Source organism: Homo sapiens, chromosome 1 (genome assembly GCF_000001405.40).
Source record: "Homo sapiens chromosome 1, GRCh38.p14 Primary Assembly".
Taxonomy (NCBI): domain Eukaryota; kingdom Metazoa; phylum Chordata; class Mammalia; order Primates; family Hominidae; genus Homo; species Homo sapiens.
The window spans coordinates 87,590,565-87,662,653 of NC_000001.11; the positions used below are offsets into that span (position 1 = coordinate 87,590,565).

General features: G+C 39.8%; 1 long non-coding RNA gene across 2 annotated transcripts, besides 3 other annotated features; it reads right to left on the reverse strand.

The window, feature by feature from the left end:
- Positions 8,794-10,283: an enhancer, noted in NCBI's record as "VISTA enhancer hs1217". NCBI's record gives its function as "enhancer in: neural tube[5/8]" and the evidence as "EXISTENCE:transgenic organism evidence [ECO:0001131][PMID:17130149]".
- Positions 23,239-24,438: an enhancer, noted in NCBI's record as "CDK7 strongly-dependent group 2 enhancer chr1:88079486-88080685 (GRCh37/hg19 assembly coordinates)". NCBI's record gives its function as "activates an origin of replication core promoter dependent on BRD2, BRD4, P300/CBP, MED14 and CDK7 cofactors, with strong dependence on CDK7, by STARR-seq in HCT116 cells {active_cell/tissue: HCT116}" and the evidence as "EXISTENCE:reporter gene assay evidence [ECO:0000049][PMID:35650434]".
- Positions 30,239-39,885, reverse strand: LOC107985518 (uncharacterized). Of its 2 annotated transcripts, none has more exons than XR_001737675.3 (3): positions 36,900-37,111; positions 34,149-34,230; positions 30,239-31,643 (listed from the first exon to the last, which is right to left on the reverse strand). It is a non-coding gene; the product is annotated as an uncharacterized LOC107985518 (long non-coding RNA). The 2 variants fall into 2 exon arrangements; XR_001737676.1 differs by lacking the exon at positions 36,900-37,111 and adding an exon at positions 39,851-39,885 and having other exon boundaries at positions 31,509-31,643.
- Positions 51,837-53,149: an enhancer, noted in NCBI's record as "VISTA enhancer hs1002". NCBI's record gives its function as "enhancer in: heart[3/5]" and the evidence as "EXISTENCE:transgenic organism evidence [ECO:0001131][PMID:17130149]".

The following is a 72,089-nucleotide window of genomic DNA, read 5'->3' on the forward strand; positions in this document are numbered from 1 at the left end:
ATGTTTGGGGTGTCAGGACACTTCAGAAAGGAGTGGGGTTGAGTTGAAACAGACTTGTGGGAGGTAGCAGAGTGGTAGGCAGAAAAAAAATATCCATGCCTCTTTTTTGCTTAGGTGCCTTGTAGAGTTCACAAGAAAGCTGGGTTTGAGTAGGGAATAGTGTAGTGGAGTCACAAAGAAGCTTGAGGAAAGACATGTTTGGGCCAGGGACAAGCTAGACTCATGGGGGACAGTCACAAATAATTTAGAACATAGTGTCTTTAAAAATAACACTCAATTGAAGATAGAAAGAGTCTGTTTGTGCACTAGACACCTGTTAGTCATTTATCTATATAACACTGGTTCTCTTAGAAATCATCCTGTTTGTAATATACTTTGTTATATTATAAACAACTGACCTAATAGAGAAGTATTCATCAACTTTGAGTAGGAGTGACTTGAATATCATAGTCAATTATTGAATGTTTGTTGAAAGAATATATGAATCATGGCAAAGATTGTATGTGTCTACTAAGACGAGCCCAATAATCTCAGGGTGGTAGTGGGTTTTATCACCTATCAGTCAGGGGCCCTAAATGCCCCAGGTGACTAAGTCAGAGAAAACAAAACAGTAAAGCAGGAAACTTTTGACTAGTACCAGGAAGCACTCTTTGCCATGAGTCTGATAAAACATAGCAATTGGCTACCGAGAGAGCTGCTGCTCACTGTCTACAAATATATCGAAGAGGATAAAAGACTTCATTGATTCTGAAGAGTTTGTTGTGTTTTCAGCCTGGAGGCAGGACTCTGGTGCACTCCATCTGGAATTGAGACATTTTTCCAGACCTCTGGGATCACTCTCATTCATCGTATGGTTTCTTGTCCCTTGCCTCCTTCCTCTCAGCCTCACCTTTATTTCCTGCTCTTTCTCCTCCTTTCCTTCTCAATAATAGCTGTGTCTCTGACCTTCTGCTTCTTTCTCACTACGACCCTTAAGTGTTCCCAGACTTCTTTCTCTATGGTAGCTGTTTTGGGGAATGTGGCAACTGGTCTAGCTATGCCCCGACAGCAGCCGCTGGTGATGGAGCTTGTGAAATACGCTTCAAAGAGCCTGCTCACCCTGGGGCTGGAGAACAACACTAGGTTGGGCTTTGGCAGGTGCAGCCCAGAGGGGGCTGGCAAAGCAGAAGGCAGCCTACGCCAACCAGTAGGGAGTGGCTCTGGGTCACTTCCCAGAAAGGGACTTCTACCAACTCAGACAATCGAGTCAATGGGTCCACCCACCAGAGGCAAAATAGATTGCTTCCATTGTTTGCAAGCAGAGTTGAGCAATGGGAATGGAGGGAGCACCTGGGCAACAGGAGATGCTGGTTTTCAGTGTTTGTTCATTCTTCCATTAGTGCCCCTGGGTCCTTCTGCTGTCACTCTACTCACAAGAATCCAGTGCCTTCCTGCTTCCTTGGGCGCATCAGGCCCACTTCCCTCCCCATCACTTTGGCTTTTCCTCTTGGGACAGTACCTCATGCCTTGAATGCATTCATCATCACCTCTCCCCTTCCCTCTGTCATTCAAACTCATCAGTCTGTGTCCTCTTTCCATAGTGCCTGCTCTTTCAGGTGAATTACTGTGAGGATTGGGCTCTGAATCTTTGTCTTTGTGTTCCCTACACTACCCAGTACCAGGAAAACTGAAGGTACTCAATACATGTGTTTGTTAATTTCAAGGTTACTGAAATTGCATTGCTGTTATCATCTCACTTCTTCTTTCTGATAGATACTAGAAAGAGAACTGGCCACAGAATTAGAATACTGCAGCTGCAGTGGTCCTGGTTCCATCTTTACTACCTGTGAGTCCTTGGGCAAGTTGCTTAACCTTTCTGAATTCAGTTTCTGACTGCAACGCAAGAATTAAAGCAGTTTTCTGTTTTACGTCTCATAATATTGTTAAGATTAAATGGCAGCATATGGGCAAAAGAGCTTTATGATAGCAAGAGATATACATTTAGATTACTTCTTATGGTATAACCAGTTTGAGTTAATGACTGACAATAGCTTAAAATATTCGTCTTCTCAGATAACTTGCATGCTTGTATTATGAGGACATCATTTTAAAAATCTAATTCTATTCAGTGAGAAATTATTAAATGTCTATTATGTGTCTTGCAATTTTATATACATTGTGGAGGTTTTGAGACAGGTAGAAGAAATGGTTGCTTTCTAAGAAATTGTGACATAATTAGAAGGGGCTATACCAGACTATAGTGAGCTGCCCACGTGGGATTTAATACATGTTTCCAAGACTTTGGAACTAGTTTTCTTAGGCCAGTAAAATTAAAAAAGAAAAAAAAATGGGAGACCAACATTGACTTGCCAAGTTTTAACTTTTCTCATCTATTCAACAGTTTGAAACTTATATTTGGAATTTGTATATAACAGCATAGAGAACTATAACACCAATAGAAATCTATAAAAACTTAAAACTTGACTCATGGGAACTTTACGAAAAATATAAGCTACCGCCCTCATCTCTCTCACTTTACTTTGAGCCACTCTGCAAGTTTGTGGACCAGGAGGTGGGTACTACTACGTGAGCACACAGAACACCTGACTGGGAGTTGGCTCCCTCGCTCTGATACTATTTGGTTTTCTTTTTTTTTTTTTTTTGAGACAGAGTCTTTCTTGCTCTGTTGCCCAGCCTGTTGCCCAGGCTCACTGCAAGCTTCGCCTCCCAGGTTCACGCCATTCTCCTGCCTCAGCCTCCCGAGTAGCTGGGACTACAGGTGCCCATTACCACGCCTGGCTAATTTTTTTGTATTTTTAGTAGAGACGGGGTTTCACCGTGTTAGCCAGGATGGTCTCGATCTCCTGACCTCATGATCCACCCACCTCGGCCTCCCAAAGTGCTAGGATTACAGGCGTTAGCCACTGCACCCGGCCTACTATTTGGTTTTCACAAAGTCGGTGTGAGACACTGTGCAAGGCCCTGAAACACTGTAGGCTCTATTTCCTCTTTTGCAAAATAGGGATTGGACTAGAACCTGTGCAGCCTAACACCATGGGCTCTAGCCACATGCAGTCACTGAAATTTAAATGAATTCAATTAAATAAAATATAAAATTTAATATCTTAGTTACACTTGCCACATTTCAAATGCCTAATAGCCACATATGACTAATGATAATCATACTGGACCACACATATTTAGACCATATCCAGCACTGCAGAAAGTTCTGTTACATAATGCTGGACTAGATGATTTCTAAAGTTTTTTTAAATTTTAAAATTCTAGGAGGTTTTGGTTACATACAGTCCTGCTTAGCGTCTGAGTCATGGGGTGGCTTCAAAATAGTGAGGTTATAAAACAGTCCCTCAACTGTCTGTTAAATCTATATGGTGATGATAATCGTTTAACTCCAATGGATGGCATGGATACCAATTGTTGCCTAAGAAGTGTTGATTTTATTGTAAATGTTAAGCAGTTTGGTTAAACCAAAGTCTCACATTCAACCTTCTGTATCTATCTCAAAGGTTGTCCTCCATTTGAATACCCATTTTTCCAATCCCTACCAGGTATTTCTTTCTTTCTTTTTTTTTTATCTGAGATTAATCTCCCATAACATTTTCACAATCTTATGGGAAAAACTAATCTAAATGATAAGTAGTTTCTTTTTTCTTCTTCAATCTACCATAAAATTGCCAATGTGTTTTTAAAACCACTATTTTTATAGAACTTGTGTAAACACTGTTTTGGACTCCATCTGTTGAATCGGTCCCAGCCGCTAACAAGTATTGTTTGTGAGATGTGCCATCATTGGTGATGTGGAGGGGGTACAAACTGAGATGGCTTGGCAACATGCAGCACCACATAAATTAAGCCATTGTCATTGCTGTTAAGGAAAAGCACCAATGCCATTTAAGCTCTGCACAACTGAAGATGGAAGGAAAGTACCCAGCACTTGCTTTCTGAATCTTAAAGAACAAAATCATGAAAAAATACTAAAGTAGTTCCAAATTTCCAAGATATTTTTAAAAAGTAAGAAATCTGTAAGAGAGAGAAAGAGACCTCAACAGTTTCTAAAATTAACTCAACAAACGCTATCACCATGATAATGACAATTTCTGAAGATCAGAGCCTATCCAGTCAGCATCCTTTTTGAAACTTTTTCTCTGAGCAAGCAGAAGTTACAGAGCCCAACACCATTGTCTTTTCCACGTTGAAGCAACTATAATAAGACAAGTAAAATCTGAAGATACCTGGTTATTATAAATATGAGGCAATACCGGCCAACAGAATTGACGAGAATATTCAGTGAGATCCAGTGACTAATCCACCCAGCTTTATAAACTGACAAACTCTGACCTTCTTGCCTGCTCAGAGACTCTGCTTCTTGTCAGTTACGTGGTGTTGCCCTTATTACCATATTGCCCGTGTACTACGCTTAGAGCAGAGAAACTCTGGCCCTGGAGTGGGCTTGTGTCAACATTTTTATTGCAAATTCCCATTTTCTGGTCATTAAAAAGCTTTCGGCACAGAAGTAACTTTGCAAGAGTTCAAACTTTGAAAGAACTCATTTAATGGCTTAAAAATAACACTTGGGCCACACCCATAATTTAAAATGTTCTAGCTGGCTTTGTGGCCTGGGCTTTTTCAAAATGTGTAAACTGAAAATACGAAGGGACTTAGGACTTGGAGCAGTTCCAAAGATTGGTTTTTAGTGTTTGTTGAACTGGAATGAAGTTCCTTAATGGTAAGCTTTTCTTGCAGAAATGAAATTGTAGGATCAAATTAGTCAGAATGCTGTCTAGCTTCCACTGCAAAGGGGTCCCTCAATAACTTCCTCACAGGGTTATGAGGGAAGAATGGCTGGGCCTAGGCCAGGCTACATAATCTGGGGTCCCCAGTGCAAAGTTAAAATGTGGGACTCCTTGTTAAAAAAAAAAATTCAAGACAGTGACAGCAGAGAATTAAATTGAGTGCAAGGCCTAAGTGTGGGGCCCCAAGAGACTGCAGGGGTTGCATGCCCATGAAGCTGGCCCTAACGGGGCCTTTCCCCCACCTCCCTCCCTCTCTCCCTTCCTCTTTTTTCCTCTCCCCTCTTCCCTCCCTTCCCTCCTCTTTCTCTTTCTTTTTCTTCCCCTCCTATTTCCCTCCCCTCCTCTCCCTTCCCCTTCCTCTCCTCCTCCCTCCCGGTCTCCCCCTTCTTTCCCCTCCCTCCCTCCCTCCGTCCCTGCCTGCCTGCCTTCCTTCCTTCCTTCCTTCCTTCTTTCCTTCCTTCCTCCCTCCCTCCCTTTCTTCTTTCTTTCTTTCTTTCTCTTTCTAGTATTCTCAAGGTATGATAAGAATGTTTGTTGCTGTTTATAAAGCATTGTTATTAAGCATTATTGATTTAAAAATACTGTTTAATAACAACAAATGAAACACTTAAGAGATGATTTTCGGCTGGGCGCGGTGGCTCACGCCTGTAATCCCAGCACTTTGGGAGGCCGAGGCGGGCGGATCACGAGGTCAGGAGATCGAGATCATCCTGGCTAACACAGTGAAACCCCGTCTCTACTAAAAATACAAAAAAATTAGCTGGGCGTGGTGGCAGGCACCTGTAGTCCCAGCTACTTGGGAGGTTGAGGCAGGAGAATGGCGTGAAACCGGGAGACGGAGCTTGCAGTGAGCCAAGATCGCGCCACTGCACTCCAGCCTGGGCGACAGAGAGAGACTCCATCTCAATAATAATAATAATAATAATAATAATAATAATAATAATTTGATGGGGTTGTTAGGCTAAAATAAGCCCATTTTTCAGATTAAGGAATTACGTTAAGGCTCCACTGAATGGTTAACTGATTTTCATAAAGCTTTATAGGTCTTCACTGGTAGAGCTAGGATCACAATTTCATTCTCTTGATACTTAATCCTGTTTTGAGTAAAAGGATGTCACATATCACAAAGTTTAATTAGGAAAAGGGAGGAAACCTTGGACCAAGAAATAAAGGAACTATAATGAAATGAGGCTTTTTTTTTTCCTTTTTTCATAATTCTAGGATTGGGCCAAACTAACAGTCTCTGCAAAAACTTTAAAAGATCATTTTTATAAAACTCGTTTTGCTTCAGAAGACCACTCCTATAGTCTGGCTGAATCTGTGTGATATGAGATTGTGCTATAATTGGGCTTGTTTACAACTTGATAGACCAAAGAAGTGGAAAGGGCTAGCCATGGACTGCTATTCAGTACAAAGCAAAACTTCAGGAAAGACTAGATAATAGACTTGAGGTTTGAGGCTCATATTTGCTCACTGAAATAATACTATGGGTCCTGCATTTCTCAGTGCATTCCAAGGGTTGTTAATAATGTGTTACTTTAAAAAAGAAGCAACAGCTCTTTTTGGTCAATTAAGTTTGGGGAAACAATGACTTTGATAAAGTTAAACAACTTTGGGACATCTCAAACCTTTAATCAGCTCTGTGATTTGTGATTCCCCAAAGGGGTGTATAGCTTTCTAAACTTACTTGACCACAGAACCATCTAACCTTTTTTTTTCCTCTGAAGAATCTCAAGGGGCTAGTGCTCCACGGAACATGCTTTGAAAAATGATGCCTTGGATTGAAGAACCAACATCATTGATTACAGTCCTGTAGTGAGTTGAATTGTGACCCTCAAAAGATATGTCTTCAGAACCTCAGAACGTGATTGTATTTGGAATAAGGATCCAAATGTAGATGTCATTTATGTAAGGAGCTCAAGACGAGACTATCCTGGATTTAAAAACTTTAGAGTGAGCCTTAAATTCATTGGCCAATGCCCTTATAAGAGAAAGGAGGGAGAGATTTGAGACACAGAGACACATAGATAAGAAGGCCATGTAATGATAGAAGCAGAGATTGGAGACATGTTGCCACAAGCCAAGGAAGGCCAGGAGCCAACAGAAGCTGGGAGAGGCAAGAAAACATCCGCCACTAGCACCTCTGGACTTCGGCCCCCAGAAGTGGTTCTTTAATCTGAGGCATCTTTTTGGACTTCTAGGTTCCAGAGGCGTGAGAATAAATTTTTGTTCTTTGAAGGCAGCAAGGTTGTGGTAACTTGTTACCACAGTCCTAGGAAACGAATGCAAGTCCAATCAGTAAACCAGAACCAAGACTCCAAGAACCAAGTGCCTCCATCTGGGGCCCATGGAAATGTGGCCATCCTTGTTGGGACTGCTCTTGGGAAATGGGAGGTGGTTCACAAGAGGTTTAAGGCCTAGATAAACTACAGTGAATGAACCCCATAGAAAGGGCCAGGACCATCAGCAGTACAAAGGCTATATAAAGGGAAAAGACATGATGGGGCAGAGATATTGGCGGGGCCCCTCTCAATGCTACTCCTGTCCTGTGGGGATTCTCCCATGGGTCGCCAAGTGGCCTGTGGGCGATAACCCTGAATGTTCTTGATTGTCTCACCCCTGCTGCCTGGCTCTCAAATAAGACTGAGAACATTTCCATGCTTGTTTTGTATTCTGGCCCCTCTAAGCATGTTCATGATTTGTCCTCTTTGCTCTTAGTTCAAGAGGGCATTTCCTTTGTTTGTTTCTCCATAGCCTTTCCCCTATATTGTTGCCTTAGTCTTTTATTTCCGACCTATTGGGCAGCATCATAAGGGCTTTCTTTGGCTCAGAGCAAGGAGAAGTTGTGTTGACTAAAGTAAACTAGTTCTCTAATTACTTGCATGCTTACTGTGTATTAGCAGAAGTGGCTACAATTTCAAAAATGCTTTCCCTCCATGGCTTTCACTTTGGGGGTTAGAGGTATGGCAGCCTGGGAGGGCACTTGAGTTAGACTGGATTTTGTAACTGCTTTTAGCACAATATCATGTGAGCGGAAGGCTACAGCTTATGCACTCATCACCCTCCCCTTCTGGAGACTCAAAACTAGTGGATTCAACTGGTCCTACCCTTCTCAGAAGGTGATTAGAAGCTATGCCAGGAAACCATAGCTCAGAAACCCACTCATTCAATTGCTTTTAGCAGTTGCTGAACACTTGCCTCGTAAGAGCCTAGAGGCCCCTTCCTTCTCTCACACCAGTAGGAGGCGTCCTGGTGGGAACAAAAGTGGTGAAGGAAGCAGCGTTGAGGATCAGTGCTGGACTCCTGCTTGTCTGGTCTGTCCTCTGCCCCTACTGACAAGAAAGAAAATGGAAAGGAAGGCTGGTGCCAAAACAACTTCTTGGTGCCACTGCAAAGAGCAGTCTGACTGGTAGTGGGGAAGTGATTAAGAGGTGGTGAAAGGGGGACTAGTAGAAATTTTCCTCCTGTGACTGACCCATAAATTTTGGAAACACTGGTGATCACCCCTATTAAAAAGGCAAAAATATGGGCCACAGAGAGGTTATTCCAAGTTCATTCTGAGACACCAGGGCAGTGCTGGAAAATAAACTTCTGACTCCTGATTCCTGCTTGACGATACCACTCTGGGAGAACCACGTTACCCCTTGCCTGTCATTCCATTCATAAATATAAGCAGAAAAATCCACCTCCAGGACTCCTTTGCCTGCTCCTCCCCCTTTAATGAAACCGTCCATCCCAAACTAGACAGCAGGAGCAAATATGTTACACAGTGAGAGCTTTCAGAGACTCTGTGCAAGAAGGCAAAGAAGACAAAACGTAATAGGTAGAAAAAAAACAGAGAAACATCTGGAAAAAAAATACCAGAGCGCATTATTATGATAACAGCTCCCAGAAAGTTCCCAGTTTAAGATTTCTAGGGATTCTCTTTTCCTTATCTATTGTGCACATGCCCTCAAAAGCAAAGCAGACCTCCTTGCCCTGGCACCTCCCCACAACCATGCATCACTCCCAGCTGCTTTATAATCTTCCTAAAACTACCTTTCTATTTTTAATACTTATTTACCTCTAAAATGCAGACATCCTAGACTGTCTTCTAATGATTTAAGATTGAATAATTAGGTAATACACATATCTGAAAACAGATAAGATGCAGTTTCTTTCTTTGAGGAAATGGTCAGGGGAAACTGCTCTGGGCTGTTTTTAAACGAGACAACCCCTCTCTAGGGGGTTTTAAACACATCCTTTGCCCTCTTCAGCCAGTGCTTGTTAACATCCTGCAGCATTGAAACTGCCCATATTTAGATCAAACATCCAAGTAAAAATTTGAAGGAATGGAGGCTAATTCAAGAATGTAAGATCCATTAAACTATGCAAGTATGCATGAACTGGAAAAAGTGGATCCCATACATAGTGCTATAGCCCTTAGCTGTTAGCAGGTGTGAGTCAGTCAGTTGTACAATTCATTTGTCTACCTAATTGCACTGAAGATAGGCTTTTACTTTGCCTATAACATCTCTAATGAGTAGGTTTTCAGTTCGATCTAACTAATTAATTCTTGTTAACTTCCTTTGCATTGCTGTTCTTTTAATTTAACCAGAGACGGCCCAGAGTTGCTACTAGTGTTTAGTCTCAACTAGATTACCCCAATTCATTAAGGGCTGTAATTGTTGGTCATACCCTTCCAAGCGGTCATTACAACCTCTGGCTTGCATATTGAATAACAGCAATTTCCTGACTCCAACAGACTCTATGTGAGGAAGGAAAAAATGCTAATAAAGAAAGAATAAATGATTCTCGACTCCATTCAGGGCTGTGTAGATTTCTTTTGCAGCAGAAATTGTACCGAGGTGGCAAAACGGGCTTCTTGCAGGCCCCCTACCTCCACCCTGAGCGAAAACAATAAGAACCAAGTGAAGCATTCCCTGCTACTGTGATTACAGCATCCGTAAAAGTGATTATATGGCTGCTGTAATCAACTTCAATGAAAGCTGCCTGTTAGAGCTTCAATAATTACTCATTTCTGTTAACAGCTTGCTTTCATTTAGCACTTTGAGGCCAAGGGGAAAAAAACAACAAAAAAAACTTGGGGCATTTTAATAAAGGATCCCACTCACATGGTATTTTTTGGGGGTAAACCCTTGTGTGTGGGCAAAAAAAAAAAAAAAATGCACATGTAAGTTTTTTGTCCCCTTCTCAATAGCAGGGCCCCTTTCATTTTAAGCTTAGATTCTATTTAACCAGCAAAAGCACAAGTTCATACAGGGTTCAATCATGTGCTGAATGTTTACTGAAGGAGGCACAATAGTTTAAATAAAGTGGTGGTTTTAAATATTTTACCCATTTCTTTAAACAAATTGCCAATCCTTAAAGTCTGTGCTGAACACATTTCAAAAGCAAAATACCACAAAGATCTTTCAATAAAACCCCTGCATGGAGTGTTTCGTTTGCTCTCCTACACTTTCCCCTTCCCTCTTGCTTTGGATGCATTTGATTATTTATTTTTTTAAGAGAGGGCAAGTTTGGGAGAATAAAATTTGTTTTAAGTCCTTAAAATATTTGCTCTAAATGGCTTCTTTGGAGGAGATGAAGCAAAATAAGAGATTATCATAAGCCCAGCAACATCAGTCATTCAGGTAGTCAAGTTTTGGGGGCTCTGAGCAAAGTGTGATTAGGTAGGTAGAGAAATGGTTAAGACCCACTAGAACATGAGTCATACATGACTCACCACTCTCACTTTCAGCATTTCTGAGACACAAACAAGATGCATAAACATAATATTAAACAAACAACGGTAGAGACCTTGTTTTCATCAAAGACAGACAGCAAGACTACTAATGTACAAAAATTCTTTGAGCTCAGTTACCATCCAATAAACCTAATCTCCCTTCCTTCTTCCCAAAACCAACACCCCAGAAAGAAAATACCAAAAATCGTACAAGAAAGTTGGATCCTATTATATTTCCTTGCCTTCAAAGTTCAGATAAGTTGGAAAATCTTCAAAATTTGCTTGCAGTTTCATACTAAATCAAAACTTTTTTTTTCTCCACAACACATAACATTCAAAACATATCAAATTTAAATTCTGGTGCCTTTAAAGTTTGCTTAGAGAAAATGAAAATACTACATGTTATTGTGTTTTATTTTTCTCAAATGGCTAAATGATTAGTGAGAAAAGTCCACTAACACTTTGAACACTGTGACATGAAAATACAGTTATGTGTTGCAGAATGAGGTTTTGGCCAACAACAGAGCATATTTATGATGGTGGTCTCATAAAGTTATAATATTGTATTTTTATTATACTTTTTCTCTGTTTAGATACATAAATACTTACCATTGTGTTACTATAACAATATACATACCCATGCGTTACCATTGTGTGCCTACTATATTCAGCACAGTAACATACTGTACAGGTTTGTAAGCTAGGAACAATAGGATAAACATAGGCTAGGTCTGTACTAGGCTATACCATCTAGGTTTGTGTAAGTACATTCTATGATGTTTGAACAATGACAGAATCATCTAAGGATGAATTTCTCAGAATCTATCACCATCTTTAAAAGACGCATGGCTGTATAATTAAACTTCCTTAATAAAATAAATGTGTTTTATTAATAGTAATAATACTATCAATTTTGATTTTACTTAACATTTTCTTTAAAGGGTCAAATTTCACCTGTATTAAAATTTCACTGCATTGTGATATACAGCACATAGCAAGAGGATAGCTTGTCTAGGAAATAAACATTCCTCAGTAGTACGTATCCATATCTGATACATGAAAAAGATTCCATATTTCTGGGATTTACTGATTTAATAGAGCAAGGAAACATGTTTTCATTAATTTTCCTCCATAGTTGTTCTACTGGGACATTTGAAATGGGTTTTCATCTAAACTGTGTCTTTCTGAATGGCACACCTCCCTTTATTTTCACATTGCACCCACTTCTGGTTTTGATTCAGGGTGTAGTGTCCTCCATAGGACCAGGTATCATTATCAGTGCTCATGGTTCTGTTGCTGTTGCCCTCCTCACTGATGTCTGGCTATACGTAGATGCTAGGGATGGGATGAGGTGGTAACTGTGAACAAGCTGGGGCCTGGCACCCAGGGTGAGGGGAGTGGAGTAGCCAGAGAGATTTTTTTCCCATTGGTAGTTTAAGGAAATTGTTTCAATAGGACTCTTGGGTCTCTGCCATTAGAAAGGATATGAGACTCCAAACCCAAGTTTGTCATGCTAATCCTTTCTTTATTTCCTTCCATATTGCCAGCCCATGATTGTCTCATTCTAATTTGGATGGTTCTATTGCAGTAGATATTTTTCTATTCATCTATGAAAAGAAAAAGACAAAGCTACATATTTGGGATTCAAATCAAAATGGGACAGTCCTTTTTCAGATACTTAAAATTTTTGAGAAACAAGAATCTAACTAGTATTACTAGAGCTTTATGACTATTTTTATTTGCACTTATCTATGTAAAGTTACAATTTAAACATAAAGAACTTAGATTTTTGATTAGCCCCTCTGTAAAATGTACAACATGTGAAATATAAGATAATTGGCCAGGTGCGGTGGCTCACGCCTGTAATCCCAGCACTTTGGGAGGCCAAGGTGGGTGGATCACGAGGTCAGGAGTTCGAGACCAACCTGGCCAACATGGTGTGGAACCCCGTCTCTACTAAAAATACAAAAATTAGCCGAGCATGGTGGCACGCGCCTATAATCCCAGCTACTCTGGAGGCTAAGGCAGGAGAATTGCTTGAACCCAGGAGGCAGAGGTTGCAGTGAGCCAAGATCGCGCCACTGCACTCCAGCCTGGGTGACAGAGCAAGACTCTGTCTCAAAAAAAAAAAAAAGAAAAGAAAAGAAATATACGATATCAGGGTCATTGAGGAAGATTTGAGTGGTTTTATCTTCTCTAGCTTTCCATTTAAAACAGCAAGTTTCCACTGAAAAATTGCAAGGGTTGCCACTAGGTTTCTACCTTGGAGGTTAAGGTTAGCATGTTGTATTCTGCAGATTTTTATATTCTCTGAGTGAGAGAAAAAAAGATGAGCCCTTGAAGCCAAAAGTAAGCAGAGATTTGCCAGAGTGGTTCTTCCACTAAGATTTTTATACCATGGGTTGGATCCTGTGGTTTCTAGTTTGTTTCTCCTGGTTTCTAAACTCCAGTGCCTCTGGCCTCCTTTATTTAAGTGAAATAGTACCACTCAGGTATGTATAATAAATGACCAACATTGATGAGATTCAGGTCTTTTAAGCCAAGGTATCAAAGAAGACAAGTAAATTGGTAATGTTCTGACATTTTTATTCTTAAGACATGAAGATTGGCTTTAAACCTTTTAGCAGGAAGAAATGATTAAGAAAGACAGGCTCTGCAGGTACTAAGAGAAAGTGGTATATTAGTGCTGTAGCTTCTGGCTACCTTATCAAATTACAGCATTAGATAAGCTTCTGCCTCCCAGTTGCCCACTCCCCCACATTACCAGGATTCCACAGTTGTTGGAAGCCAGGAGTGGGGAAGAAACTCTTCAAAGATTTCAAGAGGGAATCTATTCACGATTAGTCATTTTATTTGCAAACTGAAGGCACCAGAGTAAATAGCATAATCCTTGCTTAGAGGTAAAATAATATCTTTTTGATATCTCTCTGATCCTTATTACTGCCTTGAGAATTGGTGACTTACAGATGCTCCCAGTTTGGAGCTCCTATCGCAGTGCTTTGTGCTTCTAAAATGCTTCTGATAAATATTTGCTGCATTTGGGTACAATATGGTGTCTTGAATATGTATACATTGTGGAATGGCTAAATCGAGCTAATCAACATATCCATTACCTCACATACTTACCATTTTGTGTGCGTATGTGGTGAGAACACTTAAAATCTACTCTCTTAGCAATGTTCAACTATACAATACAGTGTTATTAACTAGAGTCACCTTCTTGTACAACAGATCCCTTAAACTGATTTTTCCTGTCTTACAGAAACTTTGTATCCTCTGACGAGTATCTCTCTAATCTGCTCCACCCCTTCCTGCCCCACCACCACTACTCATCTGGTAACCACCCTTCTACTCTCTGCTTCTATGAATTCACCTTTAGATTCCACATACAAGTGAGATCATGTGATATTTGTCTTTTTGTGCCTAGCTTATTTCACTTAATGTAACGTCCTCCACATGCATCTATGTTGTCACAAATGACAGGGTTTCTTTCCTTTTTTAAGGCTGAAGAGTATTCCACTGTGTATATTTACCACATTTTCTTTATCTTTTCATCCATTGATTTTGTAGCTAGGCTATTGTGAATAACGCTTCAATGAACATGGGAGTGCAGATTATCTCTCCAACATACTGATTTTATTTCCTTTTTGTATAGATCCAGTAAGTGGGATTGCTGGATTGTATGGTAGTTCTATTTTTAAAAATGTTTTAAATTGTAAATTGGCAATTTAAAATTGTGTATATTTATGGTGTACAAAGTGATGTTATGTTTTATTAATGCAATGTGGAATAATTAAATCAAGCTGGTTAACGTATCCATCATCTCAAATAATTAACTTTTTTTAGTGAGAACATTTGAAATTACTCTTAACAATTTTGAAATGTACAATACTCTATTATTAACTATATTCATCATGCTGTGCAATAGATCTCAAAAAATTCCTTTTAATTTTTTGAGAAACCTCCATACTGTTTTTCATAATGGCTATACTAATTTACATTCCCACCAACAGCATGCAAGGGTTCTCTTTTCTCCACATCCTTGCCAACACTTATCATTTGTCTTTTTATTAATAGCCATTCTAACAGGTGTGAGGTAATATCTCATTGTAGTTTTAATTTGCATTACCCTAATGATTTCAGTATAGCATTTAAAAATATAGCTATTGGCCATGTATGTCTTCTTTTGAGAAGTGTCTTTTCAGGTCCTTTCCCCATTTTTAAATTGGATTATTTGTTTTCTTGCTATTGAGTTGTTTGAGTTCCTTATATGCTTTGGATATTAACTCCTTCTCTGATGTATGGTTTACAAATGTTTTCTCCTATTCTGTATGCTGTCTTTTCACTCTGTTGATTGTTCCCTTTGCTGTGAAAATATTTTTAGTTTGACATAATCCCATTTCTCTATTTTTGCTTTTGTTGCCCGTGCTTTTGGGGTCATAGCCAGAAAGTATTGCCCAGACCAACAGCATGGAGCTTTTCTCCCATGTTTTCTTTGAGTAGTTTTACAGTTTCAGATCTTATATTTAAGCCTTTAATCCATTTTGAGTTTATTTTTCTATATAGTGTGAGATAATGATTTGATTTTATTCTTCTGCATGTGGATATCCAGTTTTCCCAACACCATTATTGAAGAGACTGTCCTTTCACCATTGTATGTTCTTGGTCACATTGTCAAAAATCCATTGACCAGTGTGAATTTATTTATGGACTTTCTATTTTGTTCCATTGGTCTAGCTGTCTATTTTTATGACAATGCCATGCTGTTTTGATTACTATGGCCTTGCAGTAGATTTTAAAATCAGGTAGTGTGATGCCTCCTGCTTTGTTCTTTTTGCTCAGGATTGCTTTGGCTATTTGGAGTCTTTTATGATTCCACATGAATTTTACAACTGTTTTTTCTAGTTCTGTGAAAAACAAATTTGGAAATTTTGTAGGGATTGACTTAAATCTATAGATCACTTTGGGTAATATGGACATTTTAACAATATTAATTCTTCTGATCCTTGAACACAGGGCTATTCTTCCATTTATTTGTGTCTTCTTCAATTTCTTTGGTCAATGTTTCATAGTTTTCAGTGTACACTTCTTTTACTTCCTTGGTTTAAGTTATTCCTAAACATTTTTTTTTGTCTTTCTGATGCTTTGTAAATCGGATTGTTTTATTGATTTCTTTTTCAGATAGTTTGTTGTTAGCATATAGAAACACCACTGATTTCTGTATGCTGATTTTAAATCTTGAAGTTTTATTGAGTTCTCTTACTAGTTTTCACAGTTTTTTGGTGGAGTCTTTAGGGTTTTTAATACGTAACATCATGTCTTCTGAAAAGAGACAATTTAATTTCTTCCTTTCTGATTTGGGTGTCTTTTATTTCTTTATCTCACCTACTTGCCTTGCCTAGGCCTTCTAGTACTATGTTCCCTTTCGTTTTGGACTGACAGTAGAGTCCAGGCCTCAACAATCTATAGAGGGAATGACAAATGTCTGTTATAAAGTCACACTTTGTTTTAACATTATGTAATTTTTATCATGGCATTGTTAAGTATCCAGAACTGACTTTTTCTTAAAAGTTTTGTCTAGAATTCCTAAAAATAACTATTACATTACTCCTACTTTACTGAAAAAAATTATTTGGTTAGTACTGTATTTGTTATGGGAATCTTCCTACACTTCAAGATGTTACTGTTACTATTACAGCTTAAGACTGAGATCTAATGATGAAGACTGAAAGAGTACCTGGATAGGCTGGGTGCGGTGGCTCACGCCTGTAATCCCAGCCCTTTGGGTGGCTGAGGTGGGTGGATCACAAGGTCAGGAGTTTGAGACCGGCCTGGCTAACACAGTGAAGCCCTGCCTCTACTAAAAATACAAAAATTAGCTGGGCATGGTGGTGCGCACCTGTAATCCCAGCTACTCGGGAGGCTGAGGCAGAAGAATTGCTTGAACCTAGAAGGCAGAAGTTTCAGTGAGCCGAGATCATGCCACTGTACTCCAGCCTGGGCAACAGAGTAAGACTGTCTTAAAAAAAAAAAGAATACCTGGATGATGGTGTTGATAAGAGAGTAACAAAGTGGACACTCTCATATCCTATTGATGAGAGTGTAAATTGGTACAACTTTTTTTGGAGGGTGATTAGGCAGAATCTATCAAAATTTAAAATAAGCATCTATATTGAACCAACATTTCACTCTCTAAAAATTATTTTGCAAAAGAAACTGTACAAACATATAAGAAAATGTATAAAAGAATGCTCATTGTAACATTATTTGTATTATAAAAACATGAAGGCAACCCAAATTTTATCAATAGGAGAATAGTTAAAATATATCATGGTGCAGCCATGGCATATAATGCAGCCATAAAAATGAATAAGAATGATGTGGGAAGATGCACACAATGTACTCATGAATAAAGAAAGAAAAGTAACTTAAAGAACAGCATGTACTTTGTTTCCATTGTTAGTTTGAAATATACATATGTGTATTGACAAAAGCCTGGAAGGACATAAGCTTACCTTTCCAATGACACCTGTGAAGTGGGTATGGAAAGTCTGAGGAGTAAATTTCACTTTTGAATTTATAACCTTGAATTACTTTATATTAAGTAGTTTTGTTTATTTTCAAAAATGTTTTTAGAATTTAATGAATAAATTTATTGGGAAGCTATAGTTTTAAACTCTCTAAAATAATTTGCCATAGGACATTCCATTTTAAGTAATAAAGAAATCAGCTAATAATTAAAATAAAGGACATTTTGATGATTGGATTCCAGATTAAAATGAGAAATATAAGACATTTGAATATCAGAACACAGTCCATCTAGAAAACATAAAAGTAATGTTTTTAATAATGATTTATCAATCTTTATTGATAAAAACAATCATATTTTTATCAATGATTTATCAAATCACAATCAATTTATGCATGTAGATTAGCTCCTGGGGTTAAACAAGCAGAAATTCACTTAGGTTACCTTTATAAAGAGGGTTTATTTGCGGGGGCTAAACAAACTGGAATTTAAACTGGGATTATAGAAATTGAGTTTCTGGAGACAGGCTTTTGTCCTCTGCTGTGTCAGCGTGCGTTTGTTTGGAAGTAAGAAAAAACCAATGAAACTGGCTTAAACAATAAAGGAGACTGAGAGGTTTAACTTAAAATAAAAAAGAAAAAATATAAGAGGCAAATCTACAATTTCATGAGACTTGATCCAGCAGGTCCAAAATACCACCAAAACCCAGTTTTTTTTTTTTTCTGTGTCTCTGCTATTCCTTCCATGGTATCAGCTTCATTCTAAGGTTAGCTAATTTCGTGATGCCAAAATGGTTACCAGTAGCTCTCAGAAATATACTTCCCTATGTGAGCTGGGAAGAGAGAGAGTATCTTTTCTAGCATTCCTGATGGAAGTCTTGATATGCAGTACGATTGCTTGAATAACATTAACAACCTTGAGCCAATCCTGTGGCCGGTTGACATATGAGTTTTTTGGCTTAGCCTGGGTCACTGTTTTGCCCTGGTAAAACATGGTGGTGTGGGTGGAATCACATACTCAAAATCACACGGCTGCCCAGACAAAAACTGGAGTTTCTGAGGAGAGAACTAATGCAGGGGAGGCAGACTAGGAGTGTTCACTGAGGTCTCCCAAAACATCTCTGCTTTTCCTCAGCCATCTGCTCCATTTCCCTGTCTCCACTGGCCTGTTTCTCCTGTTTATAATAATTTCCATTCCTTTATAACTTCAATTTATACTTGGCAATCATGGCCTCTCTCTGCTCACATCCCACTTCCACTTATCAAACTATGACTTTTCAGTTTAAGCTCTCATAGGGATGAAAAATTATTTTTGTCCTTTAAACTCTGTCGGACTAAAACAGAAAGTCCTATAGAGGGATGGAAAATTATTTTTATCTCTTAATTCATATCTGAAAACTGAGATTCTGATAGGTCCAGCTCATCTTTTTGAACAGGCCCCATGTATTGGCCAACTTGAGGATCAGTTGTCTTGAATTAGTCATCCACTCCTGTTCACATAATCTTTTTTTTTTTTTTCTTTTTTTTGAGACAGAGTCTTTCTCTTGTCGCCCAAGCTGGAGTGCAGTGGTGTGATCTCAGCTCACTACAAGCTCCACCTCCCAGGTTCACGCCATTCTCCTGCCTCAGCCTCCAAAGTAGCTGGAACTACAGGCGCCTGCCACCACGCCTGGCTAATTTTTTGTATTTTTAGTAGAGACGGGGTTTCACCGTGTTAGCCAGGATGGTCTCGATCTCTGGACCTCGTGATCCATCTGCCTTGGCCTCCCAAAGTGCTGGGATGACAGGTGTGAGCCACCGAGCCCAGCCTTTACTGTTCCTGTAATCTTTAAAAGAGGGGTGAGGTTTAGGAGAGTCTAGTCACATGATCCAAAGCATGGCAGCCTGGATGAGTGTCTTAGTCCATTAGTGCCACTATAACAAAATACCTGAGATTGGTAATTTATAAAGAGCAAAAATTTATTTCTCACAGTTCTGGAAGCTGGAAGTCCAGTCATGGTGCCAGCAGATTCAGTGGTTGCTCTCTGCTTTCAAGATGGCACCTTACTGTAGCATCCTCTTGAGGGGACAAACACTGTGTCATCACATGGCTGAAGGGCAGAAGGGCAAAAAGGCCTAGCCAGCACCCTCCAGCCCTTTTATAAGGCACTAATCCATTCATGAGGGAGGAGTCTTCATGACCTAATCACTTCCTAAAGGTCGCGCCTGTCAGTACTATTGTATTAGGATTTAGTTTCAACATGAATTTTGGAGGAACATAAACATTCAAACTACATCAAGCATCTATGAGGCAGGGCATTCCCTGTGGACAGGAACATTGATGAGGCACACCAAATCAAAGGTTGAGCAATCAAACGATGCTCCTTCTCACCTCTTGCTCTACAGGTATATGTCTATTTAAAAAGCAACCAAATTTTACATAAAAAGTATAATTTTACTCTTCAAGTTTCTTCCATAGCCTGTATCATATTTGTTTGCATATATTTAATTAGGAAAAAAATCTTTGTCTTTTGAAAGTAGGGTTGATTTTAGGAAATAGCTTGAAGTAATTTACAGACATTTCTGATTAAGGATAATGAAGATACGTATTATAAATTTGTCAAAAATGAGGTGTGACCATAAAAAAGAGAGACAAATTATCTTTTCTGGTTCATAAACTGACCCCGAAGGCAATTCCAGGAGGAGTTTTAAAAGTGTTTTGAGCAATGACAGCACATTAAATAAATGTATTATCCTCCTGAGGTGATTGCTTCATTTGAAGGACAAAATTCAGGTGTTTGTTCAGGCTGATGAGCATGTATGTGTGTGTGTCTGTGTGTGTGTGTGTCCTATTACATCATGATAAATCTTCATTCTATAGAAATGAGAGAAACACTGATCTGAATCTAAGTTCAGGAAGAGCTGATATTCAGTAGGTAGGCCTGGTACAGTGGTACTGGATTTTCATACCTGTGATCCATTCTTATTGAAACCAATGTATATTGGTTGATAAGTATTTTTAGTATTACCTTTGATTAGGGCTTCTACCATCACACTGACTTCCATTGATAAAAGGCGGAACTGAGGGACTACTCTGTAGGAAACATAAATACCACAGGAAAACTCAAAGGCAAAGGTAAGATCATGATCAATCCAGCAAAGGAGTACAAAGGGGGACTCCAGCTCCCTGTTGTGTCTGTTCTGTAGCCCCTAATATTGTTATAATCAACATACTTCCAGAAGACCTTGGATTTCTCAACATTTCCATTAAGAGGTACAGACAGTTGGCCGGGTGTGGTGGCTCACGCCTATAATCACAGCACTTTGGGAGGCTGAGGAGGGTAGATCACAAGGTCAGGAGATCGAGACCATCCTGGCCAACATGGTGAAACCCTGTCTCTACTAAAAACACAAAAATTAGCTGGGTGTGATGGAGTGCGCCTGTAGTCCCAGCCTGTAGTCCTAAGCCCAGGAGGCTGAGGCAGGAGAATCGCTAGAACCCAGGAGGCAGAGGTTGCAGTGAGCCGGGATCGTGCCACTGCACTCCAGCCTGGGCGACAGAGTGAGACTCCGTCTCAAAAAAAAAAAATTAAAATAAAGAGTTATAGACAGTTGAGAACCATTTAAACAGCATAGCATTCACCAATAAGCAATCAAGCAATGTCCACTCTGCTGATTTCTTCCTACCAAAACCCAAGGGTGTGGAAAGTGTAGCGTGATCCTCAGGGAACTTCTCCTCAGGGAATGAAGGTGTTTTACTTCTGGTGGGCGATATAGGGAAGAACTGGTTATTTGCCACAATTATCTAGAATGAGGCCTTCTTTCTTCCTCACACACCAATATCCACTCCCTCATGTATGCCTTTTCATTCTTCATGCATTAATATCAAGCAGAAAAGGAGGCTCAAATGTAATGTCATTTTATCTACAGGACACATGTAAGTGATGAGGTATTAGCATAATATGAGGAAAAAGATAAATTCAGACTGGAATTTGAATTCTGGCCCTGGTGCCTACTCGTTGTTGCTTGAGGAAAGCCCTTGGAAAGTTTTTAACTTCTTTCAACTTCGGTTTCCTCATCTGTACAAAATAGGCAATATTAAATGAGATAACACATGCAAAGCACTCTTAAAGTTTACCTTTTAGCTTTCCAGGTAAAACATAAGTAATAAAAAAAAGGCAGCTCTTTCACCCCACCTTAGGCCCCTGTGGAAGTTTGTTGTCTTCATTCATCAATATTTGTTTAGGTCCTTCTCTTTGTCAGAAACTCTGTTATCTTTGTCAAGGTAGTGGCAGATAATATGCTTTTACAACCCACTCCAATTTCACCTACATCAATTTTTACACTTCAACATTATCCCTAATATTAATTTCCACCTGCTTTTACCTGTATGAAAATATTGTAGTGGCTTTTCTCAGCAGTTAAACTTTCTATAAGGATGAGCTTGAGTCTAGAAGGAACATAGTTGTCATTGGAGTTGTATATGTTGTTACGAGCAGGGGAAGGAGGTAGCTACAGGACATTGAGACTGAATAACTTGGCATCCCAAGTTGATAGTTTATAATTGATCCAGGAGTCTCATTCTACACCTATCCTGAAGTCATTCTCTATGATCTATTGCTTAATGAAAGAAGAAATTAATTAATTAAGTATATGTGCAAGGAAGCCCTGGGGTTCCATTTTAATGTAAAATAAGTAGCTTACATCTTGTCAAGTGGTTTTAACAACGTAGTTCAACTACAGTCAAGGCAACCTTGAAAAGCATGGCCTAGGCCAGAGGTGAGTGTCTGAAGACTTTTCTTTTACCACCTAAACTGTTTCCTCTACCATCAGTTAATTATTGTAGACATGAGATCATGATCTGTAGTTCAATCACTTTTGGGGTCCATGATATCATTTAGATTCATGGCCATAGTTTCAATTCTGAACCCCTATTAGCCATTTTGTAAATCCTGTCACTGGTCACATGGCTATCCTTTCTCTTTTATAGTACTTGTCTCATTGCCTTGGTTTCATTTGTTTTCCTGGCTCCTTTATTTACCAACCTATTAACTTCTTGCATATGTGTAGTACTCGTTTTTCTAGAGCCTAGTACAGTGTTTAGATGATCAATAAATGTTTACTGAATGAATAAATTAATAAAAATCAAAAGAGAACAACAAAAAAAGCTATTCCTGCTTCAAGACATGATTATTAGACAGACCAGTAGTGTGAAAATCAACCAACTTTTCGTCACCTCCACTGATGAAGGATGATCTCCTTTACATGGGATTGGTTCTAGCTTCCTGTTTAGTTCTTCTGTTTCCAGGTGAAACTCTCAGAGGCCCGTTTTCATGCTGCCTTCTGTTTGTAGGGACCTCAGGTTATGCCTCCTACTCAGTGACACCATCTCATTAGTTTTGCAGAAAGGTGAGATTTACAACTTCTGTAGAAGTTTTCCTGTACAGACTAACAGGGAAGGAAGCTATAACTTCTTGAATTAGCACAACGTATTTGCCTTCCTTCCGGCTGCCATAAATTCTTAGGATGACACAGAATCAACAATTCAGATGATTATATCTGGCTTGTAAATTGTCCTCCAAATTGCCACCTTTTCCCCCTAACCTACACCTGGCGGACTAAGGTATGGGAATAGTTCTGACCTCTGGCCTTAGAGCCAAGGTTAATTGGCAGCAAGATCACATGACTAACCCACTCCTTTCAAGTCAAGCCTTAGGAATTCTACCAGATTATTTTTTCAGAAGTATTTGATTTTTTTTTTAACCACAAAGTTTTGTATTGACAAAACCTCTGTTACAAGACTTTGCCCAAAATTCTTCAAAAAATGTCCAAGCCACACTTAACTCTTTGGAAACTAGACTGTTTGACAAAGAATTTGCTAGTGATTGTTAGCAACAGGTAGATCACAACTGGCCTTGGGACACATGAAAATTGTACACATTGCACTCTGAATAGTAAATTACAATATATTTAGAAGACATATTTATAAGTTAACCCAGTTATGGTTAACAAACCATGAAGAAAATACATTTTATTTTTAGTTTCAAGATAGAAAAGAGGGTGGCAGGCTTTTGACTAGCATGCCTTAGGAAACAAGATGAGAAGCCAAAGTAAATCTTTCCATATTTGTATACATTTGAAAGAAGCAGGAGAATGTGAGCTCTCTTCAGGTTGACATCAAAAAGTGACTGTGAATGATTTATAATGCACGCAGAAAACATAGTTAACTTCTCAAAACCATTAGTTACCTTTATTTTGTCCTAGCTTAGAACCCTAGACAGGAAAACTCCATAATAAGCTTTTGGGGAGGGACAGATGTTGGCAATCATGCTTTCCAACAAGAGATTTCAGAGAAGTCACAAAACCAAAGAAACCATTTCCCTGGTTTCTTTCTGTTTGCTGGGCAAATATACAAAGCTTCTTGTCAATTTTACAGTCAATTATGGATACCAAACTGGAAAAAAAAAAAAAAGCAGTGAGACACAGGTGACACTTGAACAATTCTGAGAAGCACTCAGAAAAAGTAATGTCATTCATAGAGAAACTATGTGCTAAGCGCTGGTCAATTTTTTTTTCTGTCATCTATTTCTTCAGTTTCAGCAAACATTATGATGTCAATGAGAACTTACAAGTGCTGCTCCTTGGACAGGACTGGGATCTGAAGGAAGGAGTTTAGAGAGCTCGGTTCCTATTGGAGTGGCCCAGGCAAGTTGCTTCACTTCTCTGAACCTCAGTTGAGTCTAGAAAGTGTCTTCAATGCCCCAGTTCAGCTTAATATAGACCTTGGATTGTCATACTCTCTGCCTAGATTAAAAACATCTGAGGTAAGACATAGAAAGAAATAAAAAGTTTAACTCTTTGCCAGTTGAAGAAGAAAGGAAGGGAGGGAGGGAGGGAGGGAGGGAAGGAAGGAAGGAAGGAAGGAAGGCGGGAAGGAAGGAAGGAAAGAAAGAAAGGTGGGTTGCTAATTTATAGACTCCCTGGAGCTACACAGGGTACCTATTTTCCCAGCAATGATCCTAGCAAGGAAAGAGCAAAGAGACACTAGGGGCAGCTGAGCTCGCCTACCCTGCCTCTCACCTGAGCTCTCTCATTCTTATTTGGCAGGGAACCCTGAGGATCCATCTCCCATAACTGGACTTCAAAAAACTAACAGTCCTCAGAACAAGAATTACTGAAGAAAACAAAAACAAAAAAAATCCCCTAACAATCCAAGGCAAAGTCAGACAGGCCAAGTTCTGCTTCTTAACCCTTTGAATACTATGCATTTAAATACATGTATTTTCTCAAAGAAGAATGTTTGTTCACTGTAGCAGAGAAACATTCACCTCCACTGTTGTGTATAGATAGTGTTTTAATATGACTAAAATCTTTAGAAATTATTCTTTTATCTTTTTGTGATGTAGAAGTTTTTTGTTTGTTTTTTGAGACAGGGTCTCACCCTGTCACCCACACTGGAGTGTAGAGGCGCCATCTTGGCTCACTGCAACCTCTGCCTCCCGGCCTGAAGCTATCCTCCTGCCTCATCCTCCCGAGTAGCTGGGACTACAGGTGTGCGCAACCATGCCCAACTAATTTTGTAATTTTTTTTGTAGAGACAGGATTTCACCATTGTTGCCCAGGCTGATCTTGAACTTCCCAGCTTACATGATCCACCCACCAAAGCCTCCTAAAATGTTGGGATTACAGGCATGAGCCAACACACCCCATTTAGAAGTATTTTAAGTTTTAATTTTATTTATTTAAGAGACAGGGTCTTGCTCTGTTGCCCTGCCTGAAGTGCAGTGGGATGATCATAGCTCATTGTAACCTCGAACTCCTCGGCTCAAGTGATCCTCCTGCCTCAGCTTTCCTAATAGCTAGTGCTACAGGCGGGTGCCACCATACCCTGCTAATTGTTTTATTTTATTTTTTGAAAAGATAGGGTCTCGCTATGTTGCCCAAGCTTGTCTCAAACTCCTAGCCTCAAGTGGTTCTCCTGCCTTGGCCTCCCAAAGCATTGGGATTACAAGCATAAACCACTGCATCTGGCCAGAAGTTATTAAAAAAAAAAAATCTGACTAAACAGGGCTCACAGTTGAACAACTTTCAGTCATCTGGACTTGTCCCAAATAACATTCAGTCTTAGAAAAATAAGAGCAGAAAGATTTTAAGTCACTTGCTTAAGCACCCAAGCTGCTTCCTGTCAGAAGCCAGGGGCATCTTTTGCCCTGTTTGCGTGTGTGTTTGCTCTTTTTAAGGTGAGAGCAGCCATTAGGAAGTCTTTCCTCAAGCCAGTATTACATCAGGGCTGCAGTATAAATCAGGTAAACTCAACATGGTTTTTGGCAGAGTTTTTTTTTTTTTGCACCTAGGGAAAGAAGTGAAGGCCAGGATTTTTGTATAGTTCAACTCTTTGTGTTGTCCCCAGATACATCCTCCTTTCCTCCCTCCCTAGTAGCTAACTTTTCCATTTTGTAAAGCATGTGTTTCTTGGCAACAGACTCCTTTCCTGATTTAAGAGTTAGAGCATGCAACCCACGTCAGGCCAATGAATGCATTTTCTCTACCAACCTCAGTGAATCCAGAGGGGCCCTGTGACCAAAGCTGCTCCCATCAGAGGAATATCAGGACTCATTAGCAATACTGAAATAATGCTTTTTTCCTTCTTGGCTGTGAGAAGCACATAGCTCCAGGAAGTTGGTGCTGTCATTTGAGCACCACGGTAGGAGTCATCTTTAGGATGAAGTGATAGCCCGGAAGGCAGAGCAAAGAAAAAGAAAGAACTAGACACTTGGTGACAATGTTGGGTGGCTGGATCAAGCCTCATTTGATACTTCTGGATTTTTCACCTACAGAAGGCCTTATATCCCTTTTTATTGTTTAAATCATTTGGAATTGTGTTTTCTTTAAGTGCAGTTGAATGAATTCCAACTGAGAGAGGAATAATGGGAGAGCAGAGTGATTATAGGATAAAGGTGGGGCCTGGGAGCCAACTGTCGATTTAACATGAACCTGAGAGTAACCGGGCATATCTCCTCCACCCGGGGGCAGATATCCTAAACCCTTACTCTCAGAGATCAACACGGAGTCTCTGAAATCTTTACCCTCATAAAAATGAGGGTAAATATTTCTTTGTTTTTGTTATATTGAGATGATTAAATCTAATATTTTTGTGGGAAAGAGAGATACCTCAGTTCACTGGTGTGGTATGTCTGCACAAGTGCTGATGGAGAAGGCATGGTTAGCTGGCGAAAATATATGCCATTGGCCTCCTTCCTCACAGCATGAATGCGTGAAATCTCAACGGGCAGCAGAGAAGAAGTATAGAAGGCAACTGCCTTGGCCAGAGGTTTCAGGTCAACCACTCGGGGATCTGAATTACACTGCAGAGTTGAGTAGAAATTAGTGTGTGGAATAAAAATGTTTAAAAGTTATATTTAAAGATAAATAGTTATCTTAAAAACTCTCTGACTGGAGAGGTTTTTAAAAAGACAAGGGTTAAAACGTCACGGCCTGTGTCAGGTATCTAAAACAATGTCTTCTCCCCTTTTCTGAGGGAAGGGTCTGCCATGGTGATTTAAGCAGAGAGAAAGCAGGGACCTGTGGCCTGAGAGGAGCCTGAGAAATGACGGGGAGCATTCCTAGGGATGCAGAAATGCAGAACGCAATGCCTTCGTCGACGTCTCTGAAACCTGGTGGGATCGAGTTCATAACCAGTATGGGAGCAGTCCTACCAGGGCATTAGAATTCAAGAGAGCTAATTTGGGGGAATTAAAAAAAAAAATCTAGTGAGTATGGTATTGAAGTAGGGAATACTAAAGCCCAGGAGAAGGGCAGGCTGCTGGAATATCCACCATAATTAAAGCAGATTACAATTGCTCTGAGAAAAGAGGGACGCAAAGAGTTAGAATATCCAGTGCGCCCGTCGAGACTGATGGGACGGAGGCTCTGTAATGGCAGTGAGGAAATTGGGAGGGAACCCTACAGAAATTTTTCATAATACCTATTCTTTTTTTTTTTTAAAGAGGAAATGATAATTATGACAAAAACCAGAATGGAAAAGCTGAATAAAGTAGCTACGTGAAAGGAGAGGCATTTGTGTCTCATATGGGGGAGCAAAGCAAGCAAGGCCACTAATACAAATCAGAATATTTGCAGCAATAATCTGTTTTTAAACTCTTTTAAAATGAGCGGCAGGGAAAAAAAAGGAAACTTAGAAAAAAAATACTGACACCTCTGTTAAAGTCACAAAGCAGAAAAAAATAATTTTGAGCAGGTACACTGACATATTTGGAAATCAACAGATCTACATGACAGACACAGGGTAGCTGTTAAAGAAGACAGATGACAAATTTAGACCCAACAATTTTTTTCTCTCCCTTCGGAGTGGGAAAGGGAGTGTGGAGTTGAATCTGTTTGATACTTTTCCTTCCTTTTAATTCTATTTTTTTTAAAGGAACTACATCAGAAAGTTACCAGTACATTCTATAGTAATTAAAATAAAGTAAAGCAAAACAGACTCATTGAGCCATAAATGAAAACTGAGGAATGTTAACAAGCAAGCGGAAGTGTGATATGTGAAAAGAAGGTAGTGGCTATTAACAGGACTACAGAAATAAACCTGGAAAATATCCCTTGAAAAGCCTGACGATACCACTTTAATAAAATTAAAAATTGTCCGACTCTATTTGACACATCTGTGAGCATGACAGCAGCACCACTCACAGAAATAGCTGTACAGCAGATAGTCCTGGGCAGGTCCACCGGATGGCCTGTGAATTAAGTATATATGTCAATCAGCTGGCATCTCATATTTATGGAACATTCATGATGTGCAGAGCATTAGTTAACCCTTATGGGCAATTTCTACCTCCAAGAAGTATGAGGCTACTTGAAAACAAAGTAACACATGTATAAAAATAGTTACTAGCATAAAGCAGTATAGGCTTACTGCACATTAGGCTCAGGAGAACGCAGCACAGCTGGGACCTGAGTTTAGAATTCAGATACAGAAGACTACACAATTCTAGGCCAGAGTAGAAAGGCAGAATTATCCAACATTATTTTTTTAAAGGTGGAGTTAGGAGAGGGCAATTAAGTTTATCAGTCTACTTGGAGTAGAAGAATTCAAAAGTGGGAACTGAGATTTCACCAAAAATAAGAAATTAATTGAGAATGGATTATAAACCTGAAAGTGAAATGCAAAATAATAAAACATCTAGAAGAAAACATAAGAAAACATTGACATATTGCCATGATCTTGGGGAAAGATTTTTTAAACAAGATACAATAAAGCACTAAACATAAAACATACATTAATTGAACTACATTAAAATTAAGAACTTCTCAATCAAAAGCAGCCATTAAGACAGTAAAAAAGCAAGCCATAGACTGAGAGAATGTATTTGCTATCTAGCTACATATCTACACATATACATGTCATATATATACACATGTATTAACACGTCATATATATACACATATCTACATATCTACACATATACATGTCATATATATACACATGTATTTTTATATATGTACATGTATTTGGAAATGTATGTAAAATATCTGGCAAATAACTTATATATAGAATATATAAAAAGCTTCCATTAAAAAAAAGAAAAAGAAAGTTGCCAAATTAAAAAAAAATGGGCAAAAGACTTGAACAAGTACTTCATAAAAAATGACATCCAAGTGGCTAATAAGCATGGGAAAAGGTGATCAATGCAATTAGCAGAAAAATGAAAATTAAAATCATAATGAGATGTTACTACACACCTACTGATATGGGAGGTGGGCAGGGAAGTGCTGGGTAGAAAGAGGCAGTTCCCTGGCTAGGGCTCCACTCCCATGGACCTAGGTGAGGACAGGCACTCCTGCTTTCACACCCAAATGTTGCATTTTCCAAGACCATCCTGGCCTACCACACCCCTATCCTATGTCTATAAAAACCCGAGACCTGGCCGGGCGCGGTGACTCATGCCTGTAATCCCAGCACTTTGGGAGGCCAAGGCAGGTGGATCACGAGGTCAAGAGATTGAGACCATCCTGGCCAACATGGTGAAACCCCGTTTCTACTAAAAATTAGTGGGGCATGGTGGTGCGGCCTGTGATCCCAGCTACTTGGGAGGCTGAGGGGGGAGAATTGCTTGAACCTGGGAGACGGAGGTTGCAGTGAGCCGAGATCCTGCCACTGCACTCCAGCCTGGCGACAGAGCGAGACTCCATCAAAAAACAAACAAACAAACAAAAAAAAACCTGAGCCCCTAGCAGGCAGACACACAGGCAGCCACAGGGCAAGAGGAGTACATCAGTGGAAGAAGACACAAGCAGCTCGTTGGCGAGAGGATGATGTAGGAGCACACTGGCAGAAGAGCACGCCACAGGTGCCAGGCGCAGGCAGGCCATCGACTGACGGGAGGAGGCGGAGTTTGGCCTGAGCAATCGGAGGAGAGCCTGGGCACTGAGCAGTGCAACTCCAGGGAAAAGACCATCTCCCTTCTGTCTCCCCCATCAGCAAGGATTATTTCCACTCAATTAAACTTTGCACTCATTCTCCAAGCCCATGTGTGATACGATTCTTCCAGTACACCAAGGCAGGAACCCAGGATATAGAAAGCCCTCTGTCCTTGAGACGAGGTAATGGGTCTAATTGAGCTGGTTAACACAAGCTGCCTATAGATGGCAAACTAAGAGAGTACCCTGTAACACATGCCCACTGGGCTTCACCTGTAAACATTCACCCCTAGACATTGCTGCCAGGTTGGAGCCCCACAGCCTCCCTGTCTGTATGCTCCGCTAGAGGTCTGAGTAGCAGGGCACTGAAGAAGCAAGCCACACCCCCATCACATGCCCTGCAAGGGGGACAAGGGAACCTTTCCTGTTTCACTACCAGAATGGTGAAAATTGAAAGGACTTACAATACCAAGTGTTGGCAAAGATGTGGAACAAATGGAATTCTATGTATTACTTGCTGGTTGGAGTAAAAATTTCTTAAACTCCTTTGGAAACTATTTGGTAGCTTCTATAAAGCCAAACATTTATACACTCTACCAGAAATTCTACTTCTAGGAATACACCCAACAGAAATGAGTGCTTATGTTCACACACACACACACACACAATGTGTACAGAAATATTCATAGCAGTTTTTTTATAGTGCCCCCCAAAGAGGAAACCATTTGTTCATAAATTAAAAAATATAAGTAAATTATGATATATACAAAAGATAGAGCACTGTGAGTATTGAAAAAGAACAGCTCTACATAATGGTATCTTATTATGCCCAGTGAATAACGGAAGCCAGGCATAAGGGTACATGTTGCATAACTGCATTCATATGAAATTGAAAACAGGAAAAACCAATCCATGTTGATTATGGTTAGAATAGTGGTCACCTTTGGGAGTATAGTCTGAAAGGGGAATGAGAGCTTTCTGGGGGATTGGTAATGTTGCGTAACTTGGATTCAGTAATGGTTTCTTGGGTGACTGCATATGTAAAACATTTACTAATCTTTACACTTAAGATTTGTCCCCTTAATTGTATGTAATTCACACCTCAATTTAAATGGAGGTATCAGAAAAAACAATTGAAGAGGACATTAAAAGAGAAAAAATATAAATATTTATTCTTTCTTACCTCCCTTCAGGATTTAGGAGTCAGATTATGGAGAGTATCTAATCACAGGATGAGGAAGCTGATTCTGTTTTGTTGGCAATAATAAGCTGTTGCAAACTTTTTGGGCAAAGTTGATATTTTAGGAAGATTAACTTTATATACAAATATGGAGAAAATATTGGAAAAGAGAGAGAATGAAAGGGAACAAAGAAAGTCATTAAGAAGCAGTTATCGGCCGGGCGTGGTGGCTCACACCTGTAATCCCAGCACCTTGGGTGGATCATGAGGTCAGGAGTTTGAGACCAGCCTGGCCAATATGGTGAAACCTGTCTCTGCTAAAAATACAAAAAATTAACCAAGCGTGGTGGTGGGTGCCTATAGTCCCAGCTACTCGGGAGGCTGAGGCAGGAGAATGGCATGAACCCGGGAGGCGGAGCTTGCAGTGAGCTGAGATCACGCCACTGCATTCCAGCCTGGGTGACAGAGTGAGACTCCATCTAAAAAACAAACAAACAAACAAACAAAAAACCCCACAAAAATTAGCCGGGTGTGATGGCGTGCGCCTGAAGTCCAGCTACTTGGGAGGCTGAGGCAGAAGAACCGCTTGAACCCCGGAGGCAGAGGTTGCAGTGAGCCGACATCACACTACTGCACTCCAGCCTGGGCAACAGAGCAAGACTCTGTCTCAAGAAAAAAAAAAAAAAGAAGCCATTATGAAAATCCAGCAAGAGTGCAATCATGTGTACACTGTACAGGAAACAGTCTGTTTTCCCAGCTTAGGGTACAATAATAAATGAATTTTAATTTTTCAATAGATCAATTGAGATCCCATTTACATGTATTTTTAGGAATTGTAGTATTTCACTTTTGAGGTTCACCGATTCTGAATTGTCCAGGAACTCTGAGGAATTGCACTGTTCAAAGGACGGCAGAACTGTATCACACTTCAGCCGCTAAGCGTCGCTGCTGAAGACTGGTTCTGCACTTGCAGGGATGCAGTGGGGCATGCATGCCTTCCCTGGGGAAGCAAAGTAATAAATTTTTAATTCAGTTTCATTTGGTTAAGCCATTTTTTCTTCAAACCTCAACACTGTTCCATGGTGGCTGGATCCAGATGCGCTTCCGGACTCAGGCATAGGTTGTGCTGGAATCAGTTCTCCAATCCAACCCTTAGGTGATTGTGTTGAGTTCAAGTCATGGACCAGGCCCTGTACCCACTGGTAGGTATTTCTTTAGGGGCTTTTGAGACCTCTCCTGTCAGTAGACCTTGGACAGAGCAACTGCAGTTGGACATGACAGCTACCTATCAACTTGAATGTTAGAGAACCTGAGAGCTTTGATCTCCTTATAAAAATTGCTTAACTCTGCTTCCAGAACTTTCTATACTTAAGGACCTCACATGGTACCATCTTTGCACTATCTTTTTCAAGCCACTCTACAGTTTTGCTATGGGCCTTTCCCTATGGTAATACATCTTCACCTTCCTCCTCACACGTTGTTAACAAGAGGGGTCCATTCAGGTGAAGCCTATCATAATGATAAAAATCGGCCCCAAGGCTGGGTGTGGTGGCTTATGCCTGTAATCCCAGCACTTCGGGAGGCCAAAGCGGGCAGATCACCTGAGGTTGGGAGTTTGACACCAGCCTGACCAACATGGAGAAACCCTGTCTCTACTAAAAATACAAAATTAGCTGGGCATGGTGGCGCATGCCTGTAATCCCAGCTACTCAGGAGGCTAAGGCAGGAGAATCGCTTGAACCTGGGAGGCGGAGGTTGCGGTGAGCCGAGATCGTGCCATTGCACTCCAGCCTGGGCAACAAGAATGAAATTCCGTCTCAAAAAGAAAAAAAAAAAAATCTGCCCCAAAGCTATTTGATGTTTTCATTCGTGGGCAGAGAAACAGCTGAAATCATTTCTAAAATTACACCTTATCAGGTAAGTAGAGCATTATATAAATAGCCTTTGCTAAAAAAAAAAAGATAAAAAATTTAAAAAATGGAAAATCAAACAACCTAAGTTCATTTGCATCTATTTAGTATATGATGATTAAAAATTCTTATGCATCATATGCTAAAACAATAGCCGGCCTATTTTCTATAAAGAAAAATTAAACTAGAATTTATGACTATTTAAAGGGGCTAAAATAAAAATGAAATAAGCAATTAAATTAACATGTGTAGATGGTTTAGTGGGATAAAAAGTAGACTTGGGGCCGGGCGCGGTTGTTCATGCCTGTAATCCCAGCACTTTGGGAGGCCGAGGAGGGCGGATCACAAGGTCAGGAGATCCAGACCATCCTGGCTAACATAGTGAAACCGTGTCTCTACTAAAAATACAAAAAAATTAGCCAGGCGTGGTGGCAGGCGCCTGTAATCCCAGCTACTCGGGAGGCTGAAGCAGGAGAATGGCATGAATCCGGGAGGCAGAGCTTGCAGTGAGCCGAGACAGGCCACTGCACTCAAGCCTGGGCGACAGAGCAAGACTCCGTCCCCCCCCAAAAAAATATAAAGAAATAAAATAAAATAAATTTAAAAATAAAAAATGAAAGGAGACTTGGAACTCGAAAAACTGAGTTCAAATCATGTTTCTGCTATTTATTAGCTGTGTGAGCTTATTAGTTTATTAATTTCTCTGAGCCTGTTTTAAAACATGAAAAGTAAAACATCTTCAAAAAGTTGGTGTGAGACCATTATGAAGGCATCTAGCACACAGCTAGTCCAATAGGAAAACGTCAGTGAGTAATTTTTTTTTTTTTTTTTGAGACAGAGTCTTGCTCTGTCGCCCAGGCTGGAGTGCAGCGGCACAATCTCGGCTCACTGCACCCTCTACCCGCCCCCCCTCCCCACCCCCCGGCCTCTCCCCCAGGCTCAAGTGATTCTTCTGCCTCAGCCTCCTGAATAGCTGGGATTACAGACATGCGCCATCACGCCCGGCTAACTTTTGTATTTTCATCAGAGACAGGGTTTCGCCATGTTGGCCAGGCTGGTCTTGAACTCCTGATCTCAGATCTGCCCGCTTTGGCCTCCCAAAGTGCTGGGAATATAGGCGTGAGCCACCGCGCCCGGCCAGTCAGTGTTTCTAAACTAAAACCTGACGGGGGGTGGGAGAGGAAGTTTTTTAACAGATGGGTTTCAAGGTGAGTAGTAAATCCTTATTTGTTTATTCATTTGCCTTCATTAGTAATTTGGAAAATGAAGCAAACCAGATAAAAGTGACAGTAAATTGCGAAGTAAATTGTGGGATAAATTGTAAGGTATAGTTTTAAAAGAACATAAAATGCTTGAAATAGGTGGTCATTTTCTTAGGCCTATCATAGGTAAATTTGATGAGGTGGAAGAAAATGCCTCAGAAACTATTCGAAACAAACCTATAGTCCTTGGAACTCAGTGTAGGAGTCAGAAATCTGTATATCTTAAAAGGCTGGGCTACCATATTTGCATCCACTTCAACACTATAAGGAAAAGGAAAACACAGACTGGATTCAGAGTAGAACCATTCCAAATGGTTAATGGAAAGAATTTACCATGAAGAGATTAGCGTCTGTGCAATTGTGTTGAATGATGGCAGGGGTCTCGGTTTGGTATTTGGCAAAGGTCTTCAAGTGTCTGGGATGAGGAAAAAGAAAATTAACTGAGGACAGGAATAAAATTAACCTGGTAGAAAATAGCATTATTAAGAAAAAAGAACTAAACTTTGGCTATGTAACACTTAGGCTGGATTATAGGGAACAAAAACGACCTTTCTGACAGTGGGAACCTCATTTAGGAGTAAAATAACATTAAATGGAAAAATAACCCATGAAAAGGTGAATAATTGTCATCTCCCAGAAGATTTTGAAATTATTTTCTGCCAAATGGAAATTGGGAAGTCTTCTTATCTATGAAGCTGACTCCCTGCTGTACTCTATCTCGGCCAATGCTTTAACCCTACTGGGATCTCCGATCCATCGATCCATCTTTTTAGTGTCCCTTTACTCTTGGTGACCTGACTTCCTTCACTTTCTAGCTTAAATTCCAACTTCAGTTCCTATAATCATTCCCTGGCTTATGGATCTACCTCTCTTGCCCATCTCTAGTATCTCTCCTATAGTCAAAGTGACCTTTTTTAAAACTTAAGTGAGGAAAGTCAATTCCTTGCTCAAATATTCTAGTAGTTCCCCCATTGGCTTTTAGAAATATATATAAAAATGTCAGTAGCTACAACACAGAATGCTAAACTTGGTATTTTCACATTAACTTAGCATCCTCACATGGGAGTGAGTGCTCTCCTCTTAGGAGTTTTCTAGCAGAGGCAAATAAAAAATTTCTTTAGAGGAAGGCACCTTCACTTTGGAGTTTTGTTATTTCCATAGATGAAATCACATAAATATGAGCCCATAATTTACTAAAAAAACCCTCCAAACATACAAGGAAACAAACCACCATGAATGGACATCAGTTGAAACAACAAAGATCCAGACTCACAAAGACTTCATATATTAACTTGGTACACATAAAATATAAAATAAATACACATATAATGTTTAAGAAAATAAGAGGGCATAAAAGTAAGTAACTTTCCAAGAAACCTTAAAAAAATCCTTGAAAGTTTTGGGAGGGGGGAGAAAGCCCAAACTGAATATGTATGGATAAAAATATTGCAATTAGAAACAGATACTAATGGAGATAAAATGTATAAACTGAAAGGTAGATCTGAATAAATTATAAAGAATGCCACCCAGAGAGCTTTGTCACCCAGAGAGACAAGAAGATAGAAAATAGGAAGGAGAATGTAAGAGTCATTGAATACAAAATGAGGAGTTCTAACAGACATCTAGTAAGAGTTATAAAGAAAAACAGGGCGATTAAGAGGGTTGTAATAACCGGAGTCTACAGCTCAGAATTTCCTGAAACTGACAAAATAGAAGAATCCACAGACAAAACAAACACAATTTTGCCAAGCCACTATAACTAAGACATCCACAACTAGACACATTACAGTGTATCTGCAGATCACTGGAGACAAAGAGAAAACATCTTAGCAGCAGCCAGACAGAAAAGGTGACTTGCAAAGCAATGACAATTTTACCCACAACAGACTTTGCATCAGTGATAATGGACACAACAAAAAATAGGAAAAAAAAAAATCCGTGTGTTGAAAGATAATCCACCTAGAATTGTGTACCTAACAAAATATCTTTTAAAAAATGAGGAGAAGCCAGGCGCGGTGGCTCACGCCTGTAATCCCAGCACTTTGGGAGGCCGAGGTGGGCAGATCACAAGGTCAGGAGATCAAGACCATCCTGGCTAACATGGTGAAACCCCATCTCTACTAAAAATACAAAAAAAAAATTAGCTGGCCATGGTGGCAGGCACCTGTAGTCACAGCTACTCTGGAGGCTGAGGCAGGAGAATGGCGTGAACCTGGGAGGCGGAGTTTGCAGTGAGCTGAGATCCAGCCGATGCACTTCTGCCTGGGCAACAGAGTGAGACTCTGTCTTAAAAAAAAAAAAAAAAAGAGGAGCACATACAAAATTTTTAGGATACACAAAAGTTTTTTAATCATATGTATAACTTAGCTAATCTTCATTAAAGGAACTTCTGACTAAGGGACTTAAAAATGAATGGTTGCAATGTGAAGTATAAAGATATACGAACGGCTTATTAAACTCAGAGATACTTAAAAAATTATGCTGTCTATATAAAATAATTTTAAAATAAGGTTTAATTTACAGAGCTTAAAAAAGATGGGATTAAAATGCTGGGCAATACTAGCCTATAAATTAGGAGTGGGGTGGGTCATAGTAAAAGAGTTCTAAGACCTTCCTATTATTCAGGATAAGACATTACTAAAACTTACACTTTTGGTAAGTTAGCATACATAGTGAAAATTTCAAGAGTGACCTCTAAATTATAGAAATAGAATGCATAACATTGAAACCAGTAAAAGGTATAATGTAATATTATAACAAATTCTCAATTACAAGAAACAAGGAAAAAAGCAAGAAAGAGACAGAATGGTAGAAACAAATATAAAAGTATCATTACTTATAAAAAATAAAAATAGACAATATGTGCACATTAAATCAGAGTTTGTCATATTGGATAAAGATACAATCCAGTGATATACTGTTACAAGAGACACAACCAAAGTTGAAAGACATAGAAAGGTTTAAATTAAAAGCATGAAAAAATAATAGGCAAATGCTAACCACAATAAACATGGGGTGACTGTATTAAACCAAACAAAATAGGCTTTAAGATAAAAAAGAAGCATTCCTGGGAGGATTACTTACATAATTATAATAATTTCAATTCACCAGGAATATATAACTATTCCAAGTGTGAGCTGACTAGTAAAATAGCCCTAAAAACATGAAAAGGAATAATTATAGAGTTATAAGGGGGAAAGTACAAAATCACAGTTGCAGCAGCAGATTGTAACAGGCTTAACAATTTAACTCCCTTAATTATTGATAAATCAATAGACAACACATTAGTAAAGATATAGAAGAATTTAGCTCTGTTTTTAGCAAGTAAAATAAAATGGACTTCTGTAGAATCACCTCAAAATAGACAATACATATTATATTCAAACACATATGTGATCCTTATAAATTTACCACCATATTAATACATACAGCGAGTCACAACAAATTTCTAAGAATTGGTATTACATAGATCATATTGTTTAACTGGAGTGCAATTAAATTAGAGGCCAATAATAAAGATAAATGAAAATTCCGACATTTTTAAAAATTAAAAACACCTCTAAATTACTCATGGATCAAAGCAAACATCATAATGAAAATATAAAACTTATAACTAAGTGATGATAACATTACCTATCAAAACTTATGTGATGTGGTTGAAAACAGGCTGTGAAGGCCATTTATAGCCTAAAATGGTTACATTAGAAAAGAAGAAAGGCTAAAAAAAAATGAATGAGTTAAGTATCATACTGAATAATCTAGACCAGTTGTTTTCAAATGTTTGCCTGAAGACCATGTGATACTCTTAAAAATTATCAAGGGCCCCAGCTGGACATGGTGGTTCATGCCTGTAATCCCAGGACTTTGGGAGGCCGATACGGGCAGATCATGAGGTCAAGAGTTCGAGACCATCCTGGCCAACATGGTGAAACCCAGTCTCTAATAAAAATACAAAAATTAGCCAGGCATGGTGGTGCGTGCCTATAATCCTAGCTACTTGAGAGGCTGAGGCAGGAGAATTGCTTGAACCTGGGAGGTGGAGGTTGCAGTAAGCCGAGATCAAACCATTGCACTCCAGCTCTGGGGGACAAAGCAAGACTCTGTCTTGGGGAAAAAAAAAATTATCAAGGGCACCAAAGAGCTTTTATTTATGTGAGTTATAACTGTCATACAGAGGTAGAACTTTAAAATTTAAGACATTTATTGATTCATTTAAAAATAATAACAAACCTATTTTATGTTAACCGTATGTTTTAATAAAAATATTCTCCCAAACGAATTTAGTGATAAGCATATAATTATTTTACATTATTGCAAATTTCTTTAATGTCTACCTTAATAGAAGAGAATTGGATTCTCATATCTGCTTCTACATCTAATGTCGTATAATATGTTAGTTTGGTTGAAGTATATGAAGAATACCTGGCCTCACACAGACATGTACTGGGAAAGGGAGAGTATTTTCATAGCCTTTTCATATAATTGTGAATATTATTCTTTGATACTATATCAAATCTCCACTAATGGTAATCTCTTAAAGGTTAATTGCAATGTGGAATCTGAAACCACATCAATGAATGTTTCATAATCTGTTACATTAAGATCTATGGGTATGTCTTGCACTTTGAATGAATCTTTTACCCATGCATAATTTTGTAATATCATTTATTGATCATCTAAAAATATTCATACACCAAGTAACACAGATCTCCTGAATGTTTACATATTTCATTGTATTATATGGAAAAACACTTGTTAATTTCACCACCGATTTCATCAAAATGGCGTTTAAGCATTGGGAAGCTGTTAAACTCACAGTGACAGATATTCTAATTTTTATGTGAAAGCTCAAATTTTAACACTTGTAATAAGTATTTTCAACGTTTTCCTTGAAGTGACAGTCTCATTTCATTCATTTTTGAGAAAATGCCTGACAAATACCCAAAGCTAGGTACTCGTAGTTTGCCTAGTTCTTTCAAGTAAAAATGCTGTCCTGTGATGAAAATGGCTAGTTCAGCTTGCAACTCCAACAATCATGTAAGTTCTTTTTTTTGAGAAAGGCATCATACTTTAAAATACAGCAGAATTGCTTTATGTGTAAATTCCAGTTCATTAGACAGCATACTAAGAAAATATGTAATCAAGGATCAAGTTTTAATAAAATTAAATAGTTTTTACTGTTTCATTAAAGAAATTCCTAAGTGAACTGACATACATTTTTATAGTGAGGGTGCAGTGATGGAAATACCATCACTGCCTTGATTTGTGCTAAAGTGCCAGTGATTTTATCCACCCTAGTTTTTGCACTGCAGTTCAATGTAACATGGTAAGAAAGTAACATCCTAGCATTGTAATGAAAATAGTTTTGATTTTACTTCCTAAAAAGTTCCTAGGGACCCCTCAGAAGTTTATAGACCACGTATTGAGAATCCAAGAGTCAGTAAACTGGCTCAAGCCAAGAGTCAAATCTTGCTCCTGTTTTTGTAAATAAAGTTTTATTGGAACACACCATGCCCATTCATGTACATTTTGTCTATGGTTGCTTTCATGCTACAATGGCATGAGCCTATTACTTGTAACAGACACTGTATGGTCCACAAAGCCTAAAATATTGACTACTTGGTCCTTCACAGAAAAGTGTGCCAATGTCTGAATTAGGCTGTATCAACAGAATAAATCCAACAAATGTACTTGAAGGAGACAATGAAGATCAGAAGTTAATGTAAAAAGAAAATGGCATGTGATAGAAAGGATGAATAAAGACAAATGCTAGTTCTTCAAGAAGACTAATGAAATACAAAAATCTCTGACAAGATTGACTAAAAAAAGTTAAAGGATACTTATAAGCAATAATTATAATCATAAAAGGGGGCTAAAAACATGTCAAAGATTTACAACATAAGAGAAAAATATAAAAAATTTTATGCTATTTTTAAACTAAACACAGAAATGATAAATATCAAGAAAAATCTGAATTACAAAATCGGACAAAAAAATAAACAATTATTCATTGCACATTTAGTTAAAAATCTTACCTTGAAAAAACTAGGGACCAATGGTTTCAGGCAAGTTCTGTAGAATATTCAAAGGATGGATTATTTCAATCTTATAAATTTTTCTAGAAAACAGAATAAAAGGAATATATAATGCTAGTATTTAATCTAATTTAAAAAATAGGTAAGGACAAAATAACAAAGGTAAATTACAGTCTAGTTCCACTTATGAGTTTGACTATCCTAAACAAAGTATTAGAAAACTGCATATACTAGTATATAAGAAAGAATAATTCAGCATGACCAAGTTTAGTTTATCCAAGTAATTCAAAGAAAGTTTAGAAACTTGATCAATATAATTACTCCAGTAATAGATCAAAGGTGAACAACCAATATTAATTTTTTTAATAGATGCAGAAAAAGCACTTGGTAAAATTCAACACTCATGATTTAAAATGCCAACAAAACCCTTAGCGATCAGGAAAAAGGAAAAGTTGCCCACTATTACCAGTTCTATTCCACATTCTATTTCACATTCCACATAGCCAGTGCAATAATCCCTTCCCCTTACAAAAGTTAGCAAAATTAAGAACTGACATTATTCTCAATTTATTATTTTCTACATAGGAAATATAAAATAATCTTATGGAGATATTTGGAATTAATATCAGAGTTTGGCAAGATTGCTGAATATACAAGCAATATAGCATTACAATCGATACATAAAAATAAATTACTATGTACACCTTGACAACAAAACAGAAAACATACTTTCTCTCTCTCTGTCTCTCTCTCTCTATATGTATATATATGTATTTATATACCTTATAATTTCAACTGAAAATATAAGATGCCTAGGAATAAGAATAAGAAAAAAGAAAAATTTCAAGACCTATTTGGGAAAAATTTAAAAACTTTATTGAAAGATCTAATAAGTGAGAAGTAAACCATGATCCTGGACAGAAAATCTCAGTAATGTAAGAATTTCGATTATTTCCAATTTTAACTATAGATTGATTCCATTACATTACATCGAACAAAATTCCAAAAAGAACTTGATAATGTATAAATTGTGAAATTTACATGTAAGAACAAAGGCCCAAGAATTTTTAAGACCCTTCTGTCCGGGCGTGGTGGCTCATGCTTCTAATCCCAGCACTTCGGGAGAATGAGGCAGGTGGATCACTTGAGGTCAGACGTTTGAAACCAGCCTGGTCAACATGACAAAACCCCGTCTCTACTAAAAATACAAATATTATCAGGGCATGGTGGCACACACCTGTGGTCCCAGCTATTTGGGAGTCTGAGGCAGGAGAATCACTTGAACCCAGGAGGTGGAGGTTGCAGTGAGCCGAGATCGCACCACTGCACTCCAGACTGGTGACAGAGCAAGACTCCATCTCAAAAACAAAACAAAACAAAAAACAGACCCTTCTGAGGAATAATAAGCTAAAGGATTTTGTTCGTTCATATGTCAAGATGTATTATAAATACATAGTTTCTCAGATAATATATTGGCATGGGGATAATGAAGTTGATCAATGCAACAGAATAGGGAACTTACAGGGGAATCTGACAGTTGGCCTGCCATAAATTATGATGATGACCAGGTTTCCTAGCAGCTCACTGGGAAGTATGGATCACACAGTAAACGGTATTTATATTACTAATTATCCACATGGACAAAAATGAAATTGAATCTGTTTTATTCACAAAAACAAATTCCAGATGTATAAAAATGAAACTAGTAAAGACATAACTATAAAACTTTTAGAAGAATGTATATATATATTCAAGAAAATATAAAAATTTTGTTGCTACAAAAACAAGATTTGTGAGCTTACAATTGCTCATCAAAAAGCACCATAACAAGAGTAAAAGGATAACAAACTAGAAGATATTTGTAATATATATACTATGGGCTGAATTATGTCCGCCCCCAAATTCATATGTGGCAGGCTTAACCTCCAATGTGATGGTATTTGGGGATGAGCCCTTTGGGAAGTAATTAGGGTTAGCTGAGGTCATGAGGGTGGGACACTCATATGGGATTAGTGCCTTCATGAGAAGAGACAGCAGACAGATGGCTCTGTCTACCATAGCAGAGGCAGCTGTTTGCAAGTCAAGAAAAGAACCCTCACTGGAAACCGACCATGCTGGCATCCTGATCTTAGACTTCGAGCTTCTAGAACTTTGAGAAATAAATTTTCTGTTGTTTAAGTCACCCAGTTTATGGCATTTTATTATGGTAGCCTGAGCTGACTAAGACAACATATAACCAACAAAGTATTAATATCCTGTATTCATAAAGAACTCTTGCAAAGTAAACAAGAAAAAAAAAACCCTTCCAAACTGAAAAATGGATAAAGTATTTGAACAGGCATATCACAGAAGAGGAAATACATTTGAGAAATATAGAGAAAATGCTCAGGCCAGGCACAGTGGCTCACGCCTGTAATCCCAGCACTTTGAGAGGCCGAGGCGGGTGGATCACTTGAGATTAGGAGTTCGAGACCAGCCCGTCTCTACTAAAAATACAAAAATTAGCTGGGTGTGGTGGCATGCATCTGTAATCCCAGCTACTTGGGAGGCTGAGGCAGGAGAATTGCAACCCAGGAGGCAGAGGTTGCAGTGAGTCAAGATCACACCATTGCACTCCAGCCTGGGCAACAAGAGCAAAACTCCATCTGGAAAAAAAAAGAAAAAGAAAAAGGAAAGAAAAATGCTCAAAATCATTAGTAATCAGGGAAATGCAAATTATGACCATGATGAAATAGAATTCATATACACTAGATTGGCAAAAACTAAGAAGTCTGGTAATAGCAACTAAAAGTAAGGATGTGGGAAAATAGACATATTTTGCTATCCAGACTAAAAATTGGCATGACCACTTTAGGAAACCACATTGTAAAATCAAACATTCTTATACCTGAGGCTCTGGCAACTCTTCACCTAGATAAGGTATTCCTTACAGCAGAAGTTTAACAGTGGTGAAATGATGTGTCGAGAAGCCACAGTGTGCTGTTTGGTCTGCTGAGTAGAGCTGGGAGCAGCTGCAGTTCAGATTAATGCAGGTCTGACAGTGCCATAATGTGAAATAGACTGGAAAGCTTCACCTGAGTGAATTCCTGGCATATGTACAGGAGGAGATCTTTAAAGGATATGCATAGCAGCTCACTGGGAAAAGGAGGATTAAATAAAAATGGTGGTATAGTCATAGAATGGAATATTATATAGCACAGAAAATGTGAAATGGGAAAATTTCCCTTTTCCCCCTTGCAGGGCATGCCATGTGGGTGTGGCTCACTTCTTCAGTGCCGCCCTGCTGAAACCTCTAGGGCAGCATACAGATGGGCAGGCTGTGGGGCTCCAACCCCATGGCAGTGTCTAGGGGTCAATGTTTACAGCTTCTGAGGCCCCTGTGGGCATGTGGTACAGGGTGCTGTTTTAGTTTGCCCTCTATAGGTGGCTTGTATTAACCAGCTCAATTAGACCCTCTATCTTGTCTCAAGGATAGAGGCCTTTCTGTATCCTGGGTTCTTGCCTTGGTGTGTCGGAAGAATCAGATCACACATGGGCTTGGAGAATGAATGTAAGGTTTTATTGAGTGGTGGTAGCTCCGGGGAAGTGAGAAGAGGATGGAGAAGGTTTTTCCCTGGAGTTGGGCACTCAGAGGCCTGGGCTTTCCTCAGACTGCCCCAGCCAAACTCCATGTCATTCTACTTCTGCCAGTCGGTGGTCTGCCAGCGTGTGGGTGCCTGTCTGTGGGTTCCTCTAAATGTCCAGCCGCCGTGTGTTCTTCCGCTGATGTGCTCCTCTCCACATCCAGCTGCCTGTGTGTCTGCCTGCTAGGGTCTGGGGAATGGGTGGGGGGAGGGGTGTTTATAGGCACAGGATGGAGGGTGTGGCAGGCCAGGGTGGTCTTGGGAAACCCACCACTTGGGCAGGAAAATAAAAATGCCTGTCTTCACCTAGGTCCATGGGGTGGAGCCCTCGCCAGGGACCACGCCCTCCTCTACTCAGCACTTCTCTGTCCCACTTCTGTATCATTTAAAGAGACCATGCCCTTCTCTACCCAGCACTTCTGTATCACATCGATGAATTCTAGCTACACTGATGAATTGTCAAATGTACTTCAGTGATAAAATCAAGTTGCAAAAAAGATGCACGCCAGTACCATTTTTACAAAAGTCATTACAAATCAAAGCAAAGAACAATTTTGTTTAGGGATATGTATATGTAATAAAAGAGATAAGAAGAAATAAAGACATAATGTAAAATTTAGGCTCCTGGTTACCTCTAGAGAGAAGCGGTGGCTAGGATTGGATGGGGCAGAACCTATGCAGTTAGTAATATTCTTTCTTGTTCTTAAGTTGGTGGTGGGTTTACTTTATTACTGTGCTTTAAAACTTATATATATTTGTGTGTGTGTGTGTGAATATAGAATCTTTTAAATACATTAATATTACATAAGAATGGTTTGGCCGGGTGCAGTGGCTCACGCCTGTAATCCCAGCACTTTGGGAGGCTGAGGCGGGCGGATCACGAGTCAGGAGATTGAGACCAACCTGGCTAACACGGTGAAACCCCATCTCTACTAAAAATGCAAAAAAAAAAAAAAATTAGCCGGGCGTGGTGGTGGGTGCCTGTAGTCCCAGCTATTCGGGAGGCTGAGGCAGGAGAATGGTGTGAATCCAGGAGGTGGAGCTTGCAGTGAGCCAAGATCGCGCCACTGCACTCCAGCCTGGGCGACAGAGCGAGACTCCATCTCAAAAAAAAAAACAAAAAAAAAGAATAAAATGTTAGAGCCAGAATGGACTAAAACATATGATAGATGCACTAAATGTTTGCTGAGAAAAGAAAAAGATAAGATGGGACCATAAATATCAAGTCCACGGCTTTTGACTGTTTTTGATTTCAGGTCACAGTAAGAAGTACATTTCATATTGTGTCCGGAATTGGTGGGTTCTTGATCTCACTGACTTCAAGAATGATGTCATGGACCCTCGCGGTGAGCGTTACAGTTCTTAAACATGGTGTGTCCGGAGTTTGTTCCTTCTGATGTCCCGACGTGTTCGGAGTTTCTTTCTTCTGGTGGATTTGTGGTCTTGCTGGCTTCAGGAGTGAAGCTGCAGACCTTTGCAGTGAGTGTTACAGCTCATAAAAGCACTGCAGACCCAAAGAGTGAACAGCAACAAGATTTATTGCAAAGAGTGAAAGAACAAAGACTCCACAGTGTGGAAGGGGACCCTAGTAGGTTGCCACTGCTGGCTTGGGCAGCCTGCTTTTATTCCCTTATCTGGCCCCACCCACATCCTGCTGATTGGTCCATTTTGCAGAGAGCTGATTGGTCTGTTTTACAGAGAACTGATTGGTCTGTTTTGACAGGGTGCTGATTGGTGTGTTTACAATCCCTGAGCTAGAGGCAAATGTTCTCCAAGTCTCCACTAGATTAGCCAGACACAGAGCACTGATTGGTGCATTTACAAACCTTGAGCTAGACACAGGGTGCTGATTGGTGTGTTTACAAACCTTGAGCTAGACACAGAGTGCTGATTGGTGTATTTACAATCCTTTAGCTAGACATAAAGATTCTGCAAGTCCCCACTAGATCAGCTAGACACAGAGCACTGATTGGTGCATTTACAAACCTTGTGGTAGACACACTGTGCTGATTGGTGTGTTTACAAACCTTGAGCTAGACACAGGGTGCTGATTGGTGTATTAAAAATCCCTTAGCTAGACATAAAGGTTCTCCAAGTCCCCACTAGACGCAGGACCCCAGCTGGCTTCACCTAGTGGATCCCGCACCAGGGCCACAGGTGGAGCTGCCTGCCAGTCCCGTGCCATGCGTCCACACGCCTCAGCCCTTGGGCGGTCAATGAGACCAGGCGCTGCGGAGCAGGGGGTGGTACTCGTCCAGGAGGCTCGGGCTGTGCAGGAGTCCATGGCTGGGGGGAAGCTTGGGCATGGTGGGCTGCAGGTCCCAAGCCCTGCCCTGTGGGGTGGCAGCTGAGGCCTGGCAAGAATTCGAGCACAGCGCCAGCAGGCCGGCAATGCTGTGGGATCCGGCGCACCTTGCGCTGCTGCTGGCCTGGGTGCTAAGCCCCTCACTGCCTGGGGCCAGTGCAATTGCCAGCCCGTCCAAGTGCGGGGCCCGCCGAGCCCATGCCCACCCGGAACTTGCACCAGCCCACGAGCGCTGCATGCAGCCTTGGTTCCTGCCCGCGCCTCTCCCTCCACACCTCCTCACAAGCAGAGGGAGCTGGCTCTGGCCTCGGTCAGCCCAGAGAGGGGCTCCCACAGTGCAGCGGAGGGCTGGAGGGCTCCTCAAGCATGGCCAGATTGGGTACCAAGGCCAAGGAGGTGCCGAGAGTGAGCGAGGGCTGCAAGGGCTGCCAGCACGCTGTCATCTCTCAATATTATGCCCCACTAAACACACACACACATAGAGTACATAACTGAAACAAAAGTTATACAAAACAGAACCCACCCTTTCTACATGCAATTAACTCTGATGGTTTCTATTCTAATTTATTCTACTATATGTTTTTTAAATTGATAGTTGTTACCTACTATAATAGATTAATCTCATGACCCTCAGAAAGGCCATGCCATGCTTTGAAAAACACTGAACTGATTTATCACTCGTATTTTACAGATGAGGCAACTGAGCCTCCAGCAGGGTTACAGAGACAATGATTTTGAAAAGTGGTATATGTTCATGTGTCTAGAATAAACTAACATGATGCTAGTTTTAAATGTACCCTGATCATTGACATAAGTTTACATATTGTATCTTTGTTTCCTCTTCTCATATACCCACAGCCCGACATTTGTCAAGTATGTCACTGTCTCATGAGATCAGATTAATCCAGTGGAATTTATTCTGAATAAGCCATGCTAAGCACTAGCTAGTATCTTCTCCTTGTTTGCAAATCAATCTCTTGAATGGCTTTCCAATTTTTTTTTCAGGTATTAAAGTTAAATCTACAGAGCTATCTTTTTAAAAAACAATGTTGTGATAAAACAACCAGCAATACAAAGCAGTCCCTGGATCTGTGACTTTACACATTTATTTCATTACTTAAGCTGGAATTGAAAAATGCTTTGAAGTCCAAACACAAGTTTGTGTTTGCATTCTCTGATGAAGCCCATAACATACTGGCAAAACATCAGTTAAAAGAAAAAAAGTCTTAAGCTCAATTTTTATGTATTTATTTTTTACTTCCTATACACATCTTCACAGATCTGTGTCTAGATGGTTAACCGGTCATCATCCTTTCTAAAGAATATCCAAAATACATTATTCCATGCTTAGTTTCAAAGGTGATTTTTAGTTTAAATTTATACGTGAATTCAAATAACTCACAGGTGGATTCCTTTTTTGTTACTGTTCTCATTACCATGATTATTATCAGCAATTATACTGTTATTTTTAACCAAATATAGATTAATTTTTTGCTTTCCAATTGCTTAGAGGAGTCCAAAGCAAATGCACAGGAAAGGGAAGGAAATGCTCACTGTTTGAAGACCTGTACAGGGATTATTGGTGGTCCATTCCTCCAAGGTAAAGGCATGTTACTACTGCTCCTCAACAGACCAGCATCGTATGGAATTGAGGTAGAAGGTGAGACTCGACTCCAGAGGCAGGGCTTGGGCACCAGACCAGATTGAGGACTAGCTAAAAGAGGGAAGAGGAGAAAGCACCTCTCTGTAAGACCTGGACACCAGTTTGCTAAGTCAGTTTACCATTGCCATGGCAACACCTGGAAGTTACTGTCCCTTGCCATGGCAGTGACTCAATGATCTGTGCATTAGTCTGTTCTCACAGTGCTAATGAAGACATACATGAGACAAGGTAATTTATAAAGGAGGTTTAATGGACTCACAGTTGCACATGATTGGCGAGACGTCACAATCATGGTGGAAGATGAAGGAAGAGCAAAGTTAACATCTTACATGGTGGCAGGCAGGAGAGCTTGTGCAGGGGAACTCCCCTTTATAAAACTATCAGATCTCATGAGACTTATTCACTATCATGAGAGCAGTGCAGGAAAGACCCGCCCCCATGCATGTTTCAATTACCTCCCACGGGGTCCCTCCCACAACATGTAGGAATTATTACAAATAAAGGTGAGATTTGTGTGGGGACACAGAGACAAACCATATCAGTCTGGAAGTTACCATATTTTGTCTAAGAATTTGTGCATAATTTGCCCCTTAATTTGCATATACTTAAAAATGGGTATAAATATGACTGCAGAGTTGCCTCTGAGCTGCTACTCTGGGCACACTGCCTGTGGGTTAGGCCTGCTCTGCAAGGAGCAGTACCTCTGCCACTGCTGTACACTGCTGCTTCAATAAAAGTTGCTGTCTAACACCACCAGCTCACCCTTGAATTCTTTTTGGAGTGAAGCCAAGAACCCTGCCAGGCTAAGCCCCAGTTTGGGGGCTCCCCTGCCCTGCATCAGAATGGCCACTTGTAAAGGGAAACAGTTTATGACTTAAAACTTTTTTAAGGTTCATACACTGGCTCCTGATGATAAGTGTTTTTTGAAAGTACTTACTGTTTTTGCATTTCTGTATCCTATGAGATAACATGATGCCTTTCCACATAGTAAATTATCAATAAATGCATATTTAATTTTGCAAAGCATTCTTAGAATATTGTTCTGGAGAAGACCTTGAAAACCCTTCACTGTACAGGTGAGGAAAGTAAGGGGAAGTGAGATCAGTTTTCTCCCCTAGGTTTTGTGGCTTAGAAGTGGCAGTGCTGAAAAAGTGGAGCTCCTTTTTTCCAAGCCATATTACCTCTTAACTTTGAATTCTTTCCATGTTCTCAAAAGGACTCACAAAAAACAAATGAAATATTCCTCTGATCATTGTCTTTTATCAGTTTTAACAATAAACTTTGAAGCCTCTTTATCTACATGTAGCAAAACCTCTTTTTTTCCTGAGTGATTGTATCTAATAGTAAAACTGATTAAGCATTCCTTCTCTCTTCCAGTAAAACACTTCTATCTCCCTAAAAAAGAAAATACAAAAAAAAAATTGCTCATACTAGTGCTGATCTGTTTAAAAGTTAGAATATACTTAACCTAGTCTTTCTGTCTCAATCTATCCTGTATTTATAATTGTTTAGCATTGGCCAGGTGCGATGGCACATGTCTGTAATCCCAGCACTTTGGGAAGCCAAGGTGAGTGGATCACCTGAGGTCAGGAGTTTGAGACCAGCCTGGCCAACATGGTGAAACCCCATCCCTACTAAAAATACAAAAATTAGCCAGGTGTGGTGGTGCACCTCTGTAATCCCAGCTATTCGGGAGGCTGAGGTGGGAGAATTGCATGAACTTAGGAGGTGGAGGCTGCAGTGAGCTGAGATTGTGTTACTGCACTCCAGCCTATGAGACAGAGCCAGACCCCCATCTGAAAATAATAATAATAATAATAACGATAATTGCTTAGCATTATGGCCATATGCATTAAAAAGTCCCTACTCATCAAATAAGCATTGATATAGTCACTACATTGTCCTTAAAGATGAGAAATTTGTACGTTTTAAAAGTCTTTATGTCTTTATAGAAAACTTATAGAAGTAATTTTCCCATGTAGTTGTAAATTCAATTAATCAAAATTCTATATTCTCTGCAATTTTTTTTTTTTTTTTGAGATGGAGTCTTGCTCTGTCACCCAGGCTGGAGTGCAGTGGCACGATCTTGGCTCACTGCAACCTCCACTTCCTGGGTTCAAGCAATTCTGCCTCAGCCTCCCGAGTAGCTGGGATTACAGGCGTGCACCACCACACCCAGCTAATTTTTTGTACTTTAGTAGAAACGGGGTTTCACCGTGTTGCCCAGGCTGGTCTCGAACTCCTGAGCTCAGGCAATCCACCCGCCTAGGCCTCCCAAAGTGCTAGGATTACAGGCATGAGCCACTGTGTCTGGCCCATGCAAATTCTATTTTTATTTATTTTTTATTTTTGCTTTTTTTTTTTTTTCTGGACTCTTGCACTGTTGCCCAGGCTGGAGTGCAGTGGCGCGATCTCAGCTCACTGCAAGCTCCACCTCCTGGGTTCAAGACATTCTCCTGCCTCAGCCTCCTGAGTAGCTGGGACTACAGGCGCCTGCCGCCACGCCCGGCAAATTTTTTGTACGTTTAGTAGAGATGGGGTTTCACCGTGTTAGCCAGGATGGTCTCAATCTCCTGACCTCGTGATCTGCCCAACTCGGCCTCCCAAAGTGCTGAGATTACAGGCGTGAGCCACCGCGCCTGGCCATCTTTTGGTTTTTAAATATAGAGATGGGATCCTACTATGTTGCTCAGGCTGGTCTCAAATTCCTGGCCTCAAGTGATCCTCCCATCTTGGCCTTCCAAAGTGTTGGGATTACAGGTGTGAGCCACCGCACTCAACCTTAAAATTCTAGTTAAGTATGGTTTGAACTATTGTGTTTCTTTTGTCATGTTTGAATATTTCCTGTCGCTTGCACTTTGATTTTTGAGGTAATGCACATTGAAAACAAGACATAAATTAAGCCCTCCTATTTACTTGAATCTCGTAGGAACACAAGCTGAATGTTATAAAACAAGACTTAACCCTGCATATCAGGAAATAAAATAAGTTTCCAGGGTGAGACATGCAAGTCGGTGGAAATTAGACAGGGAAAGATCATTTCAAGTTAGAATTATATAGGGAAATTCCAGGATGGGCAGAATTGTTTGGACAAGATGTTTAAGGTTTACAGGTATCAAAGGTATACAGAAATAGGTGTGGTCTCTGTGGTGGTCAAGAAGGAAGGTGGCCTGGGCAGAGCAATGGTCACAGAATTGATGAAGGCAACGATAAACAATAAAAGCAATATTTATGTAGCACTTGTAAGCATTATCACACTTAGCCTACACAACACTTCTAGAGGTGAGTACCACTGCCATTGCTAGCTAAGATCTGAGGGCTCAGAGAGGACAAGAATTTGCCAAAATCACAGTGCAAGTAAGGGACAGAATCCTCTGACAGATTAAGCTCTGGGAGCAAAAAATGCCAATGGCTTGACTCTGTTCTAAGATGAAGTTCTGGCTCTTTTCCTTTGTCCCCTCCTCTTCCTCCTTCTCCTCTTTGTTATTATTATTTTTAATCTGAGAATTCCAATTGTTTGTGTATTAACCTGGCCAATAGTAGGTGATGCTATGCATTGTATTCTAGACACATTTCCCAATACCCAGGACCTATCTCTTTTGGGCTGGTTATCTTCTTCTCAGAGATTTGTTATTTCCGAGAATTTCTTGATGGAAGAAGCATCTTTTATTGTTTGGGACCTGTGAGCACGGGCCCCACGTGCCCCCCATGCCCAGCAGAACTAGGGAATATGAGTGAAGGTCTGTGGAGCATAAGGCATCCAAACAGCAACACTGAAGATCCATCCTGAATGACGTGAGAAAAACACATTTCTGTGCAAATCAAAAGCTAACAAAATGAAGCCCTCAGGATGAAATAATTCCTCAATCAAAAATCACTTTGGTGGAAATACGTACTGACACCTGGATTTGCAAGAAAAAAAATATGAGACTGAAAAAGAATTAGAGCTCCCTTTCAATTAATAAATCTTGGCTACTGTTGGTAGCACTGAGTTTTGTTTTCCAAATGAGGTTTAAAACTATATTTTGTAAAAATGCAAAATGACAGGTATTTAAACTCATCCACTTCCTTCGAGCACTTTCCCTAGAATCTGTTTTTATCTGGTCTTTTTAACCACATGCATGCCATATGTACATTCCACCCAGGACCACTGGCCAGGGGCAATTCCACAGTGATCAATCGAGCAGCATGCTGTTTACCTCTTGTCTTTCAGGCTGAAAAAGGTGCCCTTTTGTCAGAGTAGACTCCCTCTGGACAGTCCATAGATTAAAGAGAAAAATAAAACCCCCAAATGACTAAAAATAAAACCTTGCAATGACTAAAAGTTAGAAACAACCATAATAAAAAGAAATATAGTCGGGAGAAGAATATTGTGGATTTTCTTCTTGGAAATTTTGAGAAACCTTAAGACGCAGGTCTAGAATGATCTTACTGTTGGCCACAGTCAAAGGACACATAGCTTTAAATGAAAGTTTCAGGGTGGGTATTTGAGAATGTTGGGGCTCCTGAAATGATTATCTGTTTGAGCAGGTGGCGTCCATGAACTGGTCCTGAGGACATACTCCCCTGGTCTTTTAAGTCTGAGGTCAAACATTTCACAGACTCTGCCACACTAAGTGATTAACAAAACTAAGTTGTAGCTGGTAGGCAGCTGGGTGCTTATAGCCTTGTAAGCCCCAGTGGTTTAGGCTTCTTTGATTATAGGAGCTGACCTTGGTCTCTACAAGAGTTGGGCAATCTGGGGGACTGGACAAACTGCAAATAGATTGCTAGGAGTTTCCTGTTTTCATTCAGATGTGTACAAATTACCTCAACATGCCCTTTTTTCCAGAAAACACTAAGGTCTGAAAGAAACTCTTGTTATATTGTTGCCACTTAGGTTTCACTGAGCCTGCATTATCTACTCACAGCTTTAATGACTTCCTGCTGAGAGAGGTTCTGTAGCAGTCTTGGCAGCAGGGCTAAGAATAGCATTAAATGCAAGGTTATCTAGGCATTACACTCACTGTAACATGCAATTAACTCTCCTCTTCCATTTTCATTACACAATTATTCATTAATGTCAATTTAATTTTATGCATTGTTCTACATGACCGAAGGCTGATTACGGGCCTTTTCACTCCAATATCCTAAGTTAACTGGTGCCAGCCGCACTCAGGGCTGCCTAATTGCAATTTAGCCCAGAAAATTCCTCCCATTTTTGCCCTCCAGTAATGGAACAACAGATCATGGCCAGGTAAAGATTTTAAGGTGGAAATAAAGCCCAAGCTACAAAACACTGAAGTTCAGAAAAGCCTTTTTTCTTTTATTTAACGGAATAAAGGCTCTCTGGAAAAATTAAATGAAGCAAGTTTTGTCCCCTTTTTAAAAATATGATGCTTTTGTGAACTGGAGTTTAGTAATTTTAACATAACTACCAAAGTCAGAGTGTACCCCAGGTCCAAGAACCCCACTGGGCTCCTTTAGTTCAGCAACATCCTTATAATGCAAAGCTATGCTGTCCACACCTAGGAATTTTGAATGATAATGTGGAATCCACAGGAACATTGGAGAATAGTTTCCATAGGTTTGATGGGTTTTTTGACATTAATGAATAATTATTTGTTGCTGTTGTTTTAGAATATGGGCAGGTTGTAGGGTTCTGAAGTTAGTCTTTTTACAACTGTAATGGAGTGTTTTTTGAACAGCATCCCTCAGGAGGTAGAAATGAAAAGAATCCTGCTTCTCTCAAAAGCTTTCCCCACTACAGTCTTTCTACTTCAAATCAGAGTAAGTTCATTAGATATCCACCTTAAAACTATAATGGTGATGTAGACTAACAGTAATTCAGATCCTCATACATCCTTGTGTCCAAGTAATTCACATTATCGTTTAATCTGCACAAACAGCTCATCATTAGCTTTTCTAGTTTTATCAGCAGACAATTGTTGAAAATTAAGATTTAAAGAACTATTAACGAGGAAGCTGGGACTGTTCCCTGCTTTCTGTAGGTAGTTACTGTTGTTAAATCCAGGGGAAGGTGAGTCTCTGGGATAATGAAATCTATTAAAAGTCAGGAAATAAGTCTGTCCCCTCTCACAATGGGTTACTAGGTTCATTTCACAGAAGGCTTCAGTGCTAGCTTCTTTGCAAACCACAAGTAGTCAGAATATATGAACACACACATACTTTTAAGCAGTGTATAGTGCCCAGGGCTAAGAGTCAAGATTTCTCTTTCTAAAGCCACAACAAAGCAAACATGGTACAAACAGGCAGTGCAGCAGCCCCCTTCTTGCCACTATGGGTAAAGCTGTGTCAGCATTTCCACTAGAAACCCCCTTTTTCAGGGGCTTTATAACTCAGCCATAAAAATTAGTTCCAAACAAAAACTTGGCATACAAAGTTTCAGCCTTAAAGTGACCTTTTTTTTTTCCTTTGACAAATTGTCAAAGGAAAAAAACCCAGTCCTTTGGCTATTTTTACTTTTTTTTTTTCTTTTTTGAAGGCACAAAAATAGAAAACAGAAATGTACTGGTTGTGCACTTTTTTGGAACTCTTACAAAAACATTTATAGGCCATTATGGGGCATGAGTGTTCTTGGAGTACTACAGGTTTTCCAGACAGATGGTTTTATAAGACTAACGTCATCAATGCTTGTGAGGTGACTTTTCAAAAAAGTATTCTCTGTTATATCTCTTTGTCTTCAGTCACATGGAACAGATCTGCCTTATAAATGGGTGTGACAGTTCTGATGCACACAATAGTGAGTCGTTGAGGTCTATTAGCTCAATAATCCACGCTCTGAAGTATCCGTCAATATAAATTTGGCCAATAGACCGCAGAGACTGGGAAAAGCTTCCATAGTTCTTAGAGCAGCTGCAGTGTGTTCTAACATTCTCTAAATATGTAGGAAAACAATTGGGCCCGTGTGTAAGTTTTCAAACTCCTTTGAAAACAATGGGCTAAGATCCCACTCTGTGTAACTCTAGGGGAGAATTAAATAACTTTAAATAGCAGCACTCAAAACTTAATTAATGTGATTCAGCCAGAGTTGTGCAAATTTGGTGATACGAAGTGCCAGTGGTCACAGAGTCACACTTGTGGCTAACAGTGACTCACCCCATTGTTCAAAAATACAGATGAGGTCTGGGAAAAGCTTGTGATGTTTTGACACCATAGGGACTATAGCAACTTGGTACAATGTGACAAGTTAAGGACAGTCGCAGTGAGTTAAAAATGAGGCCTACTCTTTGGAGCTTGAATTATGTAAGAACATAATGAAAGAGTTTACATTATGATTATAATTACTTTTATTTGTGCTGAGGTTGCCTTTGTTAGGTTACATTAAGACCATAACCACTGAACTTACTCTCCCACCCAACTTTGATTTTACACTTAATTTATATGTTACTAATAGCTAACTTCTGTCTAAAGCCTTTTTGATTCATGCTCTGTTTGCTTTCCTTCTGTGAGGTTTATGGTCAAGGGACCTAATTTGCTGGTTTCGTTATAAGCTGCATTTTGGACAAAATATGAACTAATGGGGTTGAATTTAGGCTCTCGACTTTGCCTCAAAAGTCAAACCATGGCTTTATAACAAAGAGGTATTTAGCGGTGTCATTGGAGCATTTAGCTTCCTGAAGTTCACATATGATTAGAAGTTAAATATCTAAAAATCCATTTATTTGCTTAATAACACTGCCAAATTGAACCCGTCTGTGGTTTCTGCATTATAAAGCTACTAAAGGACTCTTTTGAGGTACTGTGTATGTGATTACTAACTGAATAGATTTCAACCAGCACCACTCAAATCAAATCATCATTCCTCATGGATTGTGCACCTAGTTCTCATTTAGCAATGCTGGGTGTCAGGGGGATTTGCAGTTTCCTGTGCTTTCCTCTATGATCTCGCTAACCACAGTGTAGTTTTATCAAATATTTGAGTCCAGGTCTGTCCCCCACTTCCCAACCCCTGTTCCTTGATGGTGCAGGCGAATTTGCATATATGTGTATCCTGCAGCCCATAGCACGCTCCCATATGCTCTATGTGGGAGATTAAGCCCTTCCTACATGGTGGTAGCCAATATCGATTGGGTGCTATAAGACACGCCAGGTCCTATTCTGAACTTGTTACCTGAAAACACTACTAAAATCTTCCCAACAACCTGAAAAGATAGGTACCATCATATTCCCCATTTTACGATAAGAAAACAGAGATACACAAAGATATTAGGCCCCTGGCTAAGGTCACGCACTAGTAAGGAACATGGGTGGATTCACATGAAGGCATCTGTCAACAAAGTCCAGCCTCTCAACCTCATGTTCTTCTGTTTCTCTAAATGTGCACTAAGTCACTCTGTGACAGAGTTCCTGTTTTTGTTTGCTTCTTTGAGACAGAGTCTTGCTTTGCTACCCAGGCTGGAGTGCAGTGGCACGATCTCAGCTCACTGCAACCTCCATCTCCTGGGTTCAAGCGATTATTCTGCCTCAGCCTCCCGAGTAGCTGGGACTACAGGCAGGCGCGTACCACCACGCCTGACTAATTTTTGAATTTTTAGTAGAGATGGGGTTTCACCATACTGGCCAGGCTGGTCTCGAACTCCTGACCTCATGATCCATCCCCCTCAGCCGCCCAAAGTGCTGGGATTAAAGGTGTGAGCCACCATGCCCAGCCGAGTTCCTGTTCTTAAAAAAATTAAAATCTAGTTGAGCTGATAAGCTCTATGTACACATGTGACACAGCTGTGTAATAAAGGACCACATGTGATTAAGAACTAAAGGTATGACAAGGGTAACAGGTGCTAGAAGCATCTAAAATAGCAGCTATCAAGGTATGTTAGCATGCTAACCTGGGAAGACTTCCTGGAGATGTCACTGTTTTTGAGATTTGAAGAATGTAAAGGCCTTGGATAAGTGGCGAGGAAGTGGGAGTTATTTCTGTTGTGGGGAAAGAGGAAAGGAGGACAGTGCTCATCCTGTCAGCATAGTCGAACCTGGGCAGAAGAATGGTAGGAGAAGTTGTCTAGGGAGGCAGGGGCCTTGAAAGCCAGGCTGAGAAATACAAATAGAACTCAAAGAAAAATCATAATGATCTGGTTAAGTGTATGGCTTGGAAAATCATCTTTTTCAAATTTGTTCAACAGTCTAGGAAATGGAGTGTGTTCAGAAGAAGGGCCTTGCTGTTTTAGCATGGGAAAGAGCTGTACACACCCTCCCTTTGCAACACGACTGTTGGTCCCATGTCCTTCCTGAGACTTCCTGAAGTGGAGAAGCTACTTCAGTCTGAGGTCTGCAAAGTCTAAAGATCAGGAGAATATGAGCAGCAGTTCATCTGTAGTTAGCAGGGGCCGGCCTCTAAGTTGACTTGGCTGGTAGTCCTAGATACTGGTGACTATAACACATGCATTTCTTGGATTAAGAACTCAGTCTGCCATATTGGATTCAGGGAATTCAGTTAAGTTCAGTGGTTCTTTCCCCTTCTCTCGCAAAAGAATATTTAGACAATCTCTTAGAATCTCTCATAAAATCTGATTTAAAAGGTATATGTGTTCTGAAAATCCCAAATTGACATCCAGCTGATAACAAGGTAGCGCATCATAAAACAGTCATCAGGATTCAACTGAGTGAACAGCATACTCTTAGAAAAAGATATCCATATTTGGAATTCCACTTCAGATACTCACATTTGGCTAAGTTCTGTCTGCCAAATCGGGGCCTACAGCAAAGTAGATTCTCAAAAGTAGATTCTCCTAGGGGTGACAGGTGGTCCAGGCCTAGGCTAGATTGGAGATTCTTGACATTTTAGGTGGAAGTTATCTCACAGTAGGTTTTAAAATGCATTTTAGAGGCTATTTTTAAAAGCATCATATCAGAAATGTTTTCACATGTTAAACATTTTTGTATTTGCTTTACAATGATAGAATTTAGTCTTAGAATGTAAGAACCCTTAATGAACAACCCTTAAACCCAGAGAGAGTAAATGATTTGCCAACACCGAAACCACGCATTCAACCTAGATCTCCCGACTTGTATTCTGGTGCTTTCAGAAGCTCAATGTGCTCTTTCCTAATATATCTTTGAGGCTGTTCAAATTATTAGGCTAATTAGAGAGAGTTCTCCTTGGTAAGAATAATTAGCAGAGAGGTACCAGCTTTGAATCAGAAATCCTAGGCTTCAGTCCAAACTCTCACTATCTGAAAGACCTACAGTAAAGCATTTAACTTTTCTGATCCTCAATTTCCTCATCTGTAAAATGTGTATAATAATAGTACCTAGTGCCCTGGGCTGTTAAGAGAATAAAAAAAGATAGTATATAGGAATGTTTTTAATAGATCGTAAAGCACTCTGCAAATATAATTGTAAAAAAGGATGAAAATATGATTTTAGAATGTGATAATGTTTGTATTGACATAGTTTATATCTGTATATAATTTCTCTCCTCCCACTACCCCCTAAAATACAAAACAAACAAGAAATTGGTTTTAGAACAGACTGCATTCCTGCCATTGTTTTACTCTAAATTGAGTGCTATTGGAAGGTTACAAGGCATAAGAAATGGCACATTCTAAATCATTCCTGTTAAAATACATCAAAATGTTAACAGTGGTTGTTTCAGGGTAGTAGGAATGTGGGAAATCTTTAAAAAGTTTTTTTCTTTATAGTTTCTCAATTATTGCTAATGAAAATGTATTAGTCTTATAATTAAATAAAAAGCATTTTAAAATAAATCTGTGGTACATGAAAAGATCTCCATTTGACAGCAATAATGATTGCTACAGTTTATCCATTGCATATGGATATATGTAAAGTATCTGTGGCATATACTTTACATACATTGCTTTACTAGAGTTTTTTACATCTTGCATTAAGTATTATTGTTCCATTTATAGATGATAACCTGAGTCTCAGTGAGATTAAATCCCTTGCGCAATGTTATGCAGCAAAATCCATGGATTCTCTCTGATTCCAGAGTCCATATTCTTCTTGCTGTGCGGTGCTATGCTGTGGGATTGAGATCGGGACTTGGCATGTAACTCCTCTCCTCCTCCTAAGTACCACGGTTACAACAGATTGCTGAATGGAACTTTGCATAGTGGGCAGAGACCTGGCTTCTCCTGGGTCAGGGGAATTGGGTTCCAGTCCTGACTCTGTCCTTTAAAAGCTGAGGGATGACCTCACATAGATCCCTTCACTTTTCTGGAGCCTGTGGTTTTTCATCAATAAAATGAAGGCCTTGGATTAAACAAATGGCTTTCAAACCAGCTTTAGCTGCAGATCTAACCCACTTTTATTTTTCAAATGAATTTTAGTCATCTGACCCAGGTGTTAGGGACTCCTCGACCTTTAAGTTCTAGGAAAGCCAAGTGAAGCCTCATCAGCCTCTACCGGGTGAAAGTGCAATTCCCAGGACTGTCATCGTATGGGCCCACTTCCACGGAGTATGGGTCAACACTCATGCAAGGCCTTGTGTGTAGAAGGATTTACCAAATATTTTGAGAAGACGGCGGAATTTACAAGCAAATAAAATAAAATTTCTATCAGGTGCTGCTAGATGTTTTTTGTCTGTTTTAAAAACTTGGACTCTAGCCTCTGGTTGTTGCCCTTTCTCTCCTCATTCCCTCCCCCTTCTCCCTTCTTTTTCTCTCTGAACATCATGGATTCCTATTTATTCTTTTTTTTTCCCTCCCAACAAAATATCTACCTTGAAGAATTTGTGTGCCAGGTGTTAATTTTTTTTTTTTTTAACAACACGTCATTTGATGCTTCAATATATAGAGTGGATCAAGAGTGATGCTTCTCTTTGGAACTGCAGAAGAAGCACACCTCACTTTCTGAGGCACCTAAACACTCAGAGGAACCTGATGGAAACCACTGGACAAGATCATCTTTAAGGTGGAACCCTCTCTGAGCTACTCCCTTCCTTGCCTTTTCCCAAAGACTATTGGCCACTTTCTCCTTTGAACCCCACTGTGCTCCAAGCAGACATCATGTATAGTACCTAAAACGTGTTTGCACATCTCTGTTAAATATCTCTCTCACTGACTAGGCTGTTGAAGGGGAGGAGGGGGTATGTTATTGATTATTTCTGTACACCAGGTATTTGCTAAGCAGGTGCATAATGACTGCTTGTGGATGATAGTTTATGACTGTGTGACCACTTGATTAAATAGATTATCTGCTAGAAAGAAGCCAACTAAAAGTGGTCATATAGACAAGAAAGAAAGCAAACCCACTGTATTATGCCTGGGGGAGAAACTAGAGTGATGTCTTTGCTCTCTGTCCTTCTCTGTACGTGTGATATCTGTAGCACCTAGTTTTACAAGGGAGCGAGAAGAAGTTCTGCTTGAAAGCTTCACTTGTAAACTTTTTGTGATCAGCCCAGTTGGCCGTTTTATTTAGATCATCTTGTGAAAGACCATGTTTGGATTAGTGTTGGGCATAAGTAAATGGCAGTTCTTTATCCGTTCTGAAATGCTCAAATGGCTCACTGAGGTATCTGTGCAGCTGTTGTAGAACATGTAATGGCATTAGGCGCTGAGTTGGAGAGGAGTCTGGTGCCAGACATTTCTGGCAGCGGCTGTAGTTGTAGCTCTTCTCCTGGTGAGGAAGCTATCATCAGTGGCAGTGCTAGGGGCTAGGCCCCTGAGTAGGCAACTTGCTGGATAGAATACTGGATTTCTGCACAAGGAAGGAGGGAAAGAAGTTTTGCTCTTGAGTCATAATAATTAATGATCACCCTTGAAATTTCATTTCAGTAACTGGGCGTGAAGTGTTCACAACCCAAAGTGATTTTACATGTAACCTGGATGTTTTGTGTAGCCTCTTTCCCCCTCCCTTCCTCTCTCCCTTCCTTTCTCCTTTTCCCTACTGGTCAGATAATGTAAACGAGAGAGAACTTATTACAGCGGCTTGCTCTCACTGGCTTCTTGGGGGCATTATGTCCTTTAGCTCTCATATTCTGGAAATTTGTGTGTGTGTGTGTGGGTTCTTGTCACCTCATGTCGGTCACTGTCCTAATTCTTTTTGTAATGAAACTGACAGATAAGGGGAATTACTGTGATTGTACCTCAGGGTAAATTACCAAGCTCCTTCCACCGATTAATAAGGAAACTCTCACATATTTCTAATCACATGCACATACACTTTCTTTCTTTCTCTCATTTTTCACCCTCCCTGCACATAAACACATCTACAGAAAAAATAGGGCCACTAAGCCACAGCACAGACATAGAGAAGCATGGGTAGTATTTCAGGCTGGCCATTCCAAAGGAAACTTTATAATTACATATTAGACTAAGATTAGCTGTCAGTCAAATGTTGATGCATACAGAAATTTAAAGATGTGGATGCATATGGAATTGCCTACAATACTTACCCATTAAAGATTAGAGGCTGCTCTAATTATTCATACTGCTAAGGGTTTTTTTGTTTAAAGACCAGCATTCCACATATACATTTGTGAGGCTCAAGCGTGCAAGTTTCTGACCATTAGATTCAGTTCCTAACCATTAGATTCAATTCTTATGGAAAAGCTCTAAACCATCTTCCCTGTGAAAGCTGTACCATTATAAAGGATGTTGGTCAGACATTCTGTTATACATTCATTAATTTCTTCCTCCACAAACATTTCTTAAACACATTCATTAGGGTTTTAAAGTCTCAATAAATAACACCACACTTCCTTGTCTCATCCATTTCAAAGATAAATGCACAGTCAGAGATATGCAGATCAAAATGTCAACTTTACCAATAAAGTTGATTCGAGAAATGGCCATATAGACTCGCTAAGATAATCAGCACTCTCTGAATTAAATTTATCTCCCAACTGACTAAGCTTTCAGTACAGTGGAAAGAGAATACAGGTTCCTGAAGGCAGGCTGATTCCTTCCGATGTGTTCTGGGTTCATTCTGCCAAACCTGTCAATTAGAGAAGTTTCTCTTCTTCCAGGGAAGCCTGGGAGAGGAAGAGCAGTGAACAAAGGGCCACAGAGAAGCTTGGAGTATTGCATTCATAAACATTGCTATGTGGGAACATGAGAAGTGGAGGAATAAGTGTTCTTCCTAATAGCAGACAATGGCAATACAAGAATGAATAGAACAGAGTCCCTGATATAAAAGCTGCATAAGCAGCATAGAGGCCTTGAAATATTTGTTTTAATACAATGTAGTGAAAGGTAACAAGATATAAAGGGCAGGTGGAGGGGTGTGCAGGCAGAGCCTACTAAGTAACCCATTTGCCTAGCTTGAAAGGCTAACTCTTCTTGCAGGCATATCATTTGACTCAGCACAACCTTTCGTTTTCCACAATGCCATGTTCCAACTGGATTTTACACATATTCGTGATCAGACATGAGCAGTGTGAGTCCTACAAGAGCACCAGGTGCAGTGACCACGGTGGGATTAAAGGAATTATCCAAATGGTGGCTTCTCAAAGGGGTAGAGATATCAGTATTAGTATGACAGTAATGGAACATTCTCTGGTTGTCACCACCATTATAACCTAATTATTACCCAGTTAGCTCTGGATTCCTCAGACACTGGGTTTTTGGTTTCAGAATGATCTGAATCTTTTTGCTGCTCTTCCTGTTGGCCTGCTTTTTGATCATCTTGCTGTCAGAGGAGACCAAGGGGAATAGCCGACAATGAAATGTCAATCAATTGACCATTGTAAATCTAAGACATTGTATTCTCATGGGACTAGTATGGGATTTGAGGTCAGAGGATCCGAATTCAAATGCTGGCTCTACTCTTCAATTGGCTCTCAGATCTTGGGCATGTCTTCAAACCTCTGAGATTCTATAAATGAAGATGCTAATAAGAATAGTGATACTTTATAAAAACTTACACTGATGGTGAAATCAGGTAGTGCATATGGTAGTAGTCTGAAAAATACATTGCTACCCAACATAAGTTATTATCTGATGAGACATTTGGGGGACTCATCAAGCTGAAACAGATGGCTAAAACATTGCAAAAATCTTCTATTTTTCCCTTTCTCTGTCATTCTACCTCCTCCCCAGATATTGAATTCTGTGCTTTCATTATATGCTCGACCCCACCTTCCGAGAGGTACATGTATCAAATGGTGATGAGGGCAGCAAAGGACTGTATGGACATGATACCTTTCAACCCAGCACCCTTCCCAGGCTGGTTTGCACACTGACGCTGTTGAACCAAGAAGACTCCATTTATAAAAGGGGACATTCAGTGTAGGGCTTTGCAAGATAATGCTGCTCACTGAGTCAGGCCTCTGTGAAAATTGCATCCACTTAGGCCAGCTCTGAATTTCTGTTTTTATCATGGGTTGTTAAAAAAAAAAAAAAAGTGACCAAAGTGATATGAGAAAAAATTAAGAACAAGTAATATCCTACTCAGGTGAAAAATAAGAATTCCAGATACCTCAAGCATCTGGATTGTGATAGAATACCTAGACAAAGCATCCCTTCTTAGGCCGACCTCATCCTCGCTTCTCCTCAACCCCTGAAAATAAAAAACACATCTGATAGAAAAATAATTTCCTTGATTATGAACACGGATAAAGAAAAACTTAAAACTAAAAGGAATTGATAAAAATAATTATAAAAGTTCAACAGAATAAGAATATTTCAAACACAGGCATGCATGCCTTACACACACGTATTTCTAAAAATTATAGGGTTTTAGGCTGGGCATGGTGGCTCATGCCTGTAATCCCAGCACTTTGGAAGGCCGAGGTGGGTGGATCACTTGAGGCCAGAGACCAGCCTGGCCAACATGACGAAACCCCATCTCTACTAAAAATATAAAAAAGTTAGCTGGGTGTAGTGTCACCTGCCTGTAATCCCAGCTACTTGGGAGGCTGAGGCGTGAGAATCACTTGAACCTGTGAGGCAGAGGTTGCAATGGGCCAAGATCATGCCGCTGCACTCCAGTTTGGGTGACAGAGTGAGACTGTCTCAAACAATAAATAAGTAAATAAAAAGAAAAAGAAGGCTGGGCGCGGTGGCTCATGCCTGTAGTCCCAGCACTTTGAGAGGCCGAGGCAGGCGGATCACGAGGTCAGGAGATCGAGATCATCCTGGCTAACGTGATGAAACCCCGTCTGTACTAAAAATACAAAAAATTAGCTAGGTGTGGTGGTGGGCGCCTGTAGTCCCAGCCACTCAGGAGGCTGAGGCAGGAGAATGGCATGAACCCAGGAGGCAGAGCTTGCAGTGAGCCGAGATCACGCCACTGCACTCCAGCCTGGGCGACAGAGCGAGACTCCGTCTCAAAAAAAAGAAAAAAAGAAAGAAAGAAAAAGAAAAATTATAGGGTTTTAGACTGGAAGGGAGTTCAGGAGGTATCTGGTTAATTCAATTCAATTTACTCTAACAAACATGTCTTGAGCACCTTCTGCATGTCAAGCTTGAGGATGCAAAACTGAAAAGACATGGGATCTGCTCTCAGGGGGAACACGCACACACACACATACACACACTTACATATAGGATTACAGAATAAAGGATTCAGGGAGAGTACAGAAGAGAGAGCTCAGCTATGTTAGGGGTTATAAAAGCAGAAAGAGGCTGCAAGGGAGACAGAACTTGATCAGGATCTTGCAGGGTGAGTAGGTGTCTGGAGCATCTTTGGAAAAGGAAAGAGCTGAGCTAAAGGAAAGAAGTGACAACCCTAAGGAGCAGTCAGAAAATGACCAGTGATCCATTTATGTGAGGGGGCAATTCATGCTCAGGTTGGGAAGTGGAGGTGGGCTTTTAAACTCTGGGGAGTCTAAAAAGCAACATTAAATAGTGGTTAAGAACGTGAACATCTGGGTTCAGATTCTGGCTCTGCTGTGGGATTTGCAGAAGTTCCATGACCTCTCTCTGCCTCCTGATCTGGAAAAATGGAGAAAATTATATAAAGTACTTATCTCATAGAGTTATCATGAGGTTTAAATTAGATAGTTCATGTAAAGTACTTAGAACAGTGTCTTGTACACAGTAGTTACTGAAAATAATAATTATTAAACTTATTGCTGTGGACTGAATTGTGTCCTCCCCAAAATTAATATTGTGAAGCCCTAATCCAAAGTGACCACATTTGAAGACAGGACTTTTAGGAGGTAATGAAGGTTAAATGAGTTCCTAAGTGTAAGGTCCTAATCAGATAGAATTGGTAGGTTTATAAGAAGAAGACAGATGTCTCTGTGTGTGTGCACTGAGGAAAGGTCACATAAGGACACAGGAAGTAGGCAGCCATCTGCAAGCCAGGAAGACAGTCCTCACCAGACCCCCATCACTCTGGCACCCTGACCTTGGACTTCCCAGCCTCCAAAAGAGTAAGAAAATAAATTTCTGTTGTTTAAGCCCCTCAGGCTTTGATATTTTGTTATGGCAGCCCAAGCTGACTAATTACACTTATAGTCTAGGGATTGTGAACTCAAACAACCATGGGGTGACAAAAGTAATATAAATAAATGGAGCAACATGTTCTTGGAAATGCAATAGTATAAGCTCAGTGATAAATGGCAATGGACACAGGGCAGATGTGATGGACACCTGAGAACAATGGAGGCTGGTGAACTGCCGAGTGACTGCCAGACCCAAAGGGAACAGCTATCACGTGGGCTGAGTCCATTGATCACTGCTGTGTAAGAAACTGGGCCTAGCATTCCCAATTCTCCAGTGTTTTAAAGAAAAGACAGACTGCTTTTTTCTTGGGTGTGGTGGTATGGGGAAGAACTTCTAAAATTTAAAATATTGGCCAATACTGTGAGGTCATGAAATTAAAACCTGGCCCACAGACCACTGAGATGTCCCACCAAAAATGCTGGGAGACCAGCGACAGGGAGATTATTGGGATGAAGAAGAAATGCCGAGATTGGAGGTGGGAAGACACTGGGATTTCTAGTCAGACCTAGCTCCATTTTAGCTCTGTGATCTTTTGCTAATACTATAATCTTCCTGAGACTCAGTTTTTCCAAGAGAAAATGGTGATGAAAATACCCGTTTTGTATGATTCTTGAAGAAATGGATGGAAAGTGTCTGGAAACTGTCTAGTGAGTACTTGAAAATGTTAAGTTCCTTCACTTCTCTCATGCCTGAACAAAGGACATGGTGGTGGAATGGAGAGGATGCTATGAAGATGTTATGAGGTAGAATTTGACTGGATGAGGAAGACTTCAAAGTTGATGACCCTTGGGAGGGAAGAGATAATGAAGCTGTTAACTGAGGAGGGAACCACAGGAGGCAAAAGATTAATTAATTGTGTTTTAGATAAATTGAAGTTGGGGAGTCTATGGAACATTTGGGTTATGTCCTACTGGCATCCAAATAAAATGTATGAAGAGATCAGCTAGGGCTAGAGATGTAGTTTAGACTACCATCATCTCATAGGGAATAGTTGAATCCATGAGAGTGGAGGGGATTTTTCAGACAATGGGGAAAAAAAGCCACCCTGGGAGAGTGAGAGTTGGGGGTGGGGGTGGGGGTTACAGCCAGAGGAGCACGTGTAAAACAATGAGTGGGCAAGAAGCAGCATGAACAGAGAGAAGGAGCATTTCAAGAAAGAAGAGCTTGTGATAGCAGTATTAAGTAGAATGAACATAAAGAAGAAGAGCTTGATTTTCATAATTTGAAGTTTACTAGTGAACTTTAAAAGAGCAATTTGATACAAAAACTCACCTTATGTGGTCTGACTTACAAAAATCAACTCTGGTGACACCTCTTTTACCCTTTTGTCTACATTCTCCTAACTCTCAGTGATGACTCCTACCCATTAAAGACACATTAACTTATGTTTATAAGAAAGAAGGTATATTTGCATTTAGGGTAAGGTATTCCCAGAAACTATGCTGTAGGTTAAACTCAATTTTCTTGTAGTGAGAGTGATATAGAAAAGGATTATGCTCCTGACACAGGGCCGTATGCCCAACTTTTTATGGGCAGGAACACAAACTCTATATTGAATTAATTATAAATGATAACCATGTATAATATAAAGGCTTTTCAAGTATACATAATTAAACAGGGTAATACAAAAACCAATCGCATAAATTATATTTAATATGAGGGAATGGCATAAATATTAAACATAGTTATTATTTTACTCCCTGACATTCTTTCTCATTGGCAGGTGACAAGAACGTCACCATCATGGAATCAGAAGGAATCTTTTGGAAAAGTTTTCATAGACATCTCTGAGAAGACCTTGGAGGCTATTGGGGCTGCTTAATGCCTTTATGTGGAATTAATGGACTATTTTTGCTTCCTTCTTTTTGTTTTAATGATTTTCAAGGTAAACATTGGAGACCTAGATGTTAACTTTTCTGTTACCATCAAGAATATAGTATTTCTGTTTTCCTAACCTGCCATCTCACCAGGATTAGCCCCCTTCTCTTACATCCTGAGATTATTCAAGGAATACAGACTTTGAACCAATGTAAAATACATTTTAAAATGTTGATTCTCTCATTTTGTTGCTTTACATAATATCAAAAGAGGCCCAAAGCTTTTACTTAAATGGTAGAAAACTCCATTAAAAGTTTGATCCAGATCTGTGGCAAGTTTTAGTGAATCTTAGCAATCACCATAGGTTTTACCCTTTTGATGGAAGGAAATTTTTGAGAAGTTATATTTTATGTGGTTTATAAAAAAAGATAGGTATTTTAATTGGCACTGAAAAATCTCACTTTATAATTGAAAATATTTGTGTTATACTTTGGAATTATAAAAAACTTCCTATATACTGATTCATGGTAGTTTCAAAGTGCTCTTATCTATAATAGTAGGGTTATTATTATTATTGAATTGTTATGGATGAAGGTTGGGGATCAGTGAGATTAAATATCCTTCCTTGTGCAACACAACTAATAAAGGATGGAATGAGGGGTGGGATTCCAGGCTCTCTAACCCCAAGATGATGTTCTTCCTAAGAAATTGCCCCTTCTATAATGGACGGTCCCCACATCCCTGGGGATGCTGTGCACTTATTCAAGTGTTGGTATAATTACTCAAAATATTTTCAGAAAACTTGCTTTTAGGTTTATTTTCTCAGTGACATTAAGAACTTGGTCTCAACACCATCCACCTTCTCACCCTACTTAGAGTGTCATCATCTGCTATGGACCCTGAGGCTCAGCACAGGTGCCTTCTGTTGCAAGCATTTGAGAGAGGTCTGTGCATGGATGATGTGAGCCAGAGGGGTCAGGGAACTCCTGTGAAGCCTGCTAGGCTGCTGCCAGAATCGCCTGGGGAAACTTGTTTGTTTGTCACTCTCCTGCCCTCTGTTAATAGTTACTCTCATGGACATAGTGAGCCTTAGCTCTGCTATTGGGAATTGCTGCACATCAAACTTCCAGAAGTCAAGCACTCCGCATCCCTTCCTTATTGAAGCAGGGCAATGCAATCCAAATATTTTCATTAAAATGATTATAATTTTATGTCCACATTTTGGTTTTTATAAAAGTATGTTTTATGTCTCTGGGAATTTTCCTCATGTGGAATTTCTCATTCCTTTATACTACCAATAAAGAGTTTGGAGACTGACCTAAAATGGCGTACAGACTATAAAGGGATGTCATTTGTATTGATGATAAACAGAAATGGAAGGAGAAGAATGTTTATGACAAACTTGTGTGAATCGCCAACTGAGATAGTATGATTTCCTTCTGGATATCTCCACAAACAATATATTATCTTTTCCAAGGGGAAATGATGTTACCAGGCTTTCTCAATCTTTTCAAAGTAGTGCATGCTTTTTGAGTAATTCTTTTCTAGTTTATGCAATGGATTTGCCTTCTTCAACCACCCACATTCTCCTTGACCAAGGTTATGTATTTTCACAATGTCTGACCCAATAATAGTATGTTAGGATACTCACTAGAGATTAAAAATGAAATAAAAGTTTCTCATAAACCTCTAAAGGTCTGTATTTAGATCTTTCCAAAGAAGGTAAGGGTGATTATGTTTGTATTTGTGTGAATATACATATGTAAGAAGACCATCGCCTCAAAGGTGCTGAAGGCATCTTCTCTATAAGGGGTGTGTGTGAAGGCATCTTCTCTATAAGGGGTGTGTGTGTGTGTGCGTGTGTGTATGTGTGTGTGTGTGTGTGTTGGAAGAAAGGAAGAAACTGGAATAATGAGATCTATTTTTGCAAGGTGTAAGGGAGGCTGGACAATAGCTAAGCGGGAGAAATGGTGGTAGTGGTGGTGGCAACTGGGAGAGGATGAGCTCATAGAACAGTCAAAACCTGAGATTCTCCTAGCTCACACACCCACAATTTGACTTTGAGCTTGGAAGAGGCTCTGCAAGTGAAGAGGGGGAAGACCTGCTCTGAGGGACTATGTGCAGAGCCTAAGGCATTGGCTGCACCGGTGTTTAAGGGCATAACCAGGCAAGCCAGCTGCCATCCCCGTGTCAGCACCCTGTCTCATGGTCATAGTAGAAGATGTTGCTGTGACTCAGAACTGGAGCTCCAACTCTGATACTCTGGGGAGACAGACAGATCCAAACAATTTGGGCAGAATGCTGCCAGGAGATAAAGGGATACTTTCTGAATACCTTGGGGTTTTTTTCCCCTATAATGTACACATTCATCTATGACACCTATTACCTTCCAAGAAATCATTTTTTAACCACCTCATAGGGATTCCTAAATGTGTTGGTTCCATGAGTCCCTGAAGGTTCATATTACACCCAAAGGTCCTTAAGGAATTTTCAGTTTGTCTTACAGGTTTCTTCACTACCAAAATCCTTTGGGATTATTTCTAGCTCCTATCATACTACAGTTTCACAATGCTTTGTCTGAAGTTCTTAGAATTAAATGTATTTTTGAGTTTAGATATTCTCAGATTTTAGAAGAATAATATAAATTACTTAATGTCCCCAGTAGCGTAATACATGCACCCAGTAACAAAAAAAAATAAGATTTCCATAGTCTATGTACAAACATTCATACTAAGGGAATAAATGAGGTTCATAAGGAACCTCACATTAATCTACACCAGCTTTTGTTGCCACTGAACTTGTACCAAGTTTGTGAAAAAGTATTTCAGTTTTCAGGGCTTTTTGGATCTCAGAACTGTGGACAAGGAATTGTGAGCCTATTCTAGTATCGTTACACATCATGAAGGTGAGAAAGAGTAATGGATACAACAATGTATTGGTCCATGCTTCCATTGCTACAAAAAAATACCTGAGGCTGGATAATTTATAAAGAAAATAGTTTAATTAGCTCACAGTTCCGTAGGCTACATGAGAAGCATAGTGGCTTCTGCTTCTGAGGAGGCTTGGGAAGCTTCCAGTCATAATGGAAGGCAAAGGGGGAGCGAGGCATTTCACTGATGGGAGCAGGAGCAAGAGAGAGAATGAGGAGTGGGGAGGTGCTATGCACTTTAAAACAACAAGATTTCGTGAGAACTCACTCACTATCACGAGAACAGCACCAAGAGGATGGTGCTAAACCATTCATGAGAAACTCCACCATGATCTAATCACATCCCACCAGACCCCACCTCTAGCACTGGGGACTACAATTTAACATGAGGGTGGTGACACAGATCCAAACCATATCAAACAGGAAGGCTCGAATGGAGGAGAATGGCATGTCCTCTTATAGTAGGCTGAATGATGAGCCCTAAATTACATTGGGACTTCTCCCTGGGCTCTGTGAATACTATACTATATGGCAAAAGATAAGGCAATGATCAAGGATGATCAGGTAGGCCCTAAATGCAATCACACGTATCTTTTTAAGAGGGAAACTTGACCCACACGGAAGAGGAAAAGGTAATACAAAGATGAAGCAGGGAGAGATTTGAAGATGCTGACCTTGGAGATCAGAGTGATGCAGCCACAAGCCAAGGAATGCTGGCAGCCACCAGGCACTGGCAGAGAGAAGCATGGGTTCTCTCAAGAGCCAATGGAGGGAGCAAAGCCCTGGCAATGCCTTGATTTCACACTTCTCACCTGCAGAACTGTGACAGGATAAATTCTTGTCATTTTAAGAGACATTTTGTGGTATTTTATTATAATGGTCATATAAAACCAGTATAGATTTTGGTACTGGGATGTAGGGTGCTGTGGTAATAAATACCTAAAAATGTGGAAGTAGCTTTGGAATTTGATAAGAGGTAGAGGCTGGATGAATTTTAAGGTACATGATAGAAAAAGCCTACATTGCTTTAAACAGTATATTGGTAGGAATGTTAGAAGCACTTCAGCTGAGGACTCAGAAGAAAATGAACATGTTATTGAACATCAGACATTGGCAAGGAACAGTTTCTACTTCTGGGAAGAGTGTGGCTCTACTGACACCTTGGTTTCCATAGAGTGAGACTGATTTTGGACTTCTGGCCTCCAGACTTGTGATAATATTAACTTCTGATGATTTAGTCACCAAGTTTGTAGTAATTTTACAGCAGCAGCCCCCAGAAGGGGTATCTTAACACCCACCCCCCGGACTCAAGCTCTCCAATGTCAGTCACATTTTTCAGATCATCTGTCCCTTCTCAGTGGTTCATTGGGTCTTACTTCTTTAAATTTCAGTTTCTTCATGTGTAAAGTGAAGATTATAGCACACGCCTCAGAGAGTGATTGTTAAGAATTAACTTTAAAAAAATGTACAGTATGTTTTACATGTCACCAGCATATAGTTAGTGCTCAATAAATGGTAGTTTGTTTTTGACATTACTATTCTCTTAGAACTCCTTTATAACTTTCCAAGAGATAGGAATTTACATTTAGATTAGAGATCATCTATATTGCAGAGAGAGCTGATCCATCAAATCTCAATTTTCCTCATCTAAAAGATTTTGCCAGCCCATTTATATTCACCAGTGTCACAGTGATGATGCATTTGATGTCTAAGACTGTTAGAAGTCTAAAGACATACCAATCAGTCCTGGGAGGCTTAGTTTCTATATCTATCCTGAACATTTTTACTTTCCCAAAGGCTAGAGCCTTTGAACCCAGCATCTTCAATCAAACAATGATAATTCTCTTGACAAATGCTTAGAATTATGCCCATTTGCAGATGGGTATGCCTATGGTGCTTGGTAAAGAGTAGTTTTCCAAAAGTAGGCAACTATATTAAGGGAGGGGAAAAATATCTAAGGGGCTAGTACATTTAGAAGGGAGACAACTAAGAATTGCAAAATCGCCCAAGCTCCTAAAAACAAGAATAAATAGGACAGTAAATTCATTAGGATGCATCCACCAGGAATTAAGAGATATAGAGAGCACAAGCTAATGGATGGCAAAGAAGGAAAAAATGGATATTGTTTGAGTGCCTGCAATGGGTGAGGCACGCATACTAAGAATAGTCACACACAATAGGTATTTGTTCTACTTAGCTCCAGTCAGACCAACTATTTCATAGCCCTCTGCAGCCTCCAACTCCTGGGCTCAAGTGATCCTCCTGTTTCAGCCTCCCAAGTTGCTGGGATTACAGGCATGAGTCACTGTGCCTGGCCCCAGATAATTGTGTTTTTTTTTTTTTTTTTTGAGTACATACATTTAAAATACATTATTCTTTCAGGCCATGTAATTTTGTGCCCTCTGATAAATGTGTTAAAAGCTCCGGGTGACTGGGAAGTATCCACAACCCCACCAAAAAGCCCAACTGATGCTAAAGTCACAAAATGTGAGCACTGCCAAAGCCTCAGCAATTACTTAGTACTGTATCCACAAAGGAGGAGGAACTCAG